This window comes from Chlorocebus sabaeus, chromosome 1 (genome assembly GCF_047675955.1).
Source record: "Chlorocebus sabaeus isolate Y175 chromosome 1, mChlSab1.0.hap1, whole genome shotgun sequence".
Taxonomy (NCBI): domain Eukaryota; kingdom Metazoa; phylum Chordata; class Mammalia; order Primates; family Cercopithecidae; genus Chlorocebus; species Chlorocebus sabaeus.
The window spans coordinates 86,533,857-86,605,945 of NC_132904.1; the positions used below are offsets into that span (position 1 = coordinate 86,533,857).

The 72,089-nt window shown below is 37.1% G+C and overlaps 2 protein-coding genes and 1 pseudogene across 2 annotated transcripts; all 3 read left to right on the forward strand.

Moving 5' to 3' along the window:
- The first annotated feature begins 18,989 nt into the window (after positions 1–18,989).
- Positions 18,990–21,622, forward strand: LOC119626419 (tripartite motif-containing protein 43-like; annotated as a pseudogene).
- A 7,651-nt stretch (positions 21,623–29,273) lies between these two features.
- UBTFL1 (upstream binding transcription factor like 1) lies at positions 29,274–31,394 on the forward strand. Its single transcript, XM_038004923.2, has 2 exons — positions 29,274–29,280; positions 30,114–31,394. The coding sequence occupies exons 1-2, from the start codon at positions 29,274–29,276 to the stop codon at positions 31,307–31,309; spliced, it is 1,203 nt and encodes a 400-aa protein (XP_037860851.1). The 3' UTR covers positions 31,310–31,394.
- Positions 31,395–46,193: 14,799 nt separating this feature from the next.
- Positions 46,194–52,591, forward strand: LOC103248214 (tripartite motif-containing protein 49D). Its single transcript, XM_038005359.2, has 6 exons — positions 46,194–46,758; positions 47,044–47,139; positions 48,864–49,094; positions 49,807–49,829; positions 50,698–50,795; positions 51,914–52,591. The coding sequence occupies exons 1-6, from the start codon at positions 46,237–46,239 to the stop codon at positions 52,411–52,413; spliced, it is 1,470 nt and encodes a 489-aa protein (XP_037861287.2). The 5' UTR covers positions 46,194–46,236; the 3' UTR covers positions 52,414–52,591.
- The last annotated feature ends 19,498 nt before the right edge of the window (positions 52,592–72,089 follow it).

A 72,089-nucleotide genomic window follows, 5' to 3' on the forward strand; every position in this document is an offset into this window, starting at 1 on the left:
TTTCTTTCTTTACCTTTTTGTTGTTGTTGTTGTTGTTGTTGAGATGCAGTCTCACTCTGTCACCCGGGCTGGAGTGCAGTGGCACTTACTGCAAACTCCGCCTCCCAGGTTCAAGCAATCCTCCTGCCACAGCCTCCCGAGTAGCTGGTATTACAGGCACCTGCCACCACGCTAGGATAATTTTTTTGTGTTTTAAGTAAAAACGTGGTTTCACCATGTTTGCCAGGCTGGTTTCTAACTCTAGACCTCAAGTGATCTGCCTGCCTTGGCCTCTCAAAGTGCTAGGCTGCAAACATGAGCCATCTAAACATGGCCAATTAAAATTATTTTCAACAGTTTTCAAATCTAGTCTGCAAACTGCAAATTTTGAAGAGACAGCAAATAAGACCTTTGCAACAAGAATTTTCAAAGTAATTCAACTTTTTTTAACATTGACTTTGGTGTACATTATAACCATTACTACATGCCCACATTCTACTGAACATTTTATCTATTTTATGGGTTCTATCATTGCATGAAACTATGGAAATATATCTTTTCACACTTAAAATTATCTAACAATACAGAAAATAGTCACATAAGACGAATCAAATAGCAAGGGAACACAAACCATATGTTACAAATTAAAGATACTTTATATTGATTTTCCCAAAGATACTTTATATTGATTTTCCGTAAAATCACGAAGACAGTTACTTGTTTGCTTAGAAAAGAACCAAGTGTGCTGTCAGGAAAATTTAAAGTATTTTTAAGAGAAAAAGTGAGCATGATGGGTTTACTGCAAATTTTATACTCACAAGGCTACTATGAATGGTCTCAGTCTAGAAGTTCTGTAGATATCCAGATTACAAGTAACCTCTGGTGCTCCAAAGCCCAGCAGCCACAAATCTGGTGGGTCCTCACTGAAGGAGACAGAAATCTCTGGACAAGCATCCTTTTAAAGGGTATGGGCCCATGAAAGACCACACCCACTTCCTGAGGTTGATTAGATTGCGCAGAAAGGGGTAAATTGACTGATTAGGTTTATAAAGTATGGAAAACCACACTTGGGGGCTCAAAACCCAACAGACAATTTTGGAATGAGATGTAAGAAAGCTGACTTAACACAGGTTATTCAAAGAAATATTTTAAGTATAAGAATTATTTCATTAAATATCACATGCTAATTTTTGTTTTTGTTTTTGTTTTTGAGACGGTATCTCACTTTGTCATCCAGGCTGCAGTGCAATGGCTTGGTCTTGGTTCACTGCAACCTCTGTCTCTCGAGTTCAAGCAATTCTCCTGCCTCAGCCTCCTGAGTAGCTGGGATTACAGGCACCCACCACTAAGCCTAGCTAATTTTTGTACTTTTAGTAGAGACGGAGTTTCACCATGATGCTCAGATTGATCTTGAACTCCTGACCTCAGGTGATCTGCCCACCTTGGCCTCCCAAAGTGCTGGGATTACAAACGTGAGCCACTGCACTGGGCCACATGCTAATTTTAAAATTTTCTCACTCTGTTTTAAAATTATAATTGCTCAAGTGCCCAGCAGTTATGTAACTGAATATGTTCAAAGATAAAACATTAACTGGCATTACCAACACATCTGTACTGTGTAACTCTCTTGTTTAAAAAAGTGCAAGGAACTCAATTGTGTTTCACATAAGTGTATATATGATGGTTGATCGAATTAGTTGTAGCAACCTGTTTTTCTTATATTTACTATTTTGACTATTTCCTAATGATTGTTTTCACTATTTCCTAATGGATTTACTGCAGATTTTATACTCACAAGGCTACTATGAATGGTCTCAGTTTAGAAGCTCTGTAGATATCCAGACTACAAGTAACTCCTGGTGCTCCAAAGCCCAGCAGCCACAAATCCGGTGGGTCCTCCCTGAAGGAGAGAGAAATCTCTGGACAAGTGTCCTTTTAAACCGTATGGGACCATGAAAGGCCACACCCACTTCCTGAGATTGATTAGACTGCACAGACAGGGTTAAATTGACTGATTAGGTTTATAAAGTATTAAAAACCACACTTGGGTGCCCAAAGTTCAACAGACAAGTCTAGAATGAGATGCAAGAAAGTTGACTTAACACAGGTTATTCAAAGAAATATTTTAACTATAACTATTATTTCATTAAATATTATCACATGCTAATTGTGATGTTTTGTTGTTTTTTGTTTTCTGTTTTTTGTTGTTTGTTTTTTGTTTTTGAGACGGTGTCTCGCTCTGTCACCCAGGCTGCAGTGGAATGGCTCGGTCTCGGCTCACTGCAACCTCTGCTTCTCGAGTTCAAGTGATTCTCCTGCCTCGGCCTCCCAAGTAGCTGTGATTACAGGCACCCACCACTACATCCACCTAATTGTTGTATTTTTAGTAGAGACAGAGGGTTTCACCATGTTGCTCAGGCTGATCTTGAACTCCTGACCTCAGGTGATCTGCCCACCTCCGCCTCACAAAGTGCTGGGATTACAAGCGTGAGTCACTGCACCGGGTGACATGCTAACTTTAAAATTTTGTTTCTCACTCTATTTTAAAATTATAATTGCTTAAGTGCCTAACCATTATTTATCTGAATATGTTCAAAGATAAAACATTAACTGGGGTTACCAACACATCTGTACTGTGTAACCCTCTTGTTTAAAAAAGTACAGCAAGGAATTCAATTGTGTTTCACATAATTGTATATATGATGGTTGATAGAATTAGTTGTATCAGCCTGTTTTTCTTATTTTTACTATTTTATAACTATTTCATAATGATTGTGTTATATGAAAATAAAATTTGATTTTTATTCATCCACCTTTTCCATAATTTTAAAACTGATATTTTACATATTTATGTACATAACTATCTATAACAATGTTATGTATTCATATTTTTAAAATTATATAATAATTTACACAATAATAATTATTATTATTTCTTTTTTTTTGAGACGCAGTCTCCCTCTGTCACCCAGGCTGGAATGCAATGGCACGATCTCAGCTCACTGCAACCTCTGTCTCCCAGGTTCAAGTGATTCTCCTGCCTCACCCTCCCGAGTAGCTGGGGTTATAAGTATCTGCCACCATGGCCGGCTAATTTGGGTATTTTTAGTCGAGATAAAGTTTCACCAAGTTGGCCAGGCTGGTCTCCAACTGCTGACCTCAGGTGATCCACCCATCTCAGCCTCCCAAATTGCTGGTATTACAGGCATAAGCCATGGCACCTGGCTGCTATTTTCACAATAATTATGTGCATAATTATGTTTAATAGTGCATGAAAGTTATTTTTAACACAGTTGCCATACTAACAGATTTTGTTGTCGTTCACCATGATTTAATAAATCACCAATGTTTACACATAGTTGTATTCATAAATTATCTAATGTTTGGGGATTTTGTTCATTTCTATAGACTTAAAATTAACAAAACCTTGCTAGAAGTTGAAAAAGTAAAAATCTATATAAAAGTCACCATTTATATATTAATAGACATTTTAAAAAATTATAGAATTTATAAAAGTCAGCATATCCTAGGAAAAGATGAAGTGGCTGTTTTTTTAATCGGTCCATGGCATTGCAAATTAGTGGGTTTTTTGAAGTGTCATTTGATCAGCATTATGCGTCAAAAAAATATCCAACAAAGTTAAGAAAAGGTAATCATAGATACTTATATGCAGACTTTCCCAGAAATGCTGTTCTTTGAAAACTGCTTCAAACAATTCTTAAAACGTTGCATATTATCTACCTAACTGTAGAGAAGACTTTCTAGTATTCTCACTCCTCAGGAAAAATTCATTTCTGTATTTTGTAGACTGGCCTGTATTAGATAGAAATAAATAAAAAGCAACTTATGAGATGTATATAAAAGAATTTTAAAAAGTTGAAAATTTTAGGGTTAGTAGCTGAAAAAGTTATTATCTATTTTACTACAACCGCGTTACCATGCAGGATAGGTAAGAGAGAAAAAGTAGTATTTCCTTACCTAACTAAAAAATACTCTCAATCAAGTGAAAATGTCAAACATTTATTGATTACCAACTCTGTGCTAAAAACTGTTCTAAGTGCTTCACATGTTCTAGCTTACTTAATTCCTACAACAACCCATGGAATAAATAATATTTAATACTGATTTAAAGATTAAGAAATGTAAGAATAGGAAACTTTAATAATTTGCCCATACGCATACTGTAATGAAGGAGGAGAACTAGGGTTTCAAACTAGGGAGTCTGTCTCTGAAAACTGTTAACCTTTCAGTGACGTTAAATATGATGTCAAAGTATGTTCCTAAGCCACCAAATTACATACAATATATTGGGGGATGCTTCTTGCATGCTGGCAGAATTGATTGAAAGTTGACAAAGCTTTCAAGTATTGTGCAGGTTTTGGTCCATTTTTTTGAATACTAATATGCACACGGTCCCACATCTACCATACTGTCCAACTCTCTATCAATGACTTGACAAAAATCCTGTGAGCATGCTCAGCCAAACCCCATAACAAAGGCATTGTGGAAATCCTAGTGGGCAGTGCAACTCTTCTTTTCAAAGCACAGAATGTCTCAGAGGGTCTCATTTACTCACTAAATGAGTGTCTACTATGGACTCTCCTTACCGGTAGAGATTGGAGCCAAAATAGTAACAAATCTGCATGTTCTGCACATGTATCCTGAACATTAAAGTAAAATTTATAAAAACAGTGTTAAAAAAAAAAAAACAAACAAACAAACAAAAAACAAGACTAAGTCCTTAAGGAGCTCATGGTCTAGTAGTAGATACAAAGGAAGGGACAGTCATCCTAAAAGTCTTCCTAAAAGAAACGACACATGAGCTGAAACCCAAAAGATGAAGGTAGCCTTGTCTTTTCTGATAGTAAAGTCTATGTGACAGCAGTTGTCATGAGAAAAGATTTTGGGACCTGACATAGTGGCTCATGCCTGTAATCCCAGCACTTTGGGAGGCCTAGATGGCTTGACCGGTCAAGCTGAGAAGTTCAAGACAAGCCTAGGCAACATGGTGAAACTCCATCTCCATAAAAAATAGAAAAATTAGACAGGCATGATGGTGTACACCTGCAATCTCAACTACTTGGGAGTCTTAGGCTGGATGATTGTCTGAGCCCAGGAGGCAGAGTTTGCATTGAGCTGGGATTGTACCACTGACTCTAGCCTGGGGGACAGAGTGAGATCCTGTCTTACACACTCCAAAAAATATTAGTTCTGTTCTCTTGCTGGGTTGATGTCCTTCTATTACATCTATGCCAGAATGCTTTCTGAAATGCAAATGTGCCTATACTCCTACCTGCTTAACCTTATTATGGGATTTTGACAAACTACAACAAAGTAGTTACACTCCTCTCAATGTCTTCCAAAACGTACTTGATGTATTTGATGCTCAATGTATGAATTTTTCTTCCCACAAATGCCTTGGATTCTAGTAAGGGTGAGTTCTTTGTATTTCTTTAGCTTGCCGCAATCATCCATACTTCTATTATTTTGTATAACATGATTATCTTGTCAGTGGAAATATAAATAAATAAAATTAGTTTGAATCGCTGTGGCATTGCCCAGTAGAATTGATGATCCACAAATTATATAACCCAGACATTCCACCTATCAGAAGATACTGTCAGGAAAGAGAATCTATTGAGTATTTGCATTAGGAGACATGTTCACAAAAATCAAAATACAAAAATCATTCCAAATATACAACAGCAGAAAATGAATAAATATATTTTATGATGCACCGTTTATCCATCCAACTTTGGGTTATCCACTACAAACTCACTCTTGATTGTTTACATAAATAGATCTGGATCCTTTAAATACTTTTTCTTTGCCACGTGTTATAGTGTCAATCTTTGTGAGTAGAAAACTTTGGAGAGAAATTCCAAAAAATTGCTTCCAATCTGCTTTGGAAATGACACCTCCAGTGTCTGGCCCGGAGGACATACAGGGATACACCAATGCCCAGATTGTGTAGTTCAGGCTGCTGCTGTAGCACCCCCTTCCTGAAGTTCACTGGGGCCCACAAGAACTCAGCAGCCATGAGCTTCTCCTGATACTGCCCTTTTCCATATTTGCAGTGGAGCCTGTCTGGCATGACATTTCTTCATAAACAGCTTCACCAGTGGCCCAGAAGGCAAGTTTCTGGGGAGCTCTGAAGTGTGGATTTAAAGCAAGTTTTTTAAGCACCACAGTATCACGATGTCTAAACATTCAGTGAGGTCAAGGGGTGAGGGGACTCTCCAATGGCTACTCCAACTTAACCCTGGAAGCAATGGCAATTCCTTATATGTGCTCATCACGTATTATTTAGACTTCTTACATTCTTCTAGACAATATTTCCTTGCCCAAATGCTGTTATAATTAATCATTCTTTATATTAACTTTCCATATTCACATTATTATATGTTTTCTCTTTCTTGACGGACCATGAATCTTACTTTCATTTACATAAATGCTATCCATCTATCTACTTACCTATCTATCTATCTGAACACTTGAGGATCAGTGGAAAAAAAAATCCAGTACCATAAAACTATACATGGTATGATTTTATTTAAAAAATTCCAAAACTACCTAAAGCCACACCATAAAACATGTAAATAATATAGCCATGCGTGATAAAATTATAAAGAATAACAGAGGAAATAAAGATAAAAATAAAATTCAAGAAAGTGATCAAGCACAACTGTCATTAGTGCGTGGGGAACCGAAAGATATTGGAAATGTTATTTTCTTACTATGGCTAGTAGGTTCACAAATGTTCATTTCATTACTATTTTTCTCTATACTTGAGTGTTATAGTCTTTTATATAAATAAAATATTTTAATAAAAAATAAAAATTTCTTATGCTATAGAGGGATTACATCTACTAAAAGTGTAATTCAATCACTGTCTCAAGGAGTGTGTTGAGATAGTGATCCTCTCAGCCTTGGGAGGCCAGACAAGGAGTGAGACCTCTGAAAACTTGTTTTTATTTTTAATCAATGACAAGAAAATAAAAGAAAAAATATATACACAGACAAATGTATATACACTCACCTAACTATATATAATATCCATCTTTATTTCTAATATACTAATTTTAAAATTCATCAATATACCCATCATGATTCTTTCTGAGTGACATAACACAAATTCATTATCGCTTCTCTAAGGAATCCTCTTAGGCTACCTGTTTCAAAGCCTCTGAAGCTGCCTGCATTGTGAAGGCTGCAACAGAAATCTTTCTCTTCACTTCTCCCCTAGCCTTGCAAGGGTCCACTTTCCTTTCAATATCAAACAGAGCATTAGAAATTCCTGGAAATGACTCCCCTGAATACTTGCTGTGGCTGCTTGGAGCATAGATAACATGCCTGTTGATAAAACAGTATGCTGTTTACTAGTTGCTCAAATGATATGGAAGAGAAACACAAGAGCACTCTACAATTCTAACACTGAATATTTCTAATTAAACAATTTGAATCAGCCACTTGTCAACTGAACTCCCACATTCAATCAGCTCTAAAGACTAGTTTGGCCGGGCGCGGTGGCTCAAGCCTGCTACCCCAGCATTTTGGTAGGCCAGGGTTTGCGGATCACGAGGTTAGGAGTTCGAGACTAGCCTGGAAAGCATGGTGAAACACGGTCTCTACTAAAAATGCAAAAATTAGCCGGGCATGGTGGCACGTGCCCGTTGTCCCAGGTACTCAGGAGACTGAGGCAGGAGAACTTCTTGAACCCAGCAAGCAGAGGTCACAGTGAGCGGAGGTCATGCCATACCACTGCAATACAGGCTGGGCTACAAAGCGAGGCTCCATCTATTAATAAATAAATAAGACTAGTTTATGAAATGTGTATTAATTAATAATATTTGACTTCAAACAAATAACTTAAAGTGGTAAGTGGTTCAATGCTACAACAGTAACAACGATAAAGTAATCACAGCAATCATGCTTGGTGATAAAGTATTTACTTACAAGTTTTCTAATTCTTCAAATTAAACTACACAGAGTTGATATTAGTATTTTCCAGAGGAGGAAACTGAGGTCTGAGAAATCAAGTTACTAAATGATTTGCCTCAAGGCACATTACAAGTAAGTGCTGATTTTTTTAATATATCATAATAAATTATAGCACAACTGAGATCATTAAAGTCTTGTTTGTGATTAGCCAACCTATTGTGTTTTTTTGTCCTTTTTAAAAAAGCTACACTACCATGTTAGAATACTTAACATAAAGCATGAGGAAACATCAAAAACAATTTTGTAATGTTTCATATGACCATGACAGACGAATGTTTTATAGAACGGGCAAAGACAGTTAATGTCATAGACCTAGAAAGGAAGGACAAACTCTGAAGAGACAAATAAGGCCAGGATTGGTGGCTCATGATGATAATCCCATAAATTTGAGAGGCTTAAGTGGGAGAATTGCTTGAGGCCAAGAGTTTGAGACCATCCCGGGCCACATAGGGACACCCTGTCTCAACAAATAAAAGTACAAATATTAGCTGGCCATTGTGGCACGTGACTGTAGTCCTAGCGATTTTGGACACTGAGGTGGAAAGACTGATTAAGCCCAGGAGTTTGAGGCTGCAGTGAGCTAAGATTGCACACTGAACTCCAGCTTGGGAGACAGTGTGAGAACCTGCCTCTTAAGAATGACAACAAAATAAGCTGGGGCAATGGGTAAGTTAAAAATATGCTGCCATTGACCAACTAATCAAACTGTTTAAAGCATGCTCTTTCTCCCAAGCCAGACACATTGATAATCCCTGGACAGAAAGACGGAGCCACTTCTGGCTGTCCAATGACCTAACCCCTTCTGCAATATATATAAGATCAACCTGGGGATGGTCAATGTTTGGCAAAAAAAAATTACAATAGTCAAGATTTAGGAAGAAAAAAACCTCTAAACATCAAAAATATGAAAAAGGACAAGTAAATATGTGTTTATTATATACCTTACATATAGAGAGATTTACTGGGTTTTATGTATGCATAAACAAAAATATATTTAAAATAGGAAACAGGCTAGAATTATATACACAAGAATATAATCATGATTTTATATTTTTCTGATGGAATTAGGAAGATATTTATTTTCTGCTGTGTCTTTCTTGATCTTTACAGTTTCTAAAATAAACATTATTTTAAAATAAGAAACAAAAAGATACTGAAAATAAAGACATGCAAAAATTATATTACATTGTATGAGAAAATATTATATTGATCATTCACTACATATATTTTGAAATTTTCTATTGACTTACAAGAAATCAACTATGATATATTTCCACAGTACAAAAAAAAAGAAAAAGTGATATTATAATAGGGAGACATTTTTTCTTTTCCTACCTATAGACACTTCTATCTGGTAACCCTGAGGATCAATAAATGCTCATTACAGAAACCTTGGTTGATTATTCATAATTTTCAATAGTATTGGAATGAGAAATAAAATGAATATAGTTATAACTTCATGAAAATGTATTTCTACACACAAAGTAAAAAATTCAGAACAAAACTGAACTTAGTCATCTCTGGGAATTGGTTCCAGGACACTGATAGACATCAAAATTTGTGCATACTTAAGTGCTGAAGAAAAGACACATATACATGAAAAGTAGGCCCTCCTCTTCTGTGGAATTAACAAGCTGAATGTGAACAAACCACTAAACAAATCAAATTGATTTATCAGAATAATAATCCGGATTTTAGTATAAATTATTTAATATTTCATCTGTTCAAGTGATTTTCTAAGTAAGTACAGCATTCTCAGAGTCTGAAAAGACTTTCTGGATTACCTTGCTCTGCCTCAGTGAGGAAAGGTAGCTGTGTATGTGGGATCTGAAGCCACATCTGACCTCCCTTGGGTTAACTGGTCGTAATATAACTCTCACCACATGCGTAATGCCCTTTGACATCCTGGTCTTCATATTGTTAAGACAGTGAAGTAGGCAATAATATAAAACAAAATATTTGTGAAATGCATGGCTAAGAGTCCAAATGGGATGTAACAGTTTTGTTTTATTTAGTTTTGTTTTCTAGAAAAACATTCATAATTTTCTTACTTTACATTTTTCATTAGTTCTTTATTAGCCACATCTGAGGTTCTCAGATTCAAGCTCATGTAATGAGCATCATTCTGTGAAAAAAGCTCTAACATATCAAAGCTAAAGGAAAAATAATCATTGAAGTTTGTTCCATAGAAATAAATTTACTCACTTAAAAGCCTTTTTTCTGGATTTATGTCCTTCCTACTTGGTGATATTTTTAACAAAATCATTTTCTGTATACAATACTAATATTTTAAAAGATAAGTTTGAAAAAAATAATTTGGCAAAATAAAGTTTACCATCTTTGAAAATAAAAAGCTGGCCCTCTATATACGTGGGGATCTTTCCTTCAATACTGTATTTTATTTTGTTATCTTAAGACATGGAATTTCACTCTTTTGCCAGGCTGGAGTGCAGTGGCTTGATCATACCTCACCACAGCCTCAAACTCCTGGGCTCAGAAGCAATTCTCCTTTCTCAGTTTCCTAAGTACTTGGGATTACAGTGAACAATACTGTATTTTCTACCCATCTTTGCTTGCTGATGTGAAATCTGCAGATAGAAAGGGCTGACCTTTTTTTTTTTAAATTGTGCTTAAGTAGACCTGTGCAATTCAAATCAGTGTTCTTCAAGTATGAAATGCATATTTTAAATTCCTATAATATGCAAATTAAGAACAATAATATACATAGCTACCATATTTTTAAATCTTATAAAATACGATTCTGTTAAGGCTTATGAAAGCACATAAACAGCTGCATGTGCCAATGGGAAAAATGTTTACATTGATAACAACTAACTGATAAACCCTGGTGTACAAATATAGGCAAGACTTTCTTCACCTTAGGTCTCCTAGTAATCTACTCACAGAAGTAATATCAACATTAAAATAAGATAATCTACTAAAGTTTAGTAAGATGCCTGGCAAATTATAAATATTTGCCAAGTGATAACTAACAATATTCTTATTTTTAAAGCTAAACCTATTAGGAAAACAAAACATGGTGTTTATTTCAGTCTTTCTACAATATCTGAATGCCTGCTATATATCAGACACTGCTGGCTTTCACAGAACTCACATTCCAAAAGGAGTGATGGGGCTGCTATTGCAATAAGAATGATTCAATCTAATTGAAAGTGTATCAACAAGCTCTGGGTAGAAGAACAATGAGTCACTGAATTCAATATACTAATTCTGTCACACTGTACTTAACTAATGAGAACCATCATTACATTAAGAAAGCAATATTATATTCATTAATTTATCTCTTATTTTTTATAATTTTGCTTTACTCACAGCATTTAGAAATGGCTGATCACCTCCTATGAGCCAATTACTGTTTTGAATGTTTACACAATACATGATTTTTAATCTTCAGAGCAATTCTACAAGTTGAGCAGGGTAGTAGCCTCATTTCATCGATGAACTAATAAAGGATCAGGAGTTAAATAATTTTCCTGAACTCACATTAGATGGTTTTAGAATGAAATGGGAAGTCTATATTGTTTTTCCAACTGCACCCTGTTGACAAAGGACAAATAGGAATAACTACAACCCCCATAATTTGGATTTCAGCTCTATTCAACATTCATGAATTTAGCATCATGAACTCAGATTTTGTTATAGTATATGGTAAATGAAACACAGACTGTTAGCAGCTCCTGTAAACAGATGAGACAATCAAACCAAGCACAATTCCAATAAAATGCTATGGGTTTCTGAATCAAATTTAGAAGTCATTGCTACAAATACAAAAACTGATGTGGCTAAACACATGTAAATGCACGCGCGCGCGCGCGCACACACACACACACACATTCTCTTTCTCTGTATCCTGTGTTAACACCCTGTGTCCTTTGACACAGGGGAAAGAAATCATACAAGAAAAGCAGGATGAAGACATGTCTCTTCCTTAGATTTCAAAGTTTTGGTTGAGAAATTCAACATTCAGCTTAATTTACTTAGTGAGAAATTACTATTATTATGTGCAATGCACTGCTCAGGTGTTTCAGGAATTGCAAACATCATGTAGAGACATAGACTGAATCTTTACTATCATTTGGAGAAAATGAAACAAATATAGATATACTCCAGGAAGAAAAATCTCTGCATCCTTAACAAACCATAACTCAAATGATGAGGCATTTTTGTCAGGGAGAGAAAACATCATTTTTCTTTTAAAGATAGAAAATCAGCTTTATGGAATCTGCTTAAATTTTCATTCTCATTGTTGACTTTTTACCCACATAAAAAAAAACTGGAAAGAATTGTTAACAATAAGGAACAATTCTCCCAATATTCCTCTGAAGATAATGCAATGCTTATACTAACTGATTAACTCCCTTTAAGTTTTACCTATATTTGTTGAATAAAATTAATCAAATTATATTTACGACTTTATATTCTTTCTGCTTACTTCATAGTTTGTCTAAAATGTCTTCTTATATTGTGTCTGTAATAATCTTTTTTTTTTTTTTTTTTTTTTTTGACGGAAACTTGCTATGTCGTCCAGGCTGGCCACCTCCCGGGCTCAAACGATTCTCCTGCCTCAGTCTCCTGAGTAGCTGGGATTACAAGTGCCTGCCACAGCGCCTGGCTAGTTGTTCTCATTTGTTTTTTTTTTTTTTTTCTGGTTGTTGTTGCTGTTGTTTAGTAGAGATGGAATTTCACCATGTTATCCGGGCTGGTTTCAAACTCCTGACCTCAGGAGTTTTGCCTCACTCACCCAAAGGGCTGGAATTACAGGCATGAGTCACCACACCAGGCCTCTAATCACCGATTCTAATGATTATAAAATGTTCAAGTTGGTGAATATCGACTTCTTTAGTAATTTCTCTTCTCTTAGGCAAGAGGTTATTTTGAAATACTTGCTATTACCATTTTAGAACTGAAGTCTTTTTCAAAGCAATCTTTCTTTTCCAAGTTTGAGACTTTTTCTTAAGAAATAATACAAGAAATGAAAATACTATGACAAAATATAAAACTTTGTAACAGTTCTTGGACACTTTAACAATATATAGCTATTACTTTCAAAAATATTAACGTAATTCACAATATTATCAGAAGTCCATGGAGAGTATATGCTTCAGTGTACCAGATGGAACAATGAGCACAACCGAGATGTAAATTGCTACGCTACTGTGAGCAGCAGAACAACAGCAAAAGGGTTCCATCTAATCATTTCAACAAGGGAGCAAACTTTTTATTAGGATTTCTTGCTAATATGAAAATATTCAGCTAAAAATATTTGTTTCCTGGGGAATGATATAAAGTATCAATAAGCATGATAAAATACACTATCACTATGAAATATAATAATTGCTGCATGAGATGAACACAGGGTTTCACAGAAAGATAAAGTATTTGAATGTTCACAAGGAGATTCTCAGATTTTTTGAATAATATTTAATAAACTTAGAGTTGAGCCTTGAACACTGTGGTGGTTGGGGTGACGAAAACCCACGTAGTCAGAAATCAGCATATAATGTTTGACTTCCTCAAAACTTAGCCTATTGTTGACTAGAAGCAGTGATGATAATATTCACAGTTGATTAATGCATATTATATATGTTATATGTATACTGTTTTTTTACAATAAAGTTAGCTAAAGGAAAGAAAATATTATTAAGAAAATTAAAAGAAAGATATATTTAATATTCATTAATGGAATACTAAATATAATTAGTGAAAGTGGATCATATTAGGGTTTTCATCCTCATCATCTTCATGTTGAGTAATCAGAGAAGGAGGAGAAAGAGCAGGGGTTAGTGTTGCTGTCTCAGGAGTGGCAGAAGTGGAAGAAACTCCAATTATAAGTGACTCACATAGTTGCAACCAGTGTTATTCAAGGGTCAATAGTATATATAGGTCAAAAGTTTTAAAACTGTATTCTCCAATTTTCTAAGTAAATTAAACTACATTATATTAAAAAATTAATAGGAAATTTCTGGGAATGCGCGGGTGCTGGGAACTATATACTAGATAAACCATTGTACTATCGGATTTCCACATAGTGCACATATGTGATTAACACATATATCATGAGAGAGGCAGTGCCTAGAGATGTAGCAGAAAAGGTAACATAGGGTAGTTCAAGATGGAGCCTAGATGCATGGCTGAAGAATCTGTATTGATCATTTACTGATTTAAACATAAATTGAATATTGTGAAGAGAAGAGATGAAATGAAATTACATACCCATTCCGAAAGAAGTAAAGATTTCCTGATGGAAAAGTAAAAACAAATAATGTTAAAGACACACTAAGAAAGAAATTGGCTCTGTGTGAAAGAGAGATCATCAGCTTAATTATTTATATTATAAGTCATCTTGATACTTTAAAGGTGATATCCTTAAGGATATAACTTACAATACTTTTTTCTTCAAAATATCAAGTGCCTACTGTGTCTTAATAAGCATTCTAAGCCAAAACGGAAATGAAAAAAAGAGACAGATTTTCTTGCACCTAAAGAGCTAATGAGGTTGTAGGTTGAGAAACACAAATCAAAAAGTCAAAATATAACTTTGAAAAAGTGAAACTGGCACATTGGCTCTGGCCTGTAATACTAGCACTTCAGGATTCTGAAGCAGGAGGATCACTTATGCTTAGCAGTTCAAAACCAGCCAAAGCAACAAAGTGAGAGCCCATCTCTAAGAAAAGATAAACAAAATTAGCTGGGTGTTGTGGTAAGTTACTGTAGTCTCAGATACTGGCTTAGGTGAGAAGGTTGCTTGAAAATGGGAAGTCAAGGCTGCAGTGAACTGGTACACCACGCTTAAGCCTGAATGACAGAGCAAGACCCTGTCTCAAAAAAAAAAAAAAAAAAAAATTTATAGAGTGATGCACTGTGATAAGTGCTTTAGAGAAAAATACAGCAGGAAAGGAAAATAAAGAAAGTATCACAGACACAATTGATTTTTGTTTTGTTTTGTTTTGTTTTTGATTTTGAGACAGAGTCTTGCTCTATCACCCAGGCTGGAGTGCAGTGGCCTGATCTCGGCTCACTGCAAGCTCTGCCTCTCAGGTTCATGCCATTCTCCTGCCTCAGCCTTCCCAGCAGCTGGGACTACAGGCGCCCACCACCACACCCGGCTAATTTTTTTGTATTAATAGTGGAGTCAGAATTTCACCGTGTTAGCCAGGATGGTCTCGATCTCCTGACCTCGTGATCTGCCTGCCTCAGCCTCCCAAAGTGCTGGGATTACAGGCATGAGCCACAGCGCCTGGCCCAAAACTGAATTTTTAAGATCATGGTCAGAAAAGACATAGTATAGAATATATTTGGGCAGATACCTAAAAGAGGCTAGAAACTAAAGCATGTGGCTGTTTCATGTATTTCAGCTTTTTCCTAGCTTTTTGGGAAGAGAAAACTAAATTAAAAATATCTAAATCTAAATTGATTATTTCTCCATACCATATTTGCCCCCATTGTCTATTACGAAAATTCTGATATAAAGGAGAAAGAATAGAGAAAACTGAAGCCAGACCTCAAGGTTGAGAACAACTTATTTATGATCAGTAAAGTCTCATAATATGTACGGTAATTTTAGCATAGTAGGTGAGTGTTATTCCGTGTGAAATGAATCAAAATCTTATTCAGAATACTGAAAGAAAATATGACAAGTGTATATGGAGACCAGAGACAAGTGCTCTGCTGCCTTTGGCGTAGAGCACAAGCAACATTTTTAAGCTTCATTACTTGTTTCTCAATATAAGAGGAGGGGAGAAGGTCTGCCTATTGACCTCGACAGCATCCTCCCGCAGCTAATCATCCTTCATTCCCCTTGTCCCTGAATCCCCTTGACCTGCCCCTCCTTCATTTGATTGGCTCTGTGTACTTACGTTAGAATCAGAAGATCTTGGGGAACTGTGGCTTCTAAACATGTACACTAGACTCTACCCATATCCAGCCCTGGGACCCTACAAACTTGCTCAACTGAATTTTCCTCCCATAGAGACACTCTTCCTGCTGAGTTTCTCCTCTGCTCCTAGAGCCAAATGGCATCTCCTGTCCTATCCCTGGATGGATTAACCCAGGAAACCTCCTGGATCCCAGAGGAGTCAGACAAAGGAACGGTGGCCTTGAGGGTGCTGAGATTCTCACAGATATAAAGGGGATATCCTGAAATCTAGGGTTTCTTCCTTCCCTTTTCTCTCCCTTACAGCTTCTGCTGTTCCTGGGAGCTTTGCTCTATTACTCACCCAGCTCAGACTGTTGCTGGACCTGATAGTTTTTGCATAGCTAAAGTGGTTCTCGAAGAACTCTTGTCTGCACAAGGTCTGAGCTGCTTCTCCAGAATCTGCAGCATGGTTTTCCATGACTGCATGAAGATCTGGAGCCACTGGGAACTAGGCAGAGAATGTTCTCATGTGTCCAACATGGCATGTCACTCCTCTCCATGACCAGTGGAATAAATGCATTCAGATGAAGCCCTGCCATCATTACTTTGTCAACTAGAAATACATTTCAATTTACCTTAGAGCAACATGTCCTACACTACCTTGGCCCTGGGAGGTCCCTGAGATGGAACTTTCTAGACTTTCTCTCCATTACCCCTTGAGTTGGGATGAGCAGTGCCAGGTAATATAGGAGGGAATCCTACATCCTGTGGTTGCTGAGAGACCCTTGGAAGGCTTCATCTGGAGCATGAGGAGCAGGAAAGATGTCCCTTCTGGAGTGGAGGTCAACAGTGTTTTTAGATTAAATTCTTACATTACAATAAAAGTGAATTGCCTGGGCACGGTGGCTCATGCCTGTAATCCCAGCGGTTAACTAAACAACTCTACTAAAATTGCAAAAAAAATTAGCCAGGCATGGCAGTGGACACCTGTAAAATCCCAGCTACTTGGGAGGCTGAGGCAAGAGAATTGCTTGAACTTGGGAGGCAGAGGTTGAAGTGAGCTGAGATCACTTCACTGCACTCCAGCCTGGGCACTAGAACAAGATTCCATCCAAACAAAACAAAACAAAAACAAAAACAAACAAACAAACAAAAATCTTCTGTTTTGAAAATACTTAATCATCTATGTTAACACCCCCCTATGCCCCCTGAAATGCAGTCAGTTGGAAGAAAGAGTGTGGTCTTCAAAGATTTATAGAAGGACACTTCAGGAACCAAGCTCATTCTTCTCCAGAACCCACAAAGTGGCTTTGCAACTGGCCTTGGAGATTTCCAAAAGCTAACAACACTGCACTGTGAGACTCTCATCGCTGAGCGGAATCCATCATATTCGACAGCAAGCTTTGGTGAGAACACAGATATATTTCTGAGGTAAGTATACAATTTCAGAGTAGGAGCTACTATTAGGTTACAAATCCAAACAAACACAATTTGGGGAATTTAATTTATCTGCAAACTTAGATTTTTTCTTTTTACATGAAATTATCTCATTTTCTGAGTTTTAAAAACAGCACCATTTCTTTTTAAAAATTATTCTAAACATAATCCATAGGTTTACAGGCTCCATTTACTTAACCTATTTACAAATTAACATTTTTGTCATCTGTCTTGCTACATGCTCCTCAAATTAAGATTATGATAAATTTTTTACTTAATGTATTTCTTAGTTGTTTGTATAGATTGTAAGCATTTCACAATAGTTTCCAAATATCTAGTAATTTTTTAATCTCTGTAGATTCTATAAATGGCTTACTGGTACTGTAATTTATGTGTATGAATGTGTTACATTCTACTGTACTAGTGGTAATGTGCCTATGTTACAATGTATGGCTATATATAGGCAGAGTGCAGTGAATGATTTGGGCAAACATTTTTTCCTAAAAAATGGTAAAAGTCTCTTCACAAGCCTCCATTCATCTGTCAAAGAAAGCAAGAAATGAGTATTCCTGCAGAAAAGTCTCACTGGCAATCATGCAGAAATATCAGAAATAGAGGGCTCATATATTTATGAAGTGTAGAAACCAGGATTTAGGTTTTTTCATGTCTCTGTTTCTTTGTTTGTTTTAGACAGGGTCACCAAGACTGGAGTGCAGTGGTGGAAATAAGACTCACTACTGCCTCTACTTCCTACTTCAAGCAATCCTTCAGCCTCATCTCCCAAAGTAGCTGGGACTACAGGCATGGGCCATCATGTTCAGCTATCATACATACATATATATTTATAGAGATAGGCTGACCTAGACATTTTGCCATGTCGCCAGTCTAGAACTCCTGAGCTCAAAAAACCTGCTGATTTGGCCTCCCCAAATACTGGGATTATAGGCTTGAGCCACCTTATCTGGCCTAGGTTTTCTTTCTTCTTTCTTTTCTATTTTTTTTTTTTCAAAACATACATTTAAAACTCTGACTTACTGTCTAGTGCCTATTAGTATAGCATAATACTTACTTTTTTTCTGACTGTGTGAAAGAGTAATGATAATGCTTCCAAAGAACTTAAAAAATATTTGTATCCTTTGTGTACTCTTCTATAGTTTATCAATCTTTTTATAATTTTAATTACCTGTATTTTAAGGAGGTTGATATGTCAGCCAGTATTTCCTCAAATTCTCAGACAGTCCGAGAATAGTAAACATTCCAGAATGTTTTTGTTGATTGAATTAACATAGCAGCCTAGAAAAACAATGATTGTTTTAACTTGGAGAAGTGCCTTTACCTCAATTTGTCTGTTTTACCTTGAAGAGCAAAGGCTAACTTTTTCTGGTTTTGGTCTAATTATGAGTTCTGCTCTAACATTTTCAAGCAGGTTCCTTCTGGAAAAGTCATGATGGATGGTTGTTACAGTTAAATAAAAAAGTGAGAGTAGAAGAGCTTAGTTAGCTTGCCTTCTCTAAATCAATCACAGGCAATTAAGAGTGTTATTGATTTTCAGACCATTTCAAGACTCAACCCTTGAGTTTACAGGTTGATGAAACTGCCCAAGCAGTTTGGTGGACACTAACACCTGAGAAAATCTGACATTTTTCTATGCAGGAAAGTAGAGTTTGGAAAGTGGGCCGTGTGTTGATTGGAGAACAGTCTTGTTTGTCTACAGAAGTCGATATCTCTTAGTGCCTTGGTTTTCTATTTTTCCTCTTTCTGTCATTGCAAATTAAAGCCTATACTTCTCTAGAAAAAAAAAAAAAGGATATTATTCAATCACAACCTGATTCAAACTTTGCTTGCATCTTTGTCTCCCCAGGGTAGAAGATTAAATTCTTGTGGTTTTCTTTCCTTAGGAAAATGGACTCAGACTTCTCACATGCCTTCCAGAAGGAACTCACCTGTGTCATCTGTTCGAACTACCTGGTAGACCCTGTCACCATCTGCTGTGGGCACAGCTTCTGTAGGCCCTGTCTCTGCCTTTCCTGGGAAGAAGTCCGAAGTCCTACCAACTGCCCTTCATGCAGAGAACCATCACAGAACAAGGACTTCGAAACCAATATTCTTCTGAATAATTTAGTGACCATTGTGAGAAAAGCCAATCTCTGGCAATTCCTGAGCTCTAGAAACAAAAATGTGGGACCCACAGGGAAACAAAGAAGATGTTCTGTGACGTGGAAAAGAGTCTGCTCTGTTTGCTGTGCTCCAACTCTCAGGGGCACAGGGCTCACAAACACTATCCCATTGAAGGGGCAGCTGAGGAACACCGGGTAAGAGATGGCTCTGCGATCACCTGAAAGCTGGAGGGTGCCAGAGGTAAAGAGATTAGAAGGACGATGAGAATCATAGTGGTGATTACTCCATTCTTTACTGAGTGCCAGGTGCTGTTCTAGGTACCAGTGATGAAATTTTGAATAAAGTATGCAATTCTACCTTCCTTCATAGAGCTTGCACCCAAACAGAGGGTGAATAAGTAAATGTCATTATTATTGACTCTACAGTTCAATGCTAAAGGCATTGAAAAGCTACCAAAACTACAAGTGCAAATAAACGTATTTTGGAAATCTATTTAATATTACTGGACAAGAGAGTATGGGAATAGCACACTACAAAATCAGGGGACTAGCACAGTGGGTTCTGAAGCAGGATGTTTCACTGAACATTAGCCAGGTTACAGGAAATCTTCACTCTTCAGTTCCCTAAACTGTTCTACATTCTGAAACTTCAGAATTGAAAAATATCAATTGAGGATGAGCAGTGAAATTTTTTTCGCTTCTCTAATGTATTTATATATTATATCCCTTGCCTGTGTATGCCACTCAGAGTGTGGAATCCATGGTATTTGACTTTCTGTTGTTCAACCTCATAATTCTTTTGCAGGAGAAGCTCTTAAAGTAAATGAGGATTTTATGGAAAAGGATTCAAAAAAAATTGAGAAATCTAAATGAGGAGAGAAGAACAGCCTTCCTCTGGAGGGTAAGTTTGAGACTGAGTCCTCACAACCAGCTTGAGACAGGCATGCTGATAACATTTATATTAGCAACTTGAGTTGAAATTCTCACATGCCAGATTTTGTCATGTGTTTATTCATAGGCTGGAAAACAACCAGACTGTTCAATATAATGCTTGTTTGGGTTTTCTGGAAATGTTTTTCAGATAAGAAAATAATAATTATAAATTCTGAAGGGCCAGTATGTGCTTAAAATTAATAAGTATTTCAGGCAGAGTTTTCTGAATAAGATGAATTATGTAATATTAATTACATAGTATATAATTGAAAAATAAATGTATTTAATGGTGAATATGATGTTGTCCAGGGGGAAGAAATCAGGTGGGAACAGTAATTTAAGAAATGTGCCTGTGCTAGTGAAATCTAATAGCAAAGGACCCAGATGATGCCAGTTCAAGTAGGAGAAAATGTAACATGATGAAAAGCTGAGGAGAAGGGATAAAAAATGACTGGGGGACTGAGAGAATAACTATCTCAATATTGAGAGGAGAGACACAATGGAACGGAGATTCATGTTCTTAGAATGGCAGGGCAATACAGAGCCTATGGCTTTTGACAGAAGAAAGATAGGAGACAGAAAAGAGGTAGTCGGTTCGAGAGATGGGAGTTAAATTTTTTACTAAGATCCTTTTTGTGTGATCCTGATTGTAATATACTAACAACATTTCTACTAAGAGTGATTGTTTAGGCTGTGAAGTACAAAGATTTGATACTACAAACTAATTGAGTAACAAAGATTATATATATTATTGATGACAATTTAACACTCATAAATTTTAGTTGTTTTCTAATGGTATTTCAGATTTGAGAGGACATATATTTAAACATTTAAATCTAAAGTACTATTTTACAGGTGTTCAGGAATTGATGAATTACATAAATTTTGAAGGAAGATCTTGCTTAACTCATCATACTGTTTGTAAATGATGGAAAATAAAAGAAGGAATGAGGAGGATGAATTTGTGGGTTCTGTGAGGTGGAAGTAGCCTGGGTATGTAACCGACAAAATCCATGTCTCTACAGGGCAATGAGGTTTTACGGGCACAGATGATCGGGAATGAGTATAGGAAGCTGCATCCAGTTCTCCATAAAGAAGGAAAACAACATTTAGAGAGATGAACAAGGAGTACCAAGAGATTTTTCAACAACTCCAGAGAAGTTGGATCAATATGGATCAAAAGAGTAAACACTTGAAAGAAATGTATCAGGAACTAATGGAAATGTGTCATAAACCAGATGTGGAGCTGCTCCACATAAGAACTGAGGGTGACCCTTGAGGCAATTTATGTTAGCTGGCCTTTATATCTTTGCTTTCCATCGGGTACCAAAGACATTATTTCTTCACCTCCTGCATTAATGGTGGAGTCATTCCCATGGATTACAGAGATAAACTATAACTCCTAACCTAATCATGGAAAGAGTGCAATTAGATTTCCATAGAAACATTTTCTACCACAAGTTTTCTCCTCTAGCACATTTCATTCAAACTCTGGAAGAAAAAAAATTCATTTGAAAATTCAATTTTTGTCTCCATTGGATAATACACAGAAATTAGGGAAAAACTAACATTTCCTTCTTCCCCCTTTTGGGAAGGCCTACGTTTGAAATGCTCCTGATTTGAGACACATTATCCTATGGGGACTAGCCCTGAAAACTACCACTTTGTAGACAGCTGCAGCAATGCGCAGTCACTACTCACACCTTTCTCTCTCACTCAAATTCAGGGTCCTGAATTTATCAGAAATAGATTCTGTCAACAGGTCTTACTGGTATAATTGTTAGAGATGAGAATACATTTAAAAAGGGTTGCAGTGATAGTATGTGATAATTCTAAAGTTTTCAAAGCCTTAAGACTACATGGGCAGAATAACAACTTTTTTGTTTGTTTGTTTGTTTGGTCCTCAACAGTGAAATACTAGCTAATACTGGGTGTCTAATTTGCAAGAAGAAGGCCAACATACAAAGAAAGAGCCTTTTGACTAAGCATTAGGGGTTATGACAGAAATAAAAAACTTTTCTAGAAATGATGAGACAGAAGCTAACCACCAAAATTACTCATGCGGGGAATATTGCCATAATAACCAACGAATGCATCTTTTACATGCTGGGAAGAGTTTTCTTAAGACTTCTTAATATTCTTAGGACTGGCACCAGAAAAAAGCAAAAACATCTGGATAAGACTGAATAAGAATTTCTTTCAGGTCCAGACACAGAGCCTTATTATGCCTTTAATCCCAGCCTTTCGGAGGCTGGTGCAGGAGGAAGGCTTGAATCCAGGAGTTCAAGATGAGCCTGGACAACACTGAGATACCCTATTTCTATAAAAGTAAATTTTTAAAAACTTAGCCAGGCATGGTGGCACACCTCTGTGGTTTCAGCTACTTAGGAGGCTGAGGCAGGAGGATCACTTGAGCTTAGGAGTTTGATGCTACAGTGAACCATAATTGTTCCACTGCATTCCATTCTGGGCAACAGAGCTAGAACTTTTCTCAAAACCAACCAACAAATAAAAAAAAGGTATTTTATTTCAGCATAATATTTTATTTGTATGCATTTGCATGTACACATATATATGTGTGAGTGTTGATGTATTTTAGTGTAGAAGACAAGTTTTAAGTCATTAGATGGATGATAGTTTAAGCTTACATCCCCAAACTGTAGCATGTGTTAGAATAATCCAAAAGGCTTGCTTTATAGCTATCCCTAAACCCCATCCTATAAAGCTAATTGTAACTACAGACATCTAAATAATTATTTATGTTAGGTATATAAGAGATACTTATCTGAGAGCATATTCTTATAGAATCAAAGATTTCCTTTTCAATAGAAGCTTATTCTCATTAACAAATGACCATAAAACGTTTTTTTAAAAGATGATACTTTTGGCCGGGCGCGGTGGCTCAAGCCTGTAATCCCAGCACTTTGGGAGGCCGAGTCGGGTGGATCACGAGGTCAGGAGATCGAGACTATTCTGGCTAACATAGTGAAACCCCGTCTCTACTAAAAATACAAAAAACTAGCCGGGCGTGGTGGCGGGTGCCTGTAGTCCCAGCTACTCGGGAGGCTGAGGCGGGAGAATGGCATGAACCCGGGAGGCGGAGTTTGCAGTGAGCCGAGATCACGCCACTGCACTCCAGTCTGGGAGACACAGCGAGACTCCGTCTCAAAAAAAAAAAAAAAAAAAAAGGTGATACTTTTAAAAATAATATCAGCGGCCGGGTGTGGTGGCTTAAGCCTGTAATCTCAGCACTTTGGGAGGCCGAGGCGGGCGGATCCTGAGGTCCGGAGATCGAGACCATCCAGGCTAACACGGTGAAACCCTCATCTCTACTAAAAAATGCAAAAAACTAGCCGGGCGAGGTGGCAGGCGCGGGTAGTTCCAGCTACTCGGGAGGCTGAGGCAGGAGAATGGCATGAACTCAGGAGGCAGAGCTTGCAGCGAGCTGAGATCCGGTCACTGCACTCCAGCCTGGGTGACAGAGCGAGACTCCGTCTCAAAAAAAATAAATAAATGAATAAATAAAAATAATATCAGCAAGATTTACCATTAAAATCTCCAAGCGATTTAGTCCTTCTGATATTTTTCTGTACATGTTTTCGTGTATATCCACTTTGTTTATACTTTTTAAAAAAAATTTTCCAAAATAAATCGTATTTATTTATTGTATTTTAAAGCTCAAAATGTATTTAAACATTTTATTAATTTAGGCTTTTACAAATAATATCTTGTTATTTGATATGTTCAGTTAATTACTAGTTGGTAACTGTAGATATAAAGTTTTTAAATGGCAGAAGTCTACTTTATAAATTATGAAGCCTGAGATTGTCAAACCCTAATTTGATCAATGCACAATTTACATTATATTGTATGTTATAAATATGTGCAATTTTTATATATTGATTAAAAATAAAAATTTAAAAATTATTTTTCAAATAAGTTGTCATTTAAATAAAGGTTTTATTGGATTAGTTTGAATTTAGTAAAAATGCTTTAAATAAAATCACCTGAATGTTTTTTCTGCACAGTACTGATTTCATTTCCCTACATTTAAAATTAAATCAGCCATAGCTGCCAGACATTGAGGCTCTACTTCTCTTTTTCCAAAACCATCCATCATCATCATTAGCCTTTTGATCTTGAAATCTAAAAGGTGATAGAAATTGATCAGCACTGAAGGGATTTATGTTGATGAGCAAGGTGAGATGGTAGCAGAACCTAGATTTCAGTGAAGAAATGGCAGAAGTTATCAAAGAATGGAATGATGTATATTCAAATATCATATAAAAATACTATCAGATGTGGGAGCAGAACTGAAAGTAGATTTGGGGCCCCAGAAAATCAAACATGATTTTGCCAGGTGGGTGTTGTTTAACAATCAACGACAAAAGCCAGGCATGGTGGCTCACACCGGTAAAGCCAGCGCTTTCGGAGGCCGAGGCAGGTGGATCACTAGATGTCAGGAGTTCGAGACCAGTCTGGCCAACATGGTGAAACTGTGTCTCTACTAAAAATACAAAATCAGTCAGGTGTGGTGGCACATGCCTGTAATCTCAACAACTCGGGACTCTGAGACAGGAGAATCATTTGAAACTGGGAGACAGAGGTTGCGTTGAGCCAAGATCATGCCATTGCACTCCAACCTAGACGACAGAGGGTGACTCCACCTCAAAAAAAAAAAAAAAAAAAAAAAAAATTAATCAATCAATAACAAGATAAACCAGCACTAACCAGAACTAGAGGGTGTTTGTAGAGGATTATTTACAGAGATTAGACATTGAGTTGATTTAATCAGTGGTGGAAAGGTAAATCCTTTCATTGATACTCTGTGCCGCAGAAACCTAATCAGGGAAGGGATTTAAGGATCCTATAATACATTGGCCTCCAAAAAGCAAGGCTTATTATTTATAGAGGCATTTGGAATTTGCTAGACTGTGGAAATCTCAAAGAATAGCATCTGTTATCCAGAAAGCCCAGAGGACAGGGAACTCCTGAGTCAAACGCATGAATTTTCCTGCAAGCACTGTTCAGACCAGTTATAGAATATTCAGGTGAGTATCTCCTTTAATTTTGGTTCTTTGTTTATACAAATTGTGAACTTCTGGAGGGACAGTCCTAGATATTATACAGTTTTATCTATAGCACGATATCTAGAATTTAATTGGAAACCTTTATTGCAAAATATGAAAAGTTCTATGTTGTCTGTAACTTCAGGGTGCATGCAGCGTTGGTCATCTGCAAAGTTTTCAAAGTGCTCAAAGGCACTTTTTTATTTTCCTAATATTCCATTGAAGTTTTTATTTATGTAATAGTATTTTTAATTTACAAAATCTATTTTCTTGTTTGAATGTTCTTTTCAAAGCCTCTTGTTATTTTTTGATATATATAATGAATATATATAGTCTGATATTCTATTTTATGGAATATTACATGTATGACTTTGTGAAGGTTATAAATTTTTATTTTTTTCATTTTTTATTTTTTATGTCACAAAAATTTTTAAAAATTAAGAATTCATACAACTTCACAAAGTCACAGGAGTCCATACATTATGTTTAAGATCAAAACTTACCCTCAAATGGTTCAAGGATAAAAGGATGTCTTAAACTTCTAAGTATTTCGCAAGTGATGATGACAAAAAGTAAAAAGTAAACAAATAAAAGATGTATTCTAGCACAGAAAAGGGGACAATCACATACAATCGACACGGTTAATTTTTTTGATACAGGATCTCACTGTTGCCTAGTCTGAAGTGCCCTGATGCAATCAAGGCTCACTGAAGTCTTGACTTCCTGTGCTCAAGCCATCCTCTCACCTCAGCCTCCAGAGTAGCTGGGACTACGGGCACTACAAGTGTGGGCCTGGTTAAATTTTTGTTTTTCTAGAGATGGGGTCTCCCTATGTTGCCCAGGCTGGTCTTAAACTCCTGAGCTCAAGCAATTTTCCTGCTTCAGCCGCCCAAAGTGTTGAAATTACAGGCGTGAGCCACTGTGCCTGGCCCTATATAAATTCTTAGTTTTCCCAGTTTCTTTCTTTCTGTCTTTTTTTTAAGAGATGGGGGTTTCTCACTTGTTGCCCAGGCTTATCTTGAACTCCTGAGTTCAAGTGATCCTCCCAGCTTAGGCTCCTAAAGTGCTGGGATTACAGGAATGAGCCTCCACGCCTGGTCGCAGTTTCATCATGGAAGTAATGGAACAGCAAGCATAAAATGACCTCATAGAGCTTTAAGGAGAAAAATAAGATATTAATAATACGTGTAAAACATTTGCATATTAGTTTCCCGGAACTGCTGTTGTAGGGGTGGCCTGCCCCTCCACACCTGTGAGTCTATCTTGTCAGGTGCGATGAGAGACTGAGAAAAGAAATAAGACACAGAGACAAAGTATAGAGAAACAACAGTGGGCCCAGGAGACCGGCACTCAGCATATCAGCGACCTGCACTGGCACGGGTCTCTGAGTTCCCTCAGGTTTTACTGATTATTATTTTCATTATCTCAGCAAGAGGAACGCGGTAGGAGAGCAGGGTGATAATAGGGAGAAGGTCAGGAAGAAAACATGTGAGCCAAGGAATCTGTGTCACAATTAAGTTCAAGGGGAGGTACCATGCCTGGATGTACACGTAGGCCAGATGTATGTTTCTCTCCACCCAAACATCTCAGTGAGTAAAGAATAACAAAGCAACATTGCTGCCAACATGTCACGCCTCCCGCCATAGGGCAGTTATTCTCCTATCTCAGAACTGAACAAATGTACAATAGGGTTTTATACCAAGGTGCTCCATTCCCAGGGGCAGGCAGGAGACAGTGGCCTTCCTCCATCTCAACTGCAAGAGGCTTTCCTCTTTCACTAATTCACTTCAGCACAGACCCTTTACGGGTGTCGGGCTGGGGCACGGTCAGGTCTTTCTGATCCCACGAGGCCATATTTCAGACTACCACATGGGGAGAAACCTTGGACAATACCCGGCTTTCCAAGGCAGAGGTCCCTGCAGCTTTTCGCAGTGCATTGTGCCCTGGTGAGGACTAGAGAATGGTGATAACTTTTACCAAGCATACTGCTCCTAAACATTTTGTTAACAAGGCATGTCCTGCACAGCCCTACATCCCTTCAACCTTGATTCCATGCAACACATGTTTCTGTGAGCACAAGGTTGGGGCAAAGTGGCTGGGGCAAAGTTACAAATTAACAGCATCTCAGCAAAGCAATTGTTTAAGGTACAGATCAAAATGGAATTTCTTATGTCTTTCTTTTCTACATAGACACAGTAATAGTCTGATCTCCCTTTCTTTTCCCTACAGCTGTAATAAACTATCACAGATAAAACAATAATTTGCTCTTTCACATTCTGAAAGCCTAAAATTTAAAATCAACATGTTGACAGAGTTGGTTCCCACTGGAGATTCTGAGGGGAAACCCAGCCCCTCCCTGTCTGCTAGCTTCTGGTGGCTGATGGGAACCTTTAGCTTTCATTGGCTTGTGGCAACCTAGTTCCCCTGAGCTCTGTCTCTGCCTCTGTCTCCACATGGCTGTCTAGGTGTCTAAGACATTCCTTTTATTTCTTCTATAGTGATACCAGTCATTGGACTTAGGCCCCACCCTAAATCCTAAATCCAGACTAATCTCATTGGGAGATTATCGAGGTAATTACATCTGCAAAGATCCTATTTTCCAAAGGTCATATTCACAGGTTTCAGGGGTTAGGACTTAGACATATATTTTGGGGGGCCACTCTTTAACTTGCACTTTAAAAAAAAATGCCTGGCTCATAAAAGAGCCACAATACAACAAAAACACAACTGTATTTTTATTTTCACTGCTGTAGACGCATCATCCTAACCTTTACAATTGGGAAGACAGCACTTCTTTTCCTAAATTCAGATTCTGAATATTCCACATCTCTTTTCTAATGTCAATTCTATGTGACTTACCCTTTTTCTGAGTTAGAATACATCTTATATTTATCTATTGATTTTTTATACTCATGACTTACAATATGTGTGGAAATTTGACATCTTTTAATCCCTGAACCAATTCAGAGTATGTTTTGATGTTAAACACAAAGTATGAAATCAAATATTTTTCAAGTTTTTTTTACTTTCCTTTGTAAATGTTACTTTTCTCTTAATTACTCTCCTGTTACATTATTAAGATTTTTTTTTTTTAGGAGATTGATGAAATGACTTTTTTTCCTGATTTTTGAGATTAAAAATTCAATAACTTTCAAGTTTACCCTCTTAAGTTTTTCACAGTTTAATTTTTTTTTGTAAATTTTAATTTTTATTTATATTTTCATTTATTATGGAACAATTTTCCAAAAGTCTTTTTCACATAATAAATTTGATATATGAGTTATTATTTATTTTATCTTCTACCTCAACTATGGACTTGAATTACTATCCAATATTTTAAAACATTTTAATCTATGTATTGAGGCATTTGTGTTTTGAGGCATGTGACATTATAACTAACATTCTTCATACTTCTAGTGAATTATTAATGTCATTCAAAGGCTACATCCTTCTATACACTACTGAGAATTAAAAATAGTTCTCAAAAATATTCTCACATATACAGAAACTCATTCTCAGAATTTCAATCTCCACTGACATCTTAACTCTGTTCTCTTTCCCTTCTAATGCATATTTTCCCCCAAAGGTCCCATGTTCCACTCTTTATGCACCCTCTATTTAAGATCTGGTTTAATTTCATGTTGTATGTATTTGTACACAATTTTACTTAAGTGAGGCTTAGTCTTAGAATAGAAGATTATCCTAAAAAGACTAGTGAAAGAGATATGAGAATTTGGAGAATTTGTTGGGAAATCATGTCCCAGAGGAATTATATGTCCCAGAGGAATTTACTTTTTAGGTTGAAAAATAAAAAAGCAGTAGTCATCAACTCTGCCATATTTTCAAGCTCTATAATGGAAAATGCCAGGTATTTTGGAGGCACTTTCTGAAGGAAGCCAGATTTTCACTGAGGCTTAAAGATGATGAACAGTTAACAAAATAAAATTGAAATGTTTTATAATTTTCATTAAATCCTTGATATTTAAAAGGAGAAGCAGTATGGTTCACAAGAAACCATGCATTCCCATGCATGGATCCTGAAGAATCTATAATTCAGTCTCATCACAGGTTCACATTCCCTCATAAAATGGTAACAGTTGGACGCATGTCTGGAGGAGCTCTTGGGCTTGTCCTATTGTATCTTCAACTTCTCGTCTGTACCTTTAGCTATGGATATTTGGGCTGTGCTTAGAAAATGGCCATACTCAGGGCACTGTAGAATGAACAGTCTTTCCCGTTTAGGCATTTCTCCTTCCACTTTAACTTTTGATCTGTCTTCAGGGCATTTCTGTTATATTAAGCTTCTTAAGTGAGTGGTCTGGTGTTTGTCTCATGCAACTCAATTTAAGAGTGGTTCACCTGAGATCTGGCAGAAAGCAGGCTGGGGTGGGGTGTGGAGATATTGAATATTGTGCATGTAGCATACGAAAGGCAAATACGGACTTTAATTCAGAAATGGGCAAAGTTTTATTTATATTGTTAGGAGTAAATTAATTACACAAGGGACATATGGCAAATAGGGTGGTGTAATTTCTTTCATTAATCCCAATGAAGCAGAGTAACTTTCCTTTCTTTCTCCTCAGAAATACAAAATCACACATACTGCAGGACTTCCAGAAAGAAATAATCCACTGACTCTTAAAAGTAAACAACTCTGTGTTCTTGCTCTGGTGTCTACATAACCGTGATCTTAGAAGTAAGCCAAAGACATCAAAATGGCTTTGCCTAGAAGCCAAGGCCATTGGTCGAACGAAGACATCTTGAGGTTACTGGAACGCATGGAGAATAATCTCCCACCTGATGGCAACGGCACGTTCAGCTCAATTCAGTCACACATGGACTGGGGAAAAGTAGCTTTTAAAAACTTTTCTGGCGAAATGTGCAGACTCAAATGGTTAGAGATTTCTTGCAGCTTGAGAAAATTTGGCACTTTGAAAGAATTAGTCCTGGAAGCTAAGAAATGTGTTAAAAATACAAACGAAAGTCGAAAAGGCAGGAACCATCCAGACTTTCCAAAGAGGCCCCTTACTGCTTATATCCGCTTCTTCAAGGAGAATTGGCCCCAGTACTCCCAAATGTACCCTGGGATGAGAAGCCAGGAACTGACCAAAATCCTGTCAAAGAAGTACAAGGAACTCCCAGAGCAGATGAAACAGAAATATATTCAGGATTTCCAGAAGGAAAAGCAAGAATTTGAGGAAAAACTTGCTCGATTTAGGGAAGAACACCCTGATTTAGTCCAGAAGGCCAAGAAATCTGATGTCTCCAAGAGGATTCAAACCAAAGTGCAAAAGAAGGTTCAGAAAAATATGGAAGAAGTGAGGTCTCTTCCAAAAACGGATCAATTTCTCAAGAAGGTAAAATTTCATGGAGAACCTCAGAAACCCCCCATGAATGGATACCACAAATTTCACCAAGATTCCTGGTCAAGTAAGGAGCTGCAACATTTGTCCCTGAGGGAGCGCATGGTAGAGATTGGCAGACGCTGGCAGCGCGTCCCGCAGAGCCAGAAGGATCATTACAAGAGCCAGGCTGAGGAGCTGCAGAAGCAATACAAGGTGAAATTGGATCTCTGGCTTAAGACTTTGTCACCTGAAAATTATGCTGCATACAAAGAATCGACCTATGCTAAGGGTAAGAATATGGCCATGACAGGAGGCCCGGAGCCCAGGTTGAGACAAACAGATCCTCAGTCCTCATCAGCAAAGGATCTGCAAGAAGGGTTTGGGGAGGGGCAGGGGCTCCAGGCTGCAGGAACAGATTCATCACAGACTACTTGGGTAAACTGTCATGTCTCCTTGGAACCAGAAGAGAAAAGGAAGAAAGATGGAGAAGAGGAAGAAAGCAGTAACTCTTCAGACTGCAGCAGTGGAGAAGAAATGGAAGTTGATGTCTGAGGGCAGTGGCTCTAGTGCAGCTTCCTCAGAGGACTTCTAACTGGGACTCCACCTGACTCAGACTCCACCTGACTCAGACTCCAGGGTCAGGCAGAATTTCTCAACAAAAGCCCATTCATGCCATCCATGTCAAAGAAAAGGGACTCTCCTTCTGCCTCTTTTTACTTCTTCTTTTTTTTTTTTTTTTTCTTTTCTCCCTTCCCCACTCTCCTCCCCTGTACAAAGTAGGACAGGTTGGAAAGAAGCAACTTGGGGCAGCACTCTCTTACACCAGGATTACAAACCTGGGAGGGACTCTTTGGGGAGAATAAATATAAGTTTGAGCCAATACTACCCTTATCCTTAAAAACAGACAAATATCCCTTTCCCAGTGAATTTTATGCAATTAAAGTTTCTGGAATGAAGCAATGGTTATGTGTAGGGTACACATCGTATTAGAATGAATATTTCTGAAGCAAGAAGCTTTGCTTTACTCATTTTTGTCCTGCTAAAGGTAGTAAGAAGGCACCCATGAGCCTGGGACCCTGACCTTCCCTGTGGAAATGTTTTTCTGGACTCCTGCACTTAATCTAGGGTTGGGGATATTTGATGAAAGGTGGGGTAAGTGTCTTAAGAAAATTGTTGTACTCTTGATATCTCTCTCCTCCACTCCCTGAAGGAAGGAGTTGGCCATTCCCATGCCCGGGAGTAGGCAGCAATATTTCTATATGTATGTCTGACTCTTAGTTTTCATTGAGACTTTTCTTTTTCATTTCCAAAAGAAATATGAAAACACAAAATAAAAACTTACCTATTTCATCTGAATGGGCTCCTCCACAGAATCCCTGATGACACTGGGTGCAGCTTCTCTAAGTGCTCTCTGCATTTTTTCTTGAAGCTCCAAATATTTCCTGCTGCTTCAGGTGCAAGTGAATCTCCCCTGCAGCACTCAGGATTGATGGAAAGATGCACAGAAAGACACATAGAGATGAATACACTATTCTGTTTCACTATCTGCTCTATGAATTCATGCAACAATAAAACGTTTAAATTTTTTTTCATTTACTAATATGTTTGAAAACCAACCTAAGGTTAGTGCCTTCTCAGTATACCTTTATTCTCTTAAACATTTCTGGCTATTTTCATATTTTGTTCTCGTGAATATTAGCATCACAGTAGTCGTATACTTTTTATATGAAAACCATTGACTATCGAGTGTTTATTTTGTCCCTAGATAGCTTAGTAAATTTTTATTTATAAGTCTTTTCTAGGTAAATAAGTTTCAGAGAATAATGAAAATATTTACCATTTTATACCTCTAATTTCTGAATGTATTGAATTAAAATATCCAGGAGAATGTTAAGCAATGATAATAATATGTTCTTGGCTTGCTTCTGACTTTCAGCCTAATGGTTACAGAATTTAAAATCATGAAAATTACACCGATGTGTACATTTGAAATAAATTATAATAAAAATAAGAAAATTGCTATTTACTGTTATTATTTTGTTAACTTTATAATGTATATCAATTTATGACAAATTTATTTTATCATATATTTATGTAATTTTTCTTACTGTATTAGTCATCATCCTCCAGAGAAACAGTAGCACCAACACAGAAAAATAGAGTAACAAGAGAGATAGAATAATACAGAGACGAGACAGAGAGAGACAGATATGGTGGCTCGCCGCCCAGGCTGCAGGGCAGTGGTGCGATCTGGGCTCACTGCAACATCCGCCTCCCAGATTCAAGTGATTCTTCTGCCTCAGCCTCCTAAGTAGCTGGAATTACAGGCACCCGCCACCACACCCGATTAATTTTTGTATTTTTAGTAAAGACAGGGCTTCACCATGTTGTCCAGGCTGGTCTCGAACTCCTGACCTCAAGTGATCCTCCCACCCAGAAAACCTTATTTTATTATGAAGAATTGGTTCACAAAATTGTGGAGGCAAAAAATACTATGATCTGTAATCTACAAGCTGGTCACTTAGGAAAGACAGAGGTGTAATTCAATCTGAGTCTAAAGGCCTGGGGACCAGGGAAACCAATGGTGTAAACCTCAGTTCCATGGTAGGAGAAGATAAGATGAGATGTGCTAGCTTAAGCAGTGAGGCAGGAACAAAAGGGTCAAACTCCTCTCTCATCAGCTCTTTGTTCTATTCAGGAGCTACTGGGGAGGGAAACCTACTTTACAGAGACCAATTCAAGCTGAAACATAAAATTTACCATCACACTTTCATTTTCTTACAGATTCTGGGGATTTAGGCATTTTTACCACTTTTACATGAATTCTAGATGGCCGATGGGTACAATTTATTTAGAAAATGTTTGCATATTATGTCCCTTGTTTCGCTTCTTAACATCAAGTTCGCAAAAATAACTTTAAAGATCTGATTCTTTTCACTTCCAATTCAGAAGATACTGTAAGTCACATTTGTCACTAAGTGGCAGTAAGGCCTGTAGCTCAGGCTAGATGGTGAGATGTACAAATGCAGTTGGGGCCTTGCTTGTGATTTTAAACACAGTGTTTTTAAATTTATTCAACACCTACTCTTTTGTATATATATAAATTTTCACCTTAAAATTCTGAAAAGATAGAGAGGTGCAGTATGCTTTCAGACCATTTCCAAACCTCTAAGAAAAACAGTGAAAAACTAGAATAACAAAATCAAAATTCATGAACAGTATCTACAACAACACTGAGTGACAATGTACCCTAAAAAATCCCAAATATAAAAAGTCACAGACAAATCAGGTGCAGCAGCGATATCCACGAGGAATCAGAATCCTTTCAGGATGACGCAGAGAGGGTGAACAGAACGTATGTAGATTTGAGAACTCCCCAAGTCAGCAACAAGGATTCACTAGAAGGTGTGCAAGTTAATTAAAACAGAGCTGCAGAAACTGAGCAGGGTGGGAGTTTGCACACATCAATAAGCAAGAGTCCAGGATAAGATAAAAAGAGGCAGGGACCATATGGTTTCCATAGCTCTTAAAATAACCAGCCCAAATTCTCTTCCAGGATCAAACTCCATACTGAGAAGAATATACTGGGAGTAAACTACGTATTAAACAAGGCTGACACAATAGGATCAAAAAGTGGGAAGGCCCCAGTAATAAGTGGAGACAGAAGCAGAACCAGGACAGAGCAAAAACTCAAGGGATTTTTATTGAATACCTTATGAAATCAAAAGGAGAGCTCTAGAATCAGGATGCTAGGAAAGCTGTGTTGACTGATCTTTACCTTATAAAAGTTCAAGTTCCATTCCATACAAATAGTGTCAATAGGGCATGCTTTCATTATTATTGCTCTTTGTTTCTTATCTAAGGAGAGTGCAGAGGGAAGAAAATGCCTTTCCAAAAATAGTATACCTTGATACGACTGTTCATGAAGTAACATCTAGCATTCTTAAAAGAACCTTAGTGCCAGGGCTACTGTGAGCTCTGTAGCTGCAACCTTGAAAGAAGTGCCTCTGGGCAGTCCTCTTTGTTTCCTGCCCAGCAGAATCTCAATCCCACCTCACTGGATCCAGCTCCATCACTGTGCCTGGCCACCTCAAGCTGTTCCTGAAGGTCAATTTCTGGAGTGTGTCCTGATCCTCTCCTCCTCCAAGCATCCCTCTTGGTCCTTGCAGGATCCCTTCAGAACCCTACCTAGAAGCCTTTTCGCCTGTCCTTGCTCCATCACACCTCGTCCAGGAATGTATTATAAGCCTGGTGTGGTGGCTCACACCTGTAATCCCAGCACTTTGGGTGCCCTAGGCAGATGGATCACTTGAGGTAAGAAGTTCGAGACCAGCCTAGCCAACAAGGTGAAACCCCCTCTCTACTAAAAATACAAAAATTAGCAGAGTATGGTGACGTATGCCTGTACTCCCAGCTACTTAGGAGGCTGAGGCATGCGAATAGCTTGAACCTGGGAGGCAAAATTTGAAGTGAGTGAGATAGCAGCACTGCACTCCAGCCTGAACAACAGTGATCACCAGTGAGAAAAACAAACGATAGGTAGAGATAGTGGTACATATCTATCTACATATCTGTGTATCTACATATTTAGCTATATATAATGTATATGTATATTATACATATACATGAATATATGTATTATATATTGTTTAATTTGTAGTTTACTGCCAGTGTCATATATAATACATTATATATGTATTGCACATATGAGAGAGATATCTCAAATTTATAGAATCCCTAATAACAAGCAGCTACCACCCCCATCTTCCACAATGGCTAATCATTTTACCGTGTGATTTACTCTCAGATGTGGTACTGCAGACCACAATGTGTCTCCAGCAAATTATCAGCAAATTCAAGTGCAAGTTTTTGGCTTTAGAAAATGTTTCAATTAAGTCAGCTACACTTGGGAAATGACGTTAGGAATATGCACCCAAAGGGTTGATCTTAACTATTCATTATTACTAGTGGGAAAATTCTGGAGATTAAGGGATGTTTGGGGTGGCTGTCTTGCTCTGACAGAAGTAGGAATGGGGGATAGGTTTCTCCCCTATTCCTCTTGTGTTAATAATGGCAGGAGATTTTGGTTACTGGGAATAGTATCTACGTGACCTGGATAAAGCACGAGCACTAAATGTCTTGGGAGGGTAAAGAGAGGGGCTGCAGGGACTGCAGGGAGGAGGATCTAAGGCTTTTTCAGAGAGTGTGCAGAGAGAAAGCAGTCGGCTTCTCTGTCCATCATGCACAGCTCCAGGATTAAAGAAAACTCTGCTTTCTCCCTGCACATTCTCTTTGTATCTGTAAGAGAAAGTGGATAGGTTAAATTAGTGATCTGAAATGATTATTTTCTGGAAGGACAATTGAACCACTACCGAGATATATAAAGGCAGCTGGGGTTTTCCGAGGCCACCCAACACAGCCTCCATGGGGGGCAATGAAAGGGGACCCAGTTGTCCCCAGTTCTGGAGCTTTCAGGTTAATCAGGAAAATCCCAAGGAGGCAGGCGAAGGGTTGGGTTAAATAAAACACCTTCTGTAATCCGTGTATTAATGGGCCAGGCTAGGAAAGAAAAACTGGTAAACATGAGTTGATAGAAGAAAAATAGGAGAGAAGGTTTTATTTTATTTTGTTTTAAAAAATGATTTTCTGAAACCAAGTTCATATGTGTCTTATGGAAGAAAGGACTAGAAATAATAGGAATAAAAAAATGTGTGTTTAGCAAAGAAAGTTCATGGTCAGATAAAGAATGTAGTTCAAAGGATGTTGGTGGTGAGATGAAGAACATGGTTTGTGTAAACCGTTGGGAATGAAAGATTTCATGGAGTTGAAGAAAGATGGAAAGTTTCACAAACGAGTACAGAGAACATACTCATGTGGTCAGGAAATATGCTTTCTTATGGACAAAGGAGATAGCACAAAAATAAAGTGAAGACATTGGGTCAATGTAGCTATTTAGTTTTATTTTGAAACAATAGGAGTAAATAAGGTAGGTTTTAAAATTGAGAGAAAATAACAAAGATAAAGTGAGAAAAAGAAAATGAGAGGAAATTAATATTGGAAGGCGATTGTTGAATAATGTCTCTGAGGATAGCATGGAAGTCAGCTTATACATGTAGTGCAAAGCCTTAGAAAAGAAGAAGCAAGTTGCACTAATGGGGTGAGATCTGGTTAGCAGGTAGTTTTTGAATTGCTCAAAGTAAACAGTTTGGAAACATCTTATCTCATTCTATGAAATAATATCCACTATTGTTTTTAAAAATAAAGAATCAGTGTGCAGGTAAAATATTTGACAATAAAGAAACTAAACAGATTTAGTAATGAGGTTTTTGTGTATTGTAAGATAATTATCAAATCATAAATTACCATTTTTAAATAAAATGTAGATACTTGAGGGCAAATAGTTGAAGGCCAGATTTTGACTTCTGGTGCAAATACATATATACATACATACATAGAAAAGAAGGAAAGAAAAGAGAAACCAGTCCCTAATTTTGGTTCATTCATTGCAACAAATTGCTAAATATCTTAAGATAAAACAATAAATAAAAAGACATGAATAAAAGTAGACTATGTGTCCCAATGATTTCATTATTACTTCAAGGTTATGTGAATCTATGGAAGAAGATGATCCATGTTGAGTATTGGAGAGTTTGTCATTTACTTTATGAGGAAGAGGAATGTCACTTGGAGAGACTGGAATAGGAAAGAAAAGATAAGTAAAGACAGTAAAGACAGAATGAAATGAAAGGGGAAAGCTGTAGGAGGAATGTATAAGAAACTGAAGGAAATGTGCCATAAACCAGACCTGGAGCTGCTCCAGATTAGGACTGAGAAAAACAGAGTCCACTGGGAAAAATGACCTCATCCTCTTTGCCTTCTGTGATGTGTTTGGAATGATACTTTCATGATGCTGGAAAGTGAATTGCTTGTCTAGTAATGAAAGAGACAAAGTCAGTTTTTCTTGATCGAGGAGCAAAAAAACAAATGAACAAAAACAGTAGAAAACACCCCAGAAAAAAATTTCCTTTCAAAATTCATTCAGTTGCTGAAAAACTGCAGTAAAAAAAAAAAAAGTTTATTTGAAGCTTTTTGAATTTGTATTTAAATATATTTAGATATTTAGAAATTTGGGAATCCATGCAATACATTTCCTCAATGGCCATTTCCTGTATACCAATTGCTATAACCTTTGGGCTCACCCATCCTTAGTAATCTAATAAATTAAGCCTTCACTATTAATTTTGTGATGAATGCTAAGACTTTCTCTCTTCCTTCTTACCTAATTTTAGAAATGTGAAAGGTAAATTCTTCCTGTATTCAGGTTTTGAGAACTGTAACAGTTATCAGTCTAATACTCAAGTGGGAACATAATTTATAATGAAAATGTACCCTCCTTCATAGTACATGTAGTCTTCTCCTTCTTAAAAGGTAGAAAGGTTTTGTTTGTTTGTTAGGCAGGGCTATTAGTTTCAAGGAACTATAGAGAAATCACATAGAGAAAATTACCATTTCCAATTTTAATTTTCAAAGTGTATAAAGAAATTGGCATAATGGCCCCAAATTATGCCAGGACTAATGGCAGAAAGGTAAGTATTTCTGACAGTGTATGGTGAAAGTAAGGTGTAAAGAAGCAAAAGAAAAGATCCTCGAGGATCTGGGGCTTTTGTATGTAGCAGATGGTGGATTCCAACTACAAATGGAAATGCTATCGGGTGCATTTAGGGAACCTGGGTCTTAGGAAGCAGGATGCCTGCCTAAGCTAAGCTTGTCAAGCCCTAGCTTGTGGTTATTGACACTGAGCATCACAGTGGTGTATAACATTACACAAAAATACTTTCTATAATCATCAATGATATTAAAAACATTAGAGAAATATTTATAACAACAACCACAAAGTAAACTGGCAACAATTTCACTGGATTTATCCCTTTCTCAAGAGATCCTTTGACAAAGAATTCTCACAAAGAAATCTTTAAAAAGCATATGTGAATTTTCTTTTACTTTATTACACCTATGCATGCTTCAGTGAAAAATCCATAAATCTGACATAAAGTGATTTTTTAAAATAGGAGTTATTATTTACATTATTTGTCTGAGAATAAGAGCAAGCTGCTTCTGTTACTATCTTCAAATTATTAAAAATTCCACAAATTTAAATGTTCTAGGGAATGTAACTGAGTTTAGCAATAATTTCTGTTCTTTATATATTCCCGGAAACTTTGTAATTTTCCCCATTTTTCTGGTTCAAGATTTGATTGTTATGAATATGGAGTAACGCTTGAACATCAGTAAACTTCTCTAGTGTGCCTGCTGTCCTGACCCATATTTCCAGTGGTAACCTGGCATACGTAGACACTATGTAAAGCCCACGTTCATTAGAAGTTTATAACACTATGTTTTCATGTGACTGTTTTCTTATTCCTGCAGTTCATATTTCCTGGGATAATAAAATAACCACTTGCTACATTCCCCTTGTTTGAAGATCTGAGACAGTTACTCTTTGGTTCTGATGATCTCAACATTGCTCCAAGTCCCACAAAATATAAGTGTTTTCTTGATGGTGAGGCCAGGCATTCACTTTTGGAAGATATCACTGAGAGGTGGATGTTGGGCAGTGTTGGAACTGGGCTGTTGGATTTTGCAAAGATTCTTGGACAATGAGAAATGACATGCTGGTTAACTCCAAGAAAATTTTTCTACTTTTTTGTGCCAAGAAGACTGCTGGTATCATCTCAAGACCTCTTCCCCAGTCTTTCCTCAGGATACAGAAAGGCCTCTAGGCCAGATGCAGGTGTTTCTAGATTGTGAATGTGGCATGGTGAGCTTTGTAAATGTGGCCAACAGTTTTCTCATTTGTAGCCTCTGAGGTTCTTTCCCTTACCCTCTTACACCTTTCTTTTGCTTTGCTTTGCACTAACAGAATCAGGGATAGGTCAGTAACTTGACTAAAGGCATCAGAAACACCAACTTCTGAGAATGCTAACCTACTGAGTACTCAATTTTTTTATCTGTTTCTACGAAACTTTGTACCATCTTTAAAAGTGTGGAGGTATACATTTGTTTCGATTTTCATTAAACTACTCTCTCTTAGAATCCTGCACATGTCTTTTCTTTTATGCTGTATCTTTTTTTCCCTTGATTTCCAAGCCAGCCCAGGCAAATGAATACCTGAGTGTGATTATCCAAACTCATGGGTTAATGCAAGAGCACAGGTTTCTTCCCCCTGAACTGGAATTTTATTTTCTCTGTTCCACCTGTGGCATCCTACAGACAGTTACCTGGGAAGATGTCATTACCAGAATAGAAAGTAAGACTCACTTTTTGCTTCAGAAAATACAGAATACTGAGAACCCTCATTGCATTTTAATACAATTTCCAATTTATTTAGGTCTTTGAAAGTTTTAAAATATATGTGCAGTAAAATATCCTTATCAGAAAAACCTATATTTTGATCACGTTAATTTTGTATGAAGCCTTTCCTTAAGTATCGACTGGAAATTGGTTCCAGGACCCCCCATAGATACCAAAACACTTGGATGTTAATAATCCTCAGATGTCCTTACATAAGATGGTGAAGTATTTGCATGTAGACTAAGCACATCCTCCAATGTACTTTAATTATCTCTAGATTACTTAAAATACTTAATGCAATGTAAATGCTCTGTAAGTAGTTGTTACATGTATTATTTAGGGAATAATGACAAGCAAAAAAAGTCTGCACATGTGCAGTGAAAATGTAATCATTCAATTTTTTTTCCTGAAATGTTTTAATCCCCGATGAGTTGAATCCATGGGTGCAGAACCCTATCATATGGAGGTCCAACTGTATATCAAATATCATATTTCAAGGTGTATTTTCTAGTATTTAATTTAGTTACTCTCAATATGGAACACAACAAACATATTAAAAGTTCCTGATATATGTTTTTTCAATTTATATAAAACAATCCAGTAATGCTTCCTTTAATGAAGATTGCTGAGAACAAAGTCTAAAAAAGACTGACTCTATCTGTAAGGAGAAACCCTGATACAAAAGCTTTATGACATATGGGTTGCATAATGGGATATTTCAATGATAGGAGTAATGCAAACATACAATTCTGTAGTCGTTTATATTTTAATAACATTATACTGTTTTAACTATCCTCATCTTGTATATAATCTCACTGTATATTAGAATACTACTATTAGAGCAATAAGGAAGGATGGATAAATATGGTCAGCTTTTTGGGGTTTTTTTGTTTTGCTTTTGAGACAGGCTCTCACTCTGTCGCCCAGGTTGGAGTGCAGTGGTGAGATCACAACGCATTGCAGCCTTGACCTCCCCAGATCAAGCAATCCTCCAACCTCAGCCTTCCACATAGCTGGACTATGGGTCCACCACGTTTCTGGACAGTAGAGAGTGGATCAGAAGTAAAATAAGGTGCCAAGTCTGAACTCGCAGAAGAGCAGAGAATCATGACAGTAACATAGAGCAGTGTCCATATGGGTCCAAGACTCACTTGCAGAGCGCCAGATGATAGAAGCAGGCAAGACAGGCTTCCAGAGCAAAACCCAGGCCTTGGTTCACTTTCCAAGGTACAGTTCAGGGGAATCAGACGCATTCCTTAACCTTGACTTGCTAAGACTTTGATCAGGGACAGTCTTCATGCTGTCCACAGCTGGTCTCTGAAACTGAGAGTAACAGTTGGCTTACATCTTCAGTGATTCAAGTCTGCAAGGTGAATATGATTGTGCTTCGTGGGGAAAGCAGAGAGGCCACTTTCTGTACTTAAATGGAGTTCACTTCAGTGCTATAAACATCACCGCAGTCCCGTTTGTAGTAAAGTCCAGACTAGCAATCTGCCTTTGGGTTGAGCTGTTCTCCTACAAGATACCTACTTTGTTAAGATCTCTTGGCCGGGCGGGCTAAGCATCCAGAGCTCCTGTGTGGCAGCCGGCTGGGAAAGCCACCCTCAGGTGCTTCCCTCTGACGCCCGCGGCGGCGACTACGGTGGTGACTATGGTGGCAGCGGCCGCAATCCAAAGGGGCCCCTGCAGGTATCTCGCAGGGCAGAGGAGAGCGCGGTGTCTCGCAGGCCAGGGCGCAGTCCGGGTAGGTCAGGTGGGCGCTGGGTCCTGGTTTTTCTGGCACCTTGACGCAGGAGCCAGGCATCGGGGCTCAGGGTAGGGGAGCTGGGGCGCGCCTCGGCGGCAGCGCTCCTCCAGGCGGAGGCCTGTGGTCCTGTAACCTGGCGGGTTCAGGGCTGCCAGGAGCAAGAGGAGGGATCCCTATTCAACAAATGATCCTGGGATAATTGGCAAGTCACAAGTAGGAGAATGAAACTGGACTTTGTGGCATAGGCAAACCTTATTATTACTCAATGAAACACTCACCTAGGACCTACTGGGAAGGTATTTTGCAGATGTAACCAAAGGTCCTAATCCTGTAACTAGCAAGTGTACCCAGGTAAGCCTGACTTCATCAGTGAAAGTCCTTTAAAGAAAGACACAGGCATTCCTTGAACAACACCTACAAATGAGCCTCTAATCTTCCAATTGCTCCCCATTGTCTTTGGACCAAAGCTTTGAATCATGACCACTGGGACCCAGCCAGCTGAGGATTTTTCTTCCTGACTGACTTTAACAGGGATCTCATACTTGCTCAGGCAGCCCATCAACTGTGGAAACCAATTCCTCGCACTTGATTCATATGTGAATCTCCCTACCTGTACATATATCTTATGGGTTCTGCTTTGATTTCTGAACCTTGACAGATTTTTTGAACCTTGACAGACATAGGGCTGATAGATTTGTCTTCACTGTTCTGACACTCTTGACTCTAAGTCTTTGGGGGGCTATTGGCAAAGAATTCCTCTGTCAGAAAATATTTGAGCAGCCGCTTCTGAAGTCTCCTTTCTTTTTTTAATTGTCACATGACAACAAAAGTATTTGTTATAGAAAAAAAGATACAGTCCATCCCTATCATTTGGATTCTGTATTTGTGAATTAGCATACATCCTACAACTTGTTTATAATCCCCAAATTAATTATTATATTGCATTTCTAGTCTTCGTAGAACATCATGCACTATGTGGAGAAAAGCACTAAAATAATCACTCATTTCACCCATGAGATTGACGAAGTTTTGTAAATTCAGTAAGAGACCTCAAATTAGTGTGGCTATTTGGTTAATCAGTGATTTCTCTTAGAGTGGTAGAAAACAAAACAAAAAAAAAGTTGTATCTTCCTGTTGGACTTCTCTGGGAATATCCTATAAACGTACTAAAGCAGCATTTAAGGCTGGACAAGGTGGTTTATGCCTGTGCTCCCAAGCACTTTGGAAGTCCAAGACCAGAGGATCACTTCAAGACAGGAGTTGGAGAACAGCCTGGGCTACAGAATCATACCCTGAATCTATGAAAAGTTTTAAAAAACATTATCCAGATGGGATAGTGTGAGCCTGTAGTCCTAGCTACTTGGGAGGCTGAAGCAGGAGGATCCCTTGAGCCTTGGAATTCAAGGTTGCAGTGGTTTATGACTGTACCACCGAGTGTCTCCACAAGGAGACAGTTTCTCTAGAATAAATAAGTGTGCCCTTAAAGGAATGCCTGTGTCTTGAATGAAACTCAATAAACAGTATAAAATGCATATTAATTTCTAGTGTATGTCTAATCTGATAGGATTTGTGTTACATATGATTCATTTCAGTAACGGTTTTTTAGAATGAAGGAGTGATAATAATTTAATCAGCGGTGCAAAGGTGTGTTCTAAATACTACATAAACCTAATCATCTTATTCTCAACCTTTCTCAATACTCCACCCACTTAAAGAGGTGGGTGTGGTCTTCACAGATTCTTATAAAAGGACCTAGAATAGACAAGCTCAGTTTTCTCCAAAGGAGAAGGACCGCACTTAGAGGCAGCTGTATTTTGGTGACCTCTGAAATTCAGTACTGTATTGAATGAGTTCCTGACCTTGAGGAGTACTTAACAGAATTGTTTCTCAAAGAATAATTGTGGGAACCATTAAAAGAACCCAGCAGTAAGTGAAACTTATATTGATAAAATTATATCTTCTTTCCTTTGCAAAATAATAGAATGTTAAAAATATCTCATTATCTTAAATCTACACAATGATACCATTTCTAATTCATACTCTTACTATAGATTTTATGAATTACGAGGATACTAATTGTTGTTATTTTCTGTTTTCTATCATTCTTCGATATAGTTTTGAAAAAATTTAAATATCTAGTGTTTGCTGCAGCAGATATGTATGCATAATAAATATATGGAGTTGATATTAATACATATAAGTACACATAGATATGTGTAAATATATGTGTAATGAGTGAATTAATATTGTAAAATTGAATTCAGAAGATGTTAATGAATGTTAATTCATTCATTCAGCTTTTAGACATGACTTTAAATTAGTAAGGTAGTGATGAGAGATGCAAAATAGTTAAACTGAAAAAAATGAAAAAGCTCCCCAAAACATCCTAGTTTAGATACCAAAACACAATTTTTTGACCAAGTATATAAGATAAAATTGGATACGTGATGGTGGTTGTGATCTCACTTGAGTTTTAGTCTTATTAAACTATGAAAACTTCCTTAAAATGACTTAGATGACCTCTGGAGAATGTTTGCAATTCTAAGATTTTTCATTTCTTTCACTAAAATTCAGCAGTGTTATCAAATAAAGGAGAGTAAAGGACTTAAAATTGCCAAACAAAGACTATAGTTTATATATTAGTCAGGGATCTCCAGACAAACAGAATCATGGGATATATATGTATATATGTAGAGATACATTCATGAGTCATTTCAGGCAACCACAAACAACACATGGTGGTCACATAAGATTATAATACCCGTATGTTTACTGTACCTTTTCTGTATTTAAATATCTTTACATACTAAATAATTACCTTTGTGTTACAATTGCCTACAGTGTACAGTACAGAACATGCTGTACAGTTTTGTAACCTAGGAGCAATAGGCTGTACTGTACACCATAGGTGTGTAGCAGGCTGTACCATCTAGGTTTGTATAAGTATATTCTATCATGTCAAAACAATAAAACCACCTGGCTGGGCGTGGTGGCTCATGCCTGTAATCCCAGCACTTTGGGAGGCTGTGGTGGGCAGATTACTTGAGGCCAGGAGTTCAAGTCCAGCCTGTCAACATGGTGAAACTTCATCTCTACTTTAAGAAAAAAAAAAAAGAAAAAACTATCCAGGTGTAGTGATGTGTTCCTGTAACCTCAGGTACTCAGGAGGCTAATGCAAGAGATTCGCTTTGCCCCGAGAGGTGGAGGTTGCAGTGAGCCGAGATTGCACCACTGCACTCCAGCCTGGGTGACAGAGGGAGACTCCATCTCAGAAAGTAAATAAATAATACCTCCTTACACATTTCGCAGAACATATATCTGTCCTCAAGCCACACATGATTCTACATGAGAGGGAATTCATCAGGAAAATTTGTTTGCTTGATTATGGAGTCAGAGCAGTTGCAATATAGCTGGAATCCTGAGGATACCAGTATCCTGACTGAGCTCAAAGCTGAAAGCCTCAGAACCAGCTTCAGGAGGAAGAAAGAGGAAATTGCCTTTTCTCTGGCTTTTTCCTTTTATCTGAGCTACCAGCTGATTGAATGGGGCCCATTCACATTGAGGGATGATGGTCCCACTCAGCTCACCAACTCACGTGTCTCTCTCCTCACCTTCACAGACTCACCCAGAAACAATGCTGCACCAGTTCCCTAGGTATTGGTTAATCCAGTCAGACTGATACCTAGAATTCACCATCACACCATAGAAATATAACTACACCTCTTTGAGTCTAACAAAAATCCTATTATATGCTAGTTCAGAGTCTGGGTATCCCTAGAAGAAGTTAATTTAATCCACGAGAAAATAAAAAGGCCCAGTATCTTTCATTATTTTTTCTCTTCTATTAAACCTAAATTAGTTTAATTGCTGGTTTTAAAAATTTGTTTATTTTGTTGATTGGTTGGTTTTTATTTTGTTTTGGTTTTGGTTTTTATTTTACTTTAGTGTTATATTATTTTAAGTCCTGAGATAAATGTGCAGGACTTACAGGTTTGTGACATAGGTAAACATATGCCCTGGTGGTTTGCTGCCCCACTGTTGTGTCTCCCTCTAAAAATATGTCATAGAACCCTCTGGTCATCTTCTCGTATTTCTTTGGCCAAGGTGATTTTTCCCACTCTCTCATACTCATTCAGCAGTTACGTGAAAGAAGAATAGGAACAACTACAGTTTATTCTAGGCCACTTAGAATCAAATCCAATTTCCAGATCCACATTCAGAAAATGGGAAATTGAATAGGTTAGTATTATGTTACAGACAGCAACTAGGAGCAGAAGGGACTGTGAGTCATCTAGTCAGTAACATCTACTATAAAGTCGGGAGACTCTCTTTGTGTGAGATTTTTATTTTTGTTACAGAAGGAATAGTTCACTGTGCTTTAATGAACCCTGTCAAGAGAAGAAACTATAGCTATCACATATCTCCACATGTTCAGAAACTTTTCATCAACCCAGACCCCAAAATGGCATGTTGCTCTTTCTTCCTCAGAAACATGAATTCTGAAATCTTGCAGGCCTTCCAGAGGGAACTCACTTGCCCCATCTGCATGAACTACTTCATAGACCCAATCACCATAGACTGTGGGCACAGCTTTTGCAGGCCCTGTTTCTACCTCAACTGGCAAGACGTCCCAATTCTTACTCAGTGCTTTGAATGCATGAAGACAACACAGCACAGAAACTTCAAAACTAACATTCGTTTGAAGAAGATGGCTTCCCTTGCCAGAAAAGCCAGTCTCTGGCAATTCCTGAGCTCTGAGGAGCAAATGTGTGGCATTCACAGGGAGACAAAGAAGATGTTCTGTGAAGTGGACAAGAGCCTGCTCTGTTTGCTGTGCTCCAGCTCTCAGGAGCACCAGGATCACAGACACTGTCCCATTGAGTGGGCTGCTGAGGAACACCGGGTAAGTGATGCCTCTGAACATCTACTTCTATAAAGGACACATGAAATTCTTGTGGGTCTACTTTCTTGCAGATTGGATAAAGCCAACTCTGAGTCCCTTTAAGCAGCTCTCTTTTGGGCTTTCTTAGCTTGAAACCTCTGGGATTTGACAAACAAGAAGGGAAACAGAAGAAATGCCATTTACTAGGGACTTATTTATCTCTCATTCTGGGCCCCCTCCCTATGAAACGGTCTGCATGTTACTTTATTGTCTTCACTGGTGCTTCAATTCATGGCTCTTTTGCAGGAGAACCTTTTAAAGAAAATGGAGTCTTTATGGGAAAAAGCTTGTGAAAATCACAGAAACCTGAATATGGAAACCACCAGAACCAGATACTGGAAGGTTAGTCCTGTACTACTCTAACTTCTAACTTCTCCAGGAACTTATGGTGGGCAAATGGGTGACTCATAAATAGGAACTTGATATCAAACCATAATGTTTCTGTGAGTCAATAAAAAAAAAGAAAACATTGAGAAAAAGTGGCCTCATTTCTTTTGTAGAATAGTATGACTGTTAGATAGGATTTCTAACAAAACCATTGATGTCACCCAAAGCACGCTGGTTTGTTTTCATACAAACCTGTAGCTGTACACCAACAGATACAAGAAACCGGGCCATCTCACAGCATTCTATATGTGCTGGTTGGATAAATGCTGGGCACAAGATTTATTTGGCAGCCATGGAAAGCTCAAGTGAACTTTCTGAACCTGGGTCAGCATTAATCTGAAGGCTGGTGGACAAGTAGTATTTGGAACTGTATGGAAAATTTGAGGCAGAAAAAGTGACAGGAGAAATCTAGGGGAACCATGACATTAGGAATCTCAACTAATTAATATTGAATAATACATAACATATGAGAAAAGTGTTGAGAAATGTGGATTTGTGTCTTGAGGGAGACATATAAACCTGCCAGAAATATGGGATCTAGTCTCTAAATATAAGGAGAACTCTGAGGACTTCAGAAAAATATTAAAAATGATTTTCTCTTTGTGGATATATACTTTCAGGGTATGATAGCTAATATTAGTTTGCTGAAAAGTATTTCATAAGAACGTAGTCTATGTTGAATATTAAATTAGAAAGTTTACTAGTATAGGAGAAAGAAAGCATCTTCGTCCTCACAAATCGTACAATCCAAACAAGAGAGACAAATGGTCAATATGCAAATATGTGTAAAACATTATATGTTCGAGTGTGGTAGGTTCTTTGTTGGAGAATAATCAAGCAGAGAAGTAGAAAAGAACAATAGAGATTGGAAACTGGAGATGAGTGTCTGAGTTTTAAATAGGGTGGTCAGAAAAAAGCCTCATTGAAAAATTCAAATTGAAACAAAATTTTAAAGAGGAGGGGGAACACGAATGTGTGTATGGATATATATGTGGACCATGAGTGTGTATATATGTAAATGTGTATATGTGTGTGTGTGTGTGTGTGTGTGTGTGTAAAATTCTAGTTGGAGAGAACAGCATATGCAGTAATTTGGAGTTTGTGTATATTTGGAGGCCTGAGGAACCACAAAGAAGTCTATGTTTCAGATTGGGATGAATTAGAAAAAAAATGGAAGGAAATGAATTCAGAGAGACAAAGATGGCCAAATCATAAATGCAACCTTATTGGGATAGGTTTTGCTGGGTGAAATGCTTTTAGCTGGACATGGTAGTCTAGGGTCATTTCACATAGAATGAGTTTAAGGAACTTGTTGTGAATGTCAGAAATAGAAATAATTATTTTCTTTCTAGTAACTACAGCTCTATACTCCAACTCACAAGCATGAATTGTTCTTATTTTTCCATAAATATGGGTTGGAATAGAGAAATCCAAGTGGTTTTTCTTTTTGTGTTTTTTTTTTTTTTAATTTCCAGCTATCTTAGAAAACACATTATCTTGAATAAATTTAATGTAATTGATCAGATACAAGAAAGGAAAGGAACAAAATTTGTGGATTCTAAGAACTGGCAAGAATGAGTTTTAAATTATTGGATGTTTGAGAGACAAAAGGGATCAGTGAGATTTAATAGTAGATGGATAAATACATTTCTCTTTTGACTAACCCATTATCATTGCAGGATTATGTGAATTTAAGGCTAGAAGCAGTTAGAGCTGAGTATCAGAAGATGCCTGCACTTCACCATGAAGAAGAAAAACATAGTTTGGAGATGCTGAAAAAGAAAGGGAAAGATATTTTTCATCAACTTCATTTAAGTAAAGCCAAAATGGCTCATAGGAGGGAGATTTTAAGAGGAACGTATGCAGAGCTGAAGAAAATGTGCCATAAACCAGATGTGGAGCTACTTCAGGTACAAGCTTACAACGTGGTTCAGGTTTTTGAATATTCACATGTATAGGTATTTTCCTCATGGCTGAAATCCATCTCCCTACCTTTATTTCCATGACGTGTTTCCAAAAACACATTTGCATAACTAATGCTACTTTACTGGGAGAATATAGCCCCGCCAAGGGATTCTACCAGGCCAAAGGTCCCTCCTACTTTATCCACCAGCCACAAAACTCTGTGGAATGGTCAAGGTAACAGCCCAAAAAAATATTCCCCATCTAAGTCAGTAATATACTTTGGGTTGCTAAACATGTATAAAATAGTGAGTGATTCATTTACATTTAGGTTAATTTGAGGATATGGCAAGATCAGAAGTTATGGGAATCTAGAATCTCACTAATACTATTTTTGGGTCCACTCATTTGGGTAATAGGTTCTGGGAAAGATGACTGAGTAGGTTATGCGAGGGTACTACAGAGCATAGACCCTCTGGACCTCTTCCCCCTTCACCTCTTTAGAGAATGTCTTCAAGACTCAGACTTTCCCAGGACATTAATTAATGACAATACGACTAACTGGGTTTTTCATTACAGAAGAAATAGAAAATGCTTTGCAGAAGAGAAGATGGTAGGGAAATAATATCTTCAGAAACTGACACCAAATTTCACACTGAACTTAGTGAAAGATGCATCTTGTGAAATGCACTAATTCTTTGTATTTTTTTTTTTTTACAGGATTTTGGAGACATATTACACAGGTGAGTATGTACCTAGATTTTAGCATATGTTCTTTCAGTTTCCACAAATATTAAAGCAGGCTCTAGCAAAGTCAAGCATAAATGATTAAGATATAGATACTACTTTTTTTTTTTTTGCATCTACTTTCATTCCCACACCAGAAAAGACAAGACCACTAAATAAATACATAAATAGATAGTGAAATAAAATTTTAAAACTGTTTATTCCTGATTTTGTTTTATTTCTTAAAAGCCTGCATAGGTGAAAGATAAAGTTTTGTTTTGTGGATAGTGAGAAAGTCGCCAGAGGAAACAGGAGAGAAGTGGGGGGAAGTATTTTAGCAGTGAAAAAGTGTTGGTGATTTGTTGTTTATACATATATACATATCAGTTAACAGTTCTGAAAAATAGATTGAAAAAACTGCGGAGTGTTAGAACTGTATAAGTCCCTAGGGAAGCTTGTTTCTAAAAAGCAGATCTCGCTGCCTAGAACAAGTTTCACATCCTTTATCCTGAAAAGGAAACAGCAGATGCTGCAGTCTCCCCAGAACCCCACTATTTCAGACAAAGATCTTAGGAGAGTCTTCCAAGAAGTGGAACTCAGAATTTCATTTCTAAATATTCTCAAGGCCATAAGGCTAAGTAAGGAACCTTACATATTTGGGGCAAAAAAAAGAAAGATCAGACTGAATTCTGACTCAGACTCCCCCACCACGCTTTAAAATTCAGAAACTATAAATAGTAATTCATTTCAAATAGGAAGTAATAATTTTTGAACTGTCAAATTTGTGGATTCAAAGGATTCTCATGAAATGTCTTTCAAATACAAATAGTGATTTTTATTTATTTTATGACTGTAGATGTTGTAACTGCTGGTTTTTCCTTGCAGGAGTGAGTCCGTGCTGCTGCACATGCCCCAGCCTCTGAATCTAGAGCTCAGTGCAGGGCCCATCACTGGACTGAGGGACAGGCTCAACCAGTTCCGAGGTAAGTCTCCACCCACAGGCAGCACTCCCACTATCTAAATATTATTATTGTTGGAATCACATAGGTAATAGTTCACCCTTTATCAAATATTTTACTTCTTTATAGCCATAAGTGAACAATATAATCATGCGATCCTTTTGTATCTGTGTCTGTATTTATAGCAGACTTACAGCATTAAGTTTGAAAGATTGTGAAAAACAAATACATTATGGCCTCATATGTACTGAGCTATGTAATGGGAAAAAGGAGTAGTGTAGCAAATCTTAAAAAGAAGCAAATGAAACAATGCTCAGAATGAAAGTGAGTTATTTAATGTTAAATACAAAATTTTACATTTCTTTAGTGTATTCATTTGAACAGCTAAGAACTATTCTTTTGGGGAATATAGTTTACTGGAGATCCTTGGGGTTTTTTTATTTTTTTAAATGGTTATATATTATGTATTGCAAAAAAATTAGTTAATGGGTAAAAATAAAAAGAAGAAATCATTTTGTGAAAACAAGTAAAATTACAAACAAAAAGAAGTTCAGTTTAATTGCAATGTGAAAAGGGACATGTTAAGTCTAAAATCCAGCTTCAGCCCCGAGCTAGCATTGAGGACCACAGAGAGACTGATTTTAACTGTTCAAATGAATATACTCAAAGATTTTGCAGAAATCTGCTTTAAATTGTCACTTATGACATGTACGTATAGATTTTTATCCAGTTAGCTAGAGCAGTTCTTGCGTAACTGAAAGTCTTCACATTCTTTCCCAAATGATAGCACTAGTTTTTAAGAATAAGAAACGTTTCTAAGTAATGATCTTCACAACAGCATAGCATTTAGGGTACATAATGTGTAAATTTTGCTTTGAAAATTGGATTGAAAGAAGTTGGTTTTACATTTCTCTCTCAATACGTAAGTTTTCAAAACATTTTTAATATCTGTGGTTAGCATTTTGTCTTGTAGATAATATTAATCATCTCTATACTTTATTAAAAGTTACAAGCAAAATTGTCCTTGTGACTTTACATTTCCTGGTAAAGTAACTTCTTGATAGAACAATTTTTCCTTATTTACACATGTCTACACATGTTTTCTTCCTTTCTATTTATTTATTTATTTATTTATTTTGCAGTGGATATTACTCTGCATCATGATGAAGCCAACAGTCATATTTTTCAATATGGAGATCTGAGAATTATTTGTATTGGATGTGACCATCAAAATGCGCCCCATACCACTGCAACACCTGCAAGTTTTCTTGCATGGGGTACTCAGACTTTCACCTCCGGCAAATACTACTGGGAGGTCTATGTGGGGGACTCTTGGAACTGGGCTTTCGGTGTCTGTAATAAGTTTTGGAAAGAGAATAATCAGAATGACAATATATATGGAGAGGGGGGACTCTTTAGTCTTGCATGTGTTAAGAATGACATTCAGTTCAGTCTCTTTACCACCTCCCCACTTACACTGCAATACGTCCCAAGACCTACCAGTCACGTAGGATTATTCCTGGATTGTGAAGCTGGAACTGTGAGCTTTGTTGATGTTAATCAAAGCTCCCTTATATACACCATCCCTAATTGCTCCTTCTCACCTCCTCTCAGGCCTATCTTTTGCTGTATTCACCTCTGACCAGTGACAAATCAGAAATGTGTTCATTTGCTGTGGGAACCGCTTTATCCCAGGAAGCCCTCTTCATTGTGCCTTATCAAACAGGACAAATAAGTTCTGTTTTATGTCTTCAATTGCCTTCTAATGTTATTAAAATTCATTTATTGTGTTACTATTAAATATGGTAAAAATACTAAAAGTATATGTATTGGTACTTTATTAAATAATTTTTGAAAAATCATTATTAATGATCATGGCATAAAATATATTCTCTGTTTTTTTTTTCTTTATTTCTGAGTGTCACTGAGTGAAATAATAGATGACAGACATGTCTTAATGAAGTTAAAATCAATGGAAGAGAGGCAGGATCTTTTGCTTCGTGGAAAAAACTTGGAGTGAAGTCTCAATGATAACTAGGAAATGTTTTTCTTTCTCTTTATCTAACTATATCACACTTATCCATCATGTTTAATTGTACTGATCTATCCTTTGAGTTAATATTATCTGACCTTCTATGCTGGGCTTTATTTTCAATTCTCACTACATATATAAATAATCCTGCATTATTAGTGTGCTCTACTACATTGAAATACACAAGGTGATCAGACTAATGCTGGATTAATTGAGTATTTTTTAAAAAGTTACTAAATATTGACTCCTACCTCAAACCATACACAGTCATTTCCAAATAGATTTGAGTCCTGAAGGTAAGGGGAACATGATACAATATTCTCATAAGGATTTCTTAACCAGTATAAAAATTAATAATTAAAAAAATTAGTTGGTTTGTATTAATAATGATGACTTCTGTGTTTCAAAACACATGATACAAGAAATAAAATGCGAACCAATAGTGGAGAAAGATATTCACCTGAACATATATAAAATAACATACAATACATGTACATGATGAATACTTAAAATGTAATAAATAAAAGACAATGAACTCGATATAAGATTGGGTACAATATCTGAACAGACACTTTACAGAACTGGATACATAAATAACTGACCAAATATAAAAATATGCTCACTTTCATTAGTCTTATAAAAGTAAGAATTAATCCACCAGTTGTACCACAGTCCCCCATAAAAATTACCAAAATTTAAAGACACATAATATTGTGAGCTGTCACAGATACAGAATAAATGAAATTTATTCATGGCTGGGGAGATATAAATGGAAATTATTTTTGGGAAAACTGACTATTCACATTCCTTACGCATAGGCTAGATATTCGAATTCTAAAATATAGTCAACTGATTGCCTACATATACTTTAAGATATACACAATATTGTTCAATGCATCAGTTTTTATAGTAGCTCCAAATTAGGTACAAAATATTCTTCAACACTAGAATGGCTAAATTGTGGTGTATTTATACAAAATAAACATATAAAACAGAGAGTAAATAACTCTCTGAATGCAACAAAACTGATGTATCTCAGAAACAAGTTAATAAACATTTGTCAATTTAAACAATAAAATTGAAGTTAAGAAAGGACTATTCCATGTAAATATAAGCAACTGTAGGCTCTTTATGGATTCCATAATTATGTGAACATTGTGGAATTATAACTTTTAAGACCCAAAATGTCCAATAATGCATAAGGTAGTAGAACAAACAAGGGAGCCCAGGCATGGTGGCCCGCACCTCTAATCCCAGCACTTGGGGAGACCAAGGTGTGAGAATGGTTTGGGGCCAGGAGTTCCAGACCAGTGTAGGTAACATAGGGAGACTTCATCTCTACTAAACATTCCTTTAAAAATCAGCCTGGCATGATGGCACATGCTATACACCCAGCTACTCAGGGGCCTGATGGACGCAGCGGGATGGCTCAAGCCCAGAAGATCCAGGCTGCACTGAGCCATGGTGGTGCCCCTGCAGTCCAGCCTGTGACAGAATGACACCCTGTCTCAATAATAAAAAAGTCTAATAACTTGACATAACATAAACCACTATATTATAAATGCTCTAATTACAGATATTTCAAACATCAATGTTATTTAAAATAACTGAGAAAGCTGGGATAGTTCATGTTTGCTTAGACAAGACAAAAGTGCCCTGGGAAGTAAGTTAAAAGTATTTTTATTACAGTAAGTGAGGATAAAGTGTTTTATTACAAATGTGATATGCACCAGAATCTGCTGTGAATAGTCTCATGTCTGGAGGATTTTTGGATATCCAGGTAAGCAGTAATTCTTGGGTGCCTGAAGCCTAACAGCTGCATATTCAGTGTGTATTCTCTGGAGATGTCTTCTCTGGACAAGTCTGATTTTTTTTTTTTTTTTTTTTTTTTTTTTTTTGAGACGGAGTCTCGCTTTGTGGCCCAGGCTGGAGTGCAGTGGCCGGATCTCAGCTCACTGCAAGCTCCGCCTCCCGGGTTTACGCCATTCTCCTGCCTCAGCCTCCCGAGTAGCTGGGACTACAGGCGCCCGCCACCTCGCCCGGCTAGGTTTTTGTATTTTTTAGTAGAGACGGGGTTTCATCGTGTTAGCCAGGATGGTCTCGATCTCCTGACCTCGTGATCCACCCGTCTCGGTCTCCCAAAGTGCTGGGATTACAGGCTTGAGCCACCGCGCCCGGCCAACAAGTCTGATTTTTAAATGATTAGACTCACCTAAGACCACAACCCCTTCATGAGGTTAGCTACGTTCTGAAAAAAGAAGTGGAAATGGAAGATTAGGTTACACAGAAGGGTATAACGTTGGCTGATTGGATTTATAAAGTATAGACAATCATGCCTGGGGGCTTACAGCCCAACAGAATCTAGATGACTCTGGGGTGAGATGTAAGAAACTTGACCTGACATACGTTGTTCAGAGATATTACAACTGAAACAATTATTTCATTAAGTAATGTTTTATTCCACAAACAATTCCCTCACAATTTTAAAAGTATGCTTTATTGCTCCATTTTTAAACTCTGAAATTTCAGATCTATGTTTCCATTTTAGATTTTTCATTCAATCTTCAAAAAATGTTTACTGATGACAATGGACCAGGAATTGGAAACAAATTACAGTAAACAATAATAAACAAATTCAGTCCTACTAGAATATCCAGACTAGTGAATAAGATGTACCATAATGGAAGAATCACACAAGTACATACAGAATTAGAATTAGAACTATAAACTCAACAAAAGAGCAATAAATGCTGTGAGGGTCTGTAAAGGGAGGGAGGTGCTAAATGCTGGATCACACAAAGCTTTCATGAAAATATGTCAGAACTGAGATCTGAGGGATAGGAATACATTAACTTGGCAAAGGGAGCTAGAGGAAAACTTTCTCTGCACTGACAGCAGCAGATGCAAAAGCTTCCTGGGTGGAGGAAGCCCAATGTAGTTGAGCTCAGGGCCACTGAAGCTAGAGTAACAAGAATGAGAGTGGTCTGATGGGAGATGAGGCTGCAGAGGGAGGTACAGTCTTCAGAACATGGAAAGGATGAGTTCTTTAGAAACTATGGGAAGCCAGTGAAGTCTCACTCTCCTTTTAAAATATATCATTGCTAAATAATTCTCCAGCCATTATTTATCTGAATATGTACAACTATAAAATATTAAATGAAATAAGCAACACATCTTTGGGATTCTCTTATACAAAAATGCACCTAGGCACTTAGTTGTGTTTCAAATAATTTTATATACAACCATTGGTGAACTTACTTGCGCAAAATTGTTTTCTTCCATTCACTATTTTATTACTATTTTTAATGGTCGATATATGCAAAAATAAAATGTTTTTTGAAGTATTATATCATTATGAAAACATTTACATTAGATACTTTACATCAGTATATATGTATGAACACAAGACTACCCATTCCAAACCATAGGAAAAAAAACCCTTTAAAGATTGATTAAAAAGTCTTCCATTTCTGCTATGACACCACAAATCTGACCAATAGAAGTATGCGTGTATCTTTCCACCATGTGCTAATTCTAGAACACTTGCCAGATGTGAATTCATCCAAGCATATGAATTTAGTCTGTTACAAACCTCATATAAACGTAAATATAAAAATTGATATTAAAAAATATCTTTTATTAGGCAAAGTGAATTCTAACAGCACAAATAGCAGGTAATTGTAAAACAAAATACACATGGACCAAATCCTATTTTCAGAAGAACAGTAATGATCTATTGGATCTAGAGATTCTCATGAAAGATCAGTTTGCACCAACCAGATTACAAAGACTTGTAGTTCATTTATCTCATATCACAAGGCCTGAGACACATGAGGGATCTTATAAAGCCAGGACGTAAACAGTGACCCATCCATCTAGATGGTTACATGGATTTTGCATATGTCAGACTGGTGTCAGTCTCCCTTCAGATTTTGGTATCTCAAAATTCTGAGTGGTGCAGAGTAAGTTTCCTATTAACAAACAGTGATGAAGTCCAGATTCACATCATTGTGGTTGGTGGAATACAGTTGGTGAGTCTTTTCACCAAAGTTGCTGTAAGTGCTACTTGAACATCTAGAAATAGGTATGAACACTGGCTTAGGGTAAACAGCCCAAATCAGGCTCACCAGGTCATCTGCTTTTTGGCTAATATGAGCAAATTTTTGTTAGCAGATTTAGAAAAGACAGACCCTAAAGCCAGTTTTTCACCTGACATTGTCAACACACTGGACAGCAAGAATCTGAATGCAGCAGCCATGAGATCCTTTAGAACTGAATTTCAAACGTACACTCGAAAGTACATTGTAGTGTAGCTATCTTCAGAACATAGAGTATTTCCTAACATGCCTGGGATGCAGATACTGCTAACTATCTTACTAGGGATAAAATCATCTAGTTTTAAAATCAACCAGTTTTCAAGTGTTACTCTTTAAGTGGTGCTCAAGAAACCAAAGGGAAGGAGGTGAAGTAGGGAAGTGGCTGGGCAGGGAAGATCCTGCTGACTTGGTGGAAAATGGTGATTCCTTTATGTTTTCCATGTTCTCGGAGAATTGAAAAGAAGCTCATTACATTTTAAATCTTGAAAGAGTTTCATGTGGTAGGTGATGAGTAATACATAAGCTTATGACTTCTTGTGAATATAAGTCTACTGCAGTATAGAAGTCCACTACATTCTGAGTGAGCTCAGATAGGCCCCTTGGAATAGTGAAAAGCTTTCAAGGGCTTTTTAGACAGATGTTTATTCTCTGTTTCTACTGGAATGTATCACTTCTCTTGCACAAATGTCATCCTCGATAGAATGATAACAATTTTATCCGTGCCTTTCAGGTATGAATAGAGGTGATGAGTCTGATAACAGAGTACTAATTCCTCTGTAGTGTTGTGGTCTGACCCTTGCACTCTACTCTACAGTCTAAAAAATGCTTTCAGAGCCCAAACGACACATATACATTTTAAAATCAACTTCTGAATGTTCACACACATGCAAAAAACCCAAGCAAAACAAAACAAACAAAAACACCCTATTTGCTCATTTATTGAAATGGTATTTAATTATAAGTCTGTGTGGAGAGAATTGTCATCTTACCACATTGCCTTCAAATCCACAAACACGGGATATCTTTTCATTTACTTATATTTTAAACATTTCTTTCAATAGTGTTTTATGGTTTTTATGCACAGAGTTGTGCATTTCTCATTAGCTTTATTTCTTAGTATTTGGTCCTTTGTGTAATATTTAAATATATTTTTCATTTTATTCTCACTTTAATTGTTGTCTAAGAAGCATGAATGACTAAATCTCTTTCTCATTTCACTAGTACGTCTAGCAGTTTATAGATTTCAGGAAATTTTTAACTACACATCATGTTAATGCTGATAATGCAATTATCATAGCTTTATTTCTATCCAACCCTCACATTATTTATTTCTTTTTCTTGTCTGGTTGCATTGAAGAGGATATCCTGCAAGGTGTTGAAAACAAGCAGTGATAGCAGAATTCACCTTTCATTTCCATTCTTGGGTAGAAGCTTTCAAATTACCCATTACATAATGTGTTACTTCTAAGATTTTATATTCTTATTAGATTGTGAAAGTTTCTATCTATTTCAGTTTTTAAATAATATCTTTAAAATCATAAATGACCATTTAATTAAATCAAATGTTTCCCTTCTCTATCTACAGGAGCAATAACATGTATTTTGTCCTGTTCCTGTGGTGATTTACATTTATTCCACATTCTGATGTTAAATTACTCTACTGTCCTAGAATAAGCTCCACTTGCACATGATGTATTATGCCCTTGTCTCTCACAAAATTTGATTAGTTAATAACTTTTTTGAATTTTTGTCCCTATGTTTATGTTAGAGTCTGTACTGCAATTTTCATTTCTTGTAATACATGTGTATCAGGATTGGGTATTAAAGCTATAAGCTTGGGCTGGGCAAAGTGTCATCCCAGCACTTTGGGAGGCCAAGACAGGAGGATCACTTAAGCCTAGAAGTTTGAGGCTGCAGTGAGCTATGATTCTGCCACTGCACTTCATCCTGGACAACAGAGAGAAAAGCTGTCTACAAAAAGAAAAAGAAAAAAGAAAAAAACAAAGTCATGAATTGGGAAGTAAAACTTTTTTTTCTATTCTCTAAAAGGATTTGTCTAAGTGTGTTATTTCGTTTTTAAGTGTTTTCAAGATTTCACTGAAAGACATCACTGGATTTTTCTTTGTGAGATTTTTTGTGTTTGTTTTTTAAATAATAGGGTGAACTTTTAGAATCCAAATCATATATTTCAGTTTTCAATGTTTTCTTTTGTTAGTTTTTATCAGATGGTTTTTCAAGAATTTTCTCATTTCATTGAAATTGTCAAATGTGTAGGTATAAAGTTGTCCTTAAAATCTTCTCATTGACTATTTAATACCTGGATGACCTGTGTGTCTGCCTGTTTACTCTTGATTTGAACTCCCTTTTTCTGTTTTTTAAATAAGTCTTGCTTGAAATTTATCAATTTAATTTACCTATTTAAAGAGCCTGCTTTTGACTTTATTGATTTTATCTATTTTATGATTTTTAACCAATTTTCTGCAATTCTTTTTTTTTCAATTTTTTTGAGGTTTTTTTTTTTTCATGAATTTCCTAGCATTTGTCTGGTTGTTTGGGATAGACCTTTCTTTGTTAATAACACATGCATTTAATGATATACATTTCCTTCTTAGCATTATTTTAATTATATTTCAAATATTTTATTATTAGGTATCTTGAATATTATTCAATTAAGCATATTTTCATCACTGGTTTTCTTTAGTTCATGCATTTGCAAGGGAATTATAAAAGAAAGGGAAGGGAATACATTTTTCTGGTGATATTATAAAACAAGTAGAAACAACTGAAATTAATTTTAATGAAATAAAATACTTTAACCCAATATATCCAAAATGTTTACAACAAAATGAACATTGCAAATATTAATGAGATGTTTTATATTATTCTTATTCTTATTACTTTTGACGCAGGGTCTCACTCTGTTGCCCAAGCTGGAGGATGGCTACGGGATCCTGACTAAATGCAGCCTTAACCTCAAGTGTTCCAGCAATCCTCCCACCTCAGCTTCCCTAGTAGTTGGAACTAAAGGTGCACGCCACCATGCTTGGCTAATTTTTTCTTTTTTTCTTTTAGGGAGGAGGTCTCACCATGCTGTTAAGTCTGCTGTCAAACACCTGGACTGAAGCAATTTTCCTGCATTTGCCTCCCAAAGTGCTGGGATTACAGGCCTGAGCCACTGCACCCTGCCTTTCCTCTTTTCAAACTAAATTATTGATATCTAGTTTGCATTTTACACTTATAGTCCAATTGAGAATAACATTTCAAATGTTCAGTATCTACCTGTGGCTTTCCTATTAGATATGTGGAATTAGATAAACCACCCATCTGTCTAGGAGACACCTTTATTTTCTAATCCTTAGCTTACAGAGCAATTTTCATACATTGTAGGAAGAAAGTCCTAAGCCTACTTAGGTTTCAGAAGAAAGGGAGATTGGAACTCACTTTCTCTAAATTCAAGGGTTTAGAGAACTGTAAATTAGAGTCAAATAGAAAAGACCTCATGGGTATAATTTTAGAAGGAAAGTTCTCAAAGTGAGCCAGGCTGGATGCTTTATAATTTAGAACTCACTGGTGGTTGTATGTTGGCATTCTAAGGGTCACCCCTGAGGGTTTTGTTTTTTTAATAATGTGGAAGACTGAATTTTGTTACTTACACTTTGTGTAGAATTTCCAAAGTCTAGACACTTTTCTTAAAACACCTACACTCTTTTTATTTTTTATTTTTTAAATTTTCTAAATTTAAACTATGCATGTATACACTCTTAAGATAAGATTAGTTTATTGCAGTTTCAAAGGCAAAACCTTGTCTTTTTGATTGGCTTTACATAATTGCATAATTGCCTAATCTATTAAATAAAAAACTTCTACAAATACATGCCAATGATATATAACTACATCAGTTATCTGAGGTCATTATTTGATGTTAATTTTTTTTTTTTTTTTTTTTTGGTGAGACAGAGTCTCACTGTGTTGCCCAGGCTGAAGTGCAATGGTGTGATCTTGGCACACTGCAACCTCCACCTCCCGGGTTCAAGCGATTCTCAAGCCTCAGACCCACAGAGTATCTGGGACTACAGGTGCATACCACCGTATCTGAATAATTTTTGTATTTTTTTTTTTTTTTAGATAGAGTTTTGCTCCTATTGCCCAGGCTATAGTGCAATGGAGCCATCTCAGCTCACCACAACCTCCACCTACCAGGTTCAAGCGATTCTCCTGCCTCAGGCTCTCTAGTAGCTGGGATTACAGGCATGTACCATCACACCCAGCTAATTTTGTATTTTTAGTAGAGACAGGGTTTCTCATGTTGTTCAGCCTGGTCTCTGACTCCTGACCTCAGGTGAGCTGCCAGCCTTGGCCTCCCAAAGTGCTGGGATTACAGGTGTGAGCCACCGTGCCTGACCTAATTTTTGTATTTTTAGTAGAGACGGAGTCTTACCGTGTTGACCAGGGTGGTCTTGAACTCCCAACCTCAGGTGATCCACCCACCTTGGCCTCCCAAAACGCTGAGATTATGGGCATGAACCACTGCTGAGGCCAGCCAAGTCTTTTTAAGTCTACATAAAGTGACTTTATAAATCCCTTTTAATGATTCATCATTAAAAACCTGAAATACATTAATTACAATGTTGTTTTCTACTTTCGTCTACAATAGTATATTTTGCATGATTTTTAAAAAGTTAAAGACTTTTTTTTAAAAAAAAGGCAGTAACCAGTGAAGCTTCTCTCTTCTATAAACATTGAGTTCAGTCAAAAAAAAAAAAATGTTTTTCAGATTGGATTGTTGTTAGGCACTTGGTTTATACATGTTTTGTTTTAAATAATTGCTTTTTTTTCTGCTTGTAAACTTTTTAAAGTTAAAAATATTTTATAAAATGGAACGGAAGAGTTCCCTGATTCCCCTTGCAGGATATGCTACAGGGGTGTGGCTGGCCTCTTCCGTTGCCTGGCAGCTCTAAGGCCAGGCGGGAGCATGCAGACAGGCAAGTGCTTTTGGCTGTTCGCCCCCTAGCAGTTTCCAGTGGTGAGTGCCTGCCAACGCCCGTGTTACAAAGCTGTTTCAACTTCGCGGTCTGCAGACGACTTTGGGTGTTCATTAGTTCAATGGACCCTCTGTCTTAACTCAAGGGCGGAGAGCCCGTGTGACAGGTTTCCGTATCCAGAGCTTTTACCCACTGTCTCAAAAGAATTGGGATCACATGCAGGCTTGAAGAATGAATGAAAGATTTTATGGAGTGGTGGCGGTGGCTCTCGGCAAGGTGGATGGAAAGTCAGAAGGTGGAGGGGTGAGGGATATCATCTTCCCCTGGAGTTCAGGCACCCAGTGGCGGCAATCTTCTCCGACCGCCCCTGCTGAGCCCCCCTTGGCGTCCAGAAGTACCTCCTTTTCTCACTTTCTCTGTCACTTCATTCCACGGTCTAATTTGCTGGTCTGCCGGTCTGCTGGTCTGGACATACAGCTGCTTGTGTGTGTGCCCGCTAAGATCTCAGGTTTATATGGTCAAAGGATAGGGGGCGTGGCCGGACAGAGTGGTCTTGGAAAATGCAACAGTTGGGCACAAAAGCAGAGGTGCCTGTTCTTACTTAGGCCCTTGGGCACAGGCTCAAGAGTGGAGCCCTCGGCAGGAACCTGGCACTTCTCTACCCAGCACTTTCCTGTCCCCTTCTTGTGGACAATGGATATTTAACCTGTATTACATGGTTTTATAATGCATTTATTTAAAAATATGATTGAAGTCTGCTGAGAAAATTATGAAAATATCTATTTAAGCTAAATCCTATTATTCTGTATATCAAAAGAGGATGCACAGGATTTATGTCCCCACCACATCCAAGTAGAATATGACAGGTGTAAGGAGGAAATACTTGAATATGTAGTATTTATAATCCTTAATTTATTATAAACAACAGTTTCACATTTGCTAATTTCTGCTGTCATTAGATGTTTCCTATATTCCTATACTCAATGAGTAACCTGTGGATCCTGGTGCTAAATCCAAGATTTTATAATTGTAAATATATTTATTTACATTTATATCTTTTGTACTGTTCTGTAAACTTCACACTGCAGCATTGCCATACATTCATAAGTTTTCAAAAATTCCCCCCACTCCTCTTTCTCCTCTCTTCTTCTTTCTTCTTTTTGGTAGAAGCACAAGTCACGTAGCTTTGTTGACTAATGTCTGGGATGCTGAGAGCAGAAAGTAGAGCCACAGGAAGGAGGATGGAGAAAAAGGCTGAGGGCTCTCAATGCAGGTCACCTGCCAAAACACTGAGAAATACAATGTATTAAAATCATGAAGTTACATGATTCAACCATTGTGAAACAAAGAAACAGGAAACAAGGTTCTTTCTTGATGCATATGTATTATATGAATCACAGAGAGACATACTTGAGGCTAGAGTTTATATTTGCCTCCTGTTGTCCAGTAAAGATTTTAGTATTACTTACTAGTACTAGAATACTGGGTCAGAGGCAAACTTATCTGTAAGGATTTTAATGCATTTTCCCAATAATATTCTCCATGAAATTTACACAAACATATCAAATGGTATTTGAAGGTACCTATTTCACATTGTCAGAATATTCAATAATATCACTTATTAATCCTGTCCAATTTTATATTTTAATAATGATAGCTCACTTACCACGATAGCTTGTCATTGAAACTTGGGAATTATCTATTTTCAAATGTGAAGGATGGTACATCACATATGATTATAGAGATATTGATCTTATATTCTAAACATTAGATACACATTACATGTGATACACATTACACATTACACGAATTGCTTTGTAAATATATAATTGTGTGTCTATGGCATGTATAATTACTTTTCTCAAAATTTCCTATCAGGGGTTTCAAGAAGTGCATCTGTGTATGAGTGCAGAAGACAAAATGCACAGCAGTGCTCCCTCTTGTCAGCTCTCAGAGCACCCTGCATACTTATGCACAATGGCACTTTCCTATTCATGTGTTTAATAACTGTAAGCTTCTCATGACAGATGTATTGTATTGTTTACCTTTATACCTCTACCAAAAAATATAGTTTCTGTCATTCTGTACATGATTCTAAATAATGTGCTTATTCTGACATTTCTTAAGATAGTTGATTTTATGAGAAACAAAAATTTAGTTCTCCAACTTCATCTCTTCCACATACACATATTCTCTTTTCCTCAACTTCTTAATATAGTTACATCATAATTTATCATAAGCTTATATGCTTACATTACGTATTATTTTTAAAAAGGAAAATCGTAACATTTTTGTTTTCACTTTCTATGGAGTTTATCCACTTGAGTAATGTGACTTTCTTTAAACCTCTCATGAACTCATCTCCAAACTCGTTGAGATGAAAACTTTTTCTCTAGATATACAAACATATCCATTAATTCTTCAATGTTATGAAGAGATTGTTTTGCATCATTCAGGTTTAGAGTGGATTACAGCTTGCCACCATTGCTACAATTTGGGGAATCCGTTCTCTTGTTGATTACCTTAATCTTGCTGAAATTATATCAGTTTTACCTTTTTTGAAATATTTTGAACTATTTGTGTCCAGTTTAGTTTCTTGTTTGACTGATAAAATCTATATTTCATCAATTTTGTTTATCTAATAGGTTTCGACAGTTTTCATTTCTGCTTTACTTTTAAGAGTATAAAATCCTTTTTAATCTTTGAATGGTCATTTATAGAGTTTCATGAAACCTTAGTTTTGTCCACTACCTCAACTTTTGCATCTTTTTTTTTTTTTTTTTTTTTGAGACACAGTCTCGCTCTGTCCCCCCGGCTGGAGTGCACTGGCGCAATCTCGGCTCACTGCAAGCTCTGCCTCCCGGGTTTATGTCATTCTCCTACCTCAGCCTCCCGAGTAGCTGGGACTACAGGTGCCAGCCACCTCGCCCGGCTAGTTTTTCATATTTTTTAGTAGAGACGGGGTTTCACCGTGTTAGCCAGGATGGTCTCGATCTCCTGACCTCGTGATCCGCCCATCTCGGCCTCCCAAAGTGCTGGAACTTTTGCATCTTACATATACTCTCTTAGTTTCCCTATAAGCTGTATATAGTCAAATAATAAATGCAGCCTGTTGTGAGCCTCACCTCTCCACACCTCCTCCAACTCCTGAGTTTAACCCCTTTCTCCAGTAAATCGAGACAATCTATTCTTAAAACTTGACTGCAGATTTTATTTTTGGATATGTGTACAAAACAATAAAGATATTCCCTAACAAGGCAAACTGAATTCTTTCTGATGTATATATCAAATGATACATCTCATTTACATAAGTATATATTTAAAAAGAAAAAAGAAAACAAAGTGCTTTGAGGAATAGTCTGTGTATAGATCTGATACTTTACTGTTTTCTTTTAAGTTTATGGATTTTCGACTTTAATAGTCTCAGAAAAAATCAAGGTTGGAGTAAACCACTGATTTATCAAAATTAGTTTCATCTATATTGTTTTACTTAATCGTTAGTTTACAATCTGGGAAAATAGACCTCAAAACATCAACAAATCTCAGTTATTAACCACCAAAAAGAATTCTCCCTCTTTCCTTTGTGTGTCTCCCATCTTTCCTTTGTTCTTTGCACAAGGAAGAGTTTGTGAGTCTGGTCTGACATAAATAAAATTTAAAGATTCCTTTAAGAAATAGGCTAGAGCTACTCTGGATAGAGTACATAAAACCACCTAGCTTCAGTTCCATTTCCCTTTTGTTGTGAAGATCATTGACATGGGTCCACAATAATATTAACTTTAGCTCTTTGGAATGTGCAGATTGGTTAAGTCATTAACGTTTTCAATGAAGTTTACTTTTAATAAAGGTCTCTGTGACAATTGTCTTTCAAAAGTTATTTCCCAAAAATAATTTTAAAGTAAGTTTCCCTCGATGTCTGAAAAACGACTAAGTGGAGCTGGAGGAGGCTGCGAAAATGGCCGCCAAGTAAGACAACAGTTGCAGCGCCATAATGAAGGCCCCGAAATGCTCTGGGGTAGCCTGGGGACTCAGAAGATGTCTGCGCGTGCGCCTTGCGAGCTTTTTGAGTGTGGATCCTCACAGGTGATTTGTGCTTAGCTGTCGTTGGTCCCTCAGTATCCTGGTCCCCAGATCCCAAAAGCCCTGTCATCCACAGTTCTGACAACGCATGCCTTCGTTTTCATTTTTGTGAGAAAAGGGAAACTATCAGAATTGACTTTTCCAGATTAGCATAGAAGAAACTGGGATGACAGAGTCAGTGATGAGATTAGATGTGGAAATAGGAAACCGTTTTTCGGAAGAGAGTAGTTAGGCTGTGAACTTGTGAACACAACTAAGTATTCAGTAGCAACTAAAATGTGTCTCCATAACATTATTTCAAAGATGTGTATCTGATATCTGAAATTTGGGAGAACATTGTACTAATGTTTTCTAGCAAAAAAATACAGCTGGAAAGAGGAAGGGAGGGAAGGTGAAGGAGGGAGAGATGGAATGAATTTGAGAGAAAGTGCTATTTAGACTAAGATAAAATACTACAGATTCCAAGACAAAGTGGTTAAGGTGAGTGTCAGGGAGCACAAATGGCAGAAAATGCCATAGTAAACAGATTTACAATGGAATTGTTGGGTCTGACTTTTATTCTGTCAGTGTTGTGGCCTCTAAACACATCAGTGCTCTCCTTTGATCCATGTGCTAATTAACAACCAACACTCTCCCCCGCTCCCAGATTCTTTCGTCATTTAAAACCCAATCTAATTCTAACCCAGGTAGTCACTGTAACAAATGCAATCATCTAAGAATTTCAAAGACATTTTTTGATGAATTAGTGAATATAGCTTATTCGCAACAACAACAAAAATTATTTGAGCCTGGGCGCAGTGGCTCACTCCTGTAATCCCAGCACTTTGGGAGGCCGAGCCAGGCGGATCATGAGGTCAGGAGATCGAGACCATCCTGGCTAGCAAGGTGAAATCCCGTCTCTACTAAAAATAAAAAAAATAAAAAAACAAAAAACAAAAAACAAAAAAAAAACATTAGCTGGGCATGGTGGCAGGCGCCTGTAGTCCCAGCTACTCAGGAGGCTTAGGCAAGAGAACGGCGTGAACCCAGGAGGCAGAGCTTGCAGTGAGTTGAGATCGCGCCACTGCACTCCAGTCTGGGCGACAGAGCAAGACTCCGTCTCAAACAAACAAAAAAAATTATTTGAGAGGACAGTTCCGTGGTACTTTTAACCATTTAAGTGCAAGCGCATACACAGACACAAACATATACCTATATATATAAAATATATATATTTATGTATCTGAGTTGATTGCATTAATTAGAGTGGCTACCTGAATTAGGATTACACTGGGCTTTGCTGATGAAAGAATTCAGCAATGTTTTTCAGTTATCCTGTAAATACATATGTGAATATATTAACCCTGTAATTTTATTATTGCAGAAACTCCCTTAGATGTACTCAAGGATTATTGTATAGGGATGTATATTGCTGCACTTTTTCCAATCATAAAAGAGAGAAAAATAAATATTTGGTAATATGGAAATAGTTTAGAAAACTAGAACACATTTACTAAACATTATAAAAACAAACACCATCTAGATATATTAATATATTGATACTAACAGATTTTCTTTTATCTCTTACATAATCAGAATTACTATTATTTGCTAGTGTTTTCATTATCATTTTATTTTATTATATTTATTTTTGAGATGGAGTCTTGCTCTGTTTCCCAGGCTGGAGTGGAATTGCAAGATCTTGGCTCACTGACCCCTCCGCCTCCTAGGTTCAAGTGATTCTCTTGCCTCAGCCTCCCAAGTAGCTGGGATTATAGTCACACACCACCATGCCAAGCTAATTTTTGTATTTTTATTAGAAACGGGGTTTCACCATGTTGGCCAGGCTGGTCTTGAACTCCTGACCTCAAATAATCTGCCCTCCTCAGTCTCCCGAAATACTGGGATTACAGGTGTGATCCACTGCACCCAGCCTATTTTTATTATGGACATAGAAATAAAATTCTCTCTACAGAGGGTATAAAATTAATATTAAAAATACATTGGTCAAGTAAGTAATCTCTGTGTCCTTACTACCAATTTATTTAATTTAAAATGAAGTATATTGTTGAACTGAGCAGTATATGAAATCCTGAAATAAATAGCATATGTATTCTTACTCTAGGCAGAATTATCTAACAGATTAATCAGAATAAATGAAATTGACTTATGTCATACTTAGACATTTTAAGGGCATGTAGGCTAATTTATTCTTTTTCATTATAAAAAATAGTAAATTTAAAGTTTCATTAAACAAGACCCCATGGTTTTCCAGATAATATATGTGTATGTGTTCCCAACATGTCACCAATATATATCATTTAATAACCCTTCAACTCAACAAGATAAATACAATTTCTCTACTTAAAAATGGTTCCAAGCCAGGGATGGTGGGTCACACCTGTAATCCCAACAATTTGGGAAGCCCGTTGTTGAGATTACAGGTGTGACCCACCATGCCTGGCCTGGAAGGCAGGGGAGGCAGGGGGATCCCTTGAGCCCAGGAGTTGGAGACTAGCATGGACAACATGGCCAAACTCCATCTCTATTAAGAAAAAGATCTTTAAATCTACTTTTAAAAGATTTAAAAATTGGTTCACAAAATAAAAAGGCATTCAATGAAGGAAAAATTAAACAAAATATAAAGAGGATAACCTTTGAAGAGAAATAAAAGAAACAGGTAAGCAAGGAAAAAGAAGGGCTTAAATATATTACTAAACAAGAGCATCTAAAGAAAACACAGTTGTACAGTTTTTTGAAAAGTTAAAATAGTAACAATTCGGTTACTAATAATGGGCTTTATACGATTTACCCAGTGGTTTTCAAGGTGTCATTTTTCATAACAATTGTGTGGACTGAAAGGCTCTGTGTTTCAGAGATGGGCTAATATAAACCCGAGAATGAACCGTAGATTCCTACATGAAACAGTAATCTTATCTTTTTATATTTGTTTCCTTATGCATTTGCATATCCTATTTGTCTTCCAGAGTCCTTAATCTTAGAGACTGAGCTCGATGGATGACACTATCAGATCTCCCTTCCCTTCTGGTTTATAGTTGTGTTTAGTTATGGGGGAATCACAGGAGATTGGCAGGAGGAAGGATGATGAAGTCAGAGTCCTTATTTTCTAGACTCCTCCCTTACCTGGTAACTTGGGATCCTTAAAAGGTCATAACTTAAAAGACAATGGCAGTGTACCTTAAAAGAAGGTCAAAATTCCTATTAAAAGGTCATATAAAGTCTACTTTATATGACTCCCTTCTAGTTCTCAGTAACCTCTAACTCTACTCAATCCTTTGGGTCTAGAGTAGGTAGAAGCATAAGGGTTGCTAGTCTTACTTTCTGCTCTATTCCTTAAAGTTTTTAAACCCAACACTTATCAGTTCATAATCTGGATTCCAATGGAGGGAAAAGGCTAAGATCATGAGCCCCTTTAGAATACTTATGGCTACATGGGCAGGGGCTAGGAAAGAAGATAGGAAATCTACTTCACATTACTCATTTCACTATTCTGTGCTATGAAACATAAATGTTAAATTGAAAACAAACATTCAATTTTGGCAATAGATAGTGTAAGAAAAGGATACTAAGCCACATATGGAAGCGTAAAGGACATGAATCTTCTGCCTACTGAATTCAGAGATTAACATAAAATAAAATATTCTGTTAACTCTGCTATGAAAATGTTTTGAGGCTGGAAATGGTGGCTCACAGGTTTAATCCCATTGCCTTGGGAGGCAGAGACAGGAGGATGTTTTGAGTCCAGGAGTTGGAGACCAGCCTGACCAGCAAAGGAAGACCATGTCTCTGCAAAAAATTAAAAAACAAACCTGGAATGGTAGTGCCTCCCTGTAGTGTTTGCTACTCAAGAGGCAGAGATGGAGGATGGTTTCACTCCATGAAGTTGAGGTTGTTGTGAGCTAGGAAACACCCACTGCACTATAGCCTGGGTGACAGAGCCAGACACCATTTCTAAGAGAAGAAATAAGAAAAGAAAAAAAAAAAATGAAAAAAGTGTTTAAAATCTAGCATTCATGGTACTGCTCGTAATTGCTGCCTTCATTATTTTCTTATGGAATGCAATCTCTTTGATTCTAATTTTTATAGGCTGCTATCATGTTGCAGTGTTCAACAACTGAATGTTTCATTCATGAGAGAAATTAACCTCAAAATGTAGGCTGAACATCAGCTGGGCACACAAGCACCGAAGGAATCCTACATGTTTCTGTGGTTCTTGATAAGGCAATACATTGACATATTTGAGGATTTATGGAGTTGGTGACATGGAATTGATTCCTGACTCCCTCCCATATAGGAAATAGGACCAAAGAGAGATTGCTTACCCTTTATGCGCTCATATATAAACTTGGGACAATTACATACATACGCCACATTTTCTGTGGGGATTATGGAAGATGTGGGTATGGAGATAGCAAAGTATGTGGTACATCACAGCCCATGTATCACATTGTTCCCTTCCATTTTCTAATGTATTAATCTTTGAACAAATAAATAAGGGATTTGAAGAGAAAATGACTGGGGTTTGCAGAAGAATATCTAATAAATGTGGTTTAAAAAAGACATAAAATTTAAAATATTTAAAAATAGTCTTGAACATTCAGAAGCCAGAAAGGAAAATATAATTTATAATTAAATTAATACACTTTTATTTGCATGGATATAATTGTGCAGATGTCTCTCCATGTGAGCAAAAAAATAAAATAGCAATTAAAATTTCAATGAATTATAACTGCTGTGTTTTAAATAATATTTATCATAGAATTGAATTTTCATTAAAAAATTAGCATATTTGAAATCAAATAAACTTAGTTTTCTATGCATATTAAGGAAGCAGAAATAGATCCCCAACTTCTGTACAAAAATTTTTTAAGGCGTTATGGAACCCAGTTGAGGGAGAGAGTCTATTATCCCATTTTCAGAAATAGAATTGTTATTCAAGAGGAATCTTTGTTGTATAGGAAGATTTCAAGTGCTAGAATGGAAATAGACTCTCAGGTACAAAAAAAAAAAATAGACTTTTCATTGAAAAGGGAAGCAGTGGGAAATGAGAAAATGTTCAAAATCGGTTAGGGAGCAAATCTTTATCCACATTGTGTATTGTTCTTGGCCATACACACATCTCTAATGCCCACACCCATCTCTAATCCCTCTTCCGGCTGGGTTAGGACTTTTCGAACCTAAAAAATGCCAACTTTAAGGGGGCTTACATTCTCATATTTGTTTCATGGTTTGAGACTCATGTAGGAAAATAAGTTGTGTCATTAATAATGCCACAGTAGAGAGAAGTAGGTCTAGAATTGAGAGCTCCTGATTTCCAGTGCTCTAGACATCACCTGCCTGAAGTTGACTGTTGGGATGAGTATATAATGTGGTGCAAAAAGTGGTTGAAATGGAATTAGAAACTGCCGCTTTTCTTTTTTCTCCTTGCCCCAATTCTTTCCTGATACACATAGTCATCAGACCCCACCAGGAAGCCCCTGAATCTCAGCAGAGAATGCCCAGAGGGTCCAGTCCATGACAGAAAGGTTTCACTGGCTTCTCACTCTTGAGTGCAGGGCTGAGCCTCCGGTACTCTGCACATACCCAGGGCAGATCTCACCTCTGAGTGGACACTTGGATTACCTCTCCTCTAAACAATAGGCTGTGACTGGGAGCAGTGGTTCAAGCCTGTAATCCCAGCACTTTGGGTGGCCTAAAGCAGGAGGATCACATGAAACCAGGAGTTCAGGACTGGCGTAAGCAATAAAGTGAGAGTCTGTCTCTGTAAAAAATTAAAAAATAAAAAGAAAATCAGCCAGGCATGTTGGAGGGCACCTGTAGTCCCAGCTACTCAGGAGGTGAAGGCAAGATTGCTTGAACCCATGAACAGAGGTTGCACTGATCTACGATAGCTTCACTGTGCCCCAGCCTGGCTACCAGAGTGAGATCCCGCCTCTTAACAAAAAATAGATTGCCATTTATTCTTTATTGATCCAGTGTGAAAATATGTATTTTTCATAAAATTTTATGGGAACTAGTATTTAATATCAGGAGAACTTTAAGGACTTGAGAAGAATTCTAGAAATGATTTTCTCTTTGTGGATGTTTATCTTGAGGGTATGCTATCTAATAATAATTCATTAATTCA

Coding starts and splice junctions, on each gene's coding strand:
- LOC103248214 (XM_038005359.2), top strand. CDS start 46,237: ATGAACCCTGTCAAGAGAAGAAACTATAGCTATCACATATCTCCACAT. Junction 46,759..47,043: donor GGGCTGCTGAGGAACACCGG/GTAAGTGATGCC, acceptor GCTCTTTTGCAG/GAGAACCTTTTAAAGAAAAT. Junction 49,830..50,697: donor TTTGGAGACATATTACACAG/GTGAGTATGTAC, acceptor TTTTCCTTGCAG/GAGTGAGTCCGTGCTGCTGC.